Source organism: Diadema antillarum, unplaced genomic scaffold (assembly GCF_040938485.1).
Source record: "Diadema antillarum isolate AM-2024a unplaced genomic scaffold, OU_Dant_1.0 seq00000207_RagTag, whole genome shotgun sequence".
NCBI classification, from domain to species: Eukaryota; Metazoa; Echinodermata; class Echinoidea; order Diadematoida; family Diadematidae; genus Diadema; species Diadema antillarum.
In genome coordinates, this window is record NW_027271266.1 from 470,049 (window position 1) to 527,500 (window position 57,452).

Below are 57,452 nucleotides of genomic sequence, written 5' to 3' on the forward strand. Positions count from 1 at the left end.
GGCTTAGAGCAGAAAATACATATAAAAATAGTCTTGACATACACATTATCTATCTACACAAGTAGGTTTGTAGCAGCCAAGATTTGCCAGAAGCAATGACATCATACCTGGTAGTTGTCAAGTTCTAAAAGAAAGAAAAATCTGTCTGTTAAATTCAAGTTAAGTCGGGTATAGACCTTATAACTCCTTGCCTTGAGTCTCAGTGTTGACTTGGCTCATTTCTGTCTTTGGCGATTACATTTGGCAAAGCCCAATATCGCAACATGTAGGCTCATAACTAGGATTTTTTATGGGAGGGTTCAGAATTAGAAAAAGTGGTCTTATTTAAATATGTTTATGTTCAGTTCCGTTATTTTAAACATTGGGGACTCAAAGAATATTTCTGGTGCCACTTCTGGGTTTAATCAGCTGACAAGCAAAGAAAGAAAGAAAAAAACCAGGCTCCCTCCTGCAATTTTTTCATTTCTCGTGCCACTTCCGGGTTTCATCGGCTGGCAAACAAAAAAGAAAAAAGAAGCAAAAAAAGAAAAAGAAAAAGAAGAAACGGTTCAGCACAATTTTCTGGTGCCACTAAAATCAGCTAACGTGCGCCTGGTGCCCCCCCCCCCCCCCCCCCCCGATTTGCTGCTGGCATAGGGTTCCTTGGAACCCCCTGAATCCCCCTAGTTACGGGCCTGACATCACACTGGGAACACTTTGTACAGGTACCATTCGTGCCTTCATTGTTTCTTTCAGTTCGGCATCTTTTGGGGTGCTTGATCTGTGAAAATACTGTTGCAAAGGACGTGCTTGTAAACATCCTTACCAAGCAACGTCAGCACACATGAGCTATACACTTGGCAGGTTTGGGGTTGCGATTTTTGTATGGGGTGATACTACAAGGGTCAATCCAATCCGTGGCAACACTGACTGGCAAAGTGCAGTCACATGACTTCTTTTCTTACACCAGCTTCATATACGAAGACAATTCACAACCCTGCAGCAAAATACTAAAAAAGCAAAATAATTTCTGTCATATTTCCCCAAATCACTGCAACAGTAATTTTAACATCACATAAAAACTTAGAATTACATTCCTCCCACTATCATACATAGAAAAGTTACTTTACATAGAATTTTTATAGAATTTTCAGTGTTTGTATTTCAGGCAGATAGGTACACACAAATCTCAATTAATGGAAGAATTATCTTGTTAGCATCCTAACTACTGCAAAAAATGAAATGGTATTGAAAAAAAAAAGCATATTTATTTGATACATAATGACATCTGCAACAATACACATATTACAATATACTTTCCTAAAGTAATATAGTTTCAATGATTGATAAATCTGGGCAACTGTTTCTCTATGGTACAATACATGGTCACAACACTCTGCATCAAACAGACTTTGCAGCACCTATAAGCTTTAAAATCAATTTATATTTCGTTACACTTTATGTACATATTTCTTTATCACGATCAAGAGAGTATTTCTCCTTCTTTTAATCTGTCAGAAACAGCATTTTTTTAAATACATGCAATGTCCATGCTTTGCATAAAATTGATTTTGAACATCGGTCTACTACACTGTAGAGATACTATAAGAGGTCCATACTACATCCTTAGGATTCCTGGACTATAACAGGCTAAACGTTTCTATTTCAAGTTGTCATGACTCAATTTCATTTATGCACAAGCTACGACAACAGAAAAAAAAAATCATTATTTATTGTTCTGTGATATCATAATACCACCTATCCCTCATAAATCAAACTTCATCATCATTTTGTAATTAGAGAGAGAAAAGGCTCCTGATTTCCATGTACACTTTTTTGTAGTGCTGGCAGCAAGAATTTAGTTTTGTAAAAATTCTGAAAAAAAAATCAAATATTGTTAAACTTGCTTTCTTCATTCACAATAAACTCAAATAATATCATGGCATTGAACTACAATTGAGAGGGACAAAAAAAAATCATTCTAAAACAAATATGACAATAAAAAAATGACCTAACAGCAAATCACAGCTGTAAATTGACCCTTTGTGGATAGTACAATAATGTAATTGGCAAGAAAGGAAGGGATGTTAAGATCTGCCTTTTAAAGACCAAAAACTCTGGAAGACAGCAATGCTCTAATATCTAAAATCAGCAATGACAAAGCTACAAGCAAATACATATGTGAATAAAAAAGTTTGGCAAGAATTATACAGTACCAAGGTATGTCTTGAGAGGAAGTTAAACTAACGCGAGAGACTCAAAAATTGTCTTCAATGCACTTCTGGTTGAGCTTACAAGCCATTTCTTGTACTAGCCACTTGTTGGTAAACCAGTAAAGAAAACACCATACATAGTTTGGGAATGACATTGATAGAAATGTATGTTAGGGCAAACTAAAACTGTCTTTAATCAACACACGTTAAACATAGCTGTCTGAATGCGCACACTGATGATCTCTAGTTCCTGGTTAATGGTGGCTAGTAAAACAGGAAAAGAAGTCCTGCTGAGTTTCTTATGCCAAAACAAGGAGAACAATGTACAAAATATCAATGGAGTTTGTAACACATTCTTCACTTTGAAGACATTGTGCGGTGAGTAAAATTAAGACAGCATTCTAGATATCCCTCAACAAGCTGACTTTTGCATTTGCACTATCTTCCTCTGGGTGTAAGAGTCTACACAACTATATGAAGAAACAGACATGCAAAATAAGTCTTGGCATGTGTGACAAATCTTGATAGCTCCCAAACATCCAAGATCATTAGCAAAAATTCATTTCCCAATGCTGAATGGGGACTGGATTGACTCATGATGGAATATGGCACACGGCGTGGCAACAAGCACGAAAATTACAGAAATTGTTACGGCTTTCTACCCATAAAGTACTGATAGAAATCACATCTGCAGGTGGAGAGATAATTATTGTCATCGTTCACAGCTTTCCATAGTCGGGAAGGCTTCAGCAAGCTCCTTGTCTGTAATCCGGTTCTTGAGTCGAATCTCGTTCAGCTGCTGGAGGTAGGACTCGAGGTCGACCATGAAGGAGGGAATGGCGACCACGCCATCGGCCATCACCGCCTCACGCCGCAGCCGCTCCACGTCCTGGAAGGCCACTCGGCCCATCTTGACCAGGGCGTGGAAGTCGATCTCGTGGCGAAATCGCAAAACCTGCAAGGCCCCACTGAGGTAGACCTGGTCCTTGTTGAAGCAACCTACATACATAGTCGAGGAGTCAAAGAGAGGGCAGAAAATTTAACTCAAAGTGATCATTGAGACGTACAAAAAATAAGATTGTGATTCTTTTAAATACAATACATTTCATACTGCAAACAAAACACAATAAAACAAAACCATATCGTTTACTTTTTTAAGTCGGAAATTGCTCATAAAGTTTGTCCCAACATGCTAAAATCGAAACTTATTTTACTGTGTCACATATTTTTAAATTGTTTTCTGAAAAATCATTGACTACTTGTAGAGACAAACTTTTCCTCATAGGATACATGACTTAATCTTCGAAGAAGTTTGTTTCAATATCATCTCTATAAAAACATGTGGGCAGATTCTGACTGACCTGGCTTGGAGGTGTCCCCCTGACCCCGCTTGGCACGCATGCAGTAGTCCCAGCGAACCTCCGGGTTTTTGATGAAGCGGCCGAGGTGCTCGAAGAGGTCTGCGAAGGACAGGAGTGAGGCCTGGTAGACAGTGTAGTACAGCATGGCGGAGCGCCACAGGCATGGGTCATCCCGGCCCAGGACACTGTGGAGGCTAGCCAGCCCTTCCTCTGTGGGGTTCATGGGCAGCAGGGCGTGCCGCTTGCGACCGCGATTGTTGTGCCACGGCTGGTAGCGGTTGTTGGCGCTGCGTATGTAGTGAGTACCTGTGATGATACCCATTGCAAAGAAGTGGTTGAACAGCATTAGCGATTTTCAAAGGATGAAGAGGAGTTTGCACTTTCTGGATATTTGATAAATGGTAATATACTTAGGCCTGAACACACAGGTGTCTTTGTCTACAACTACTACAAAAACAACAACACCAACAACAATAATAACAACAATAACAACAAAACTGAGGGTAGTTTGATGAATTTAGTTACAGATATTGTTATCTGCTTGCTGATCACCAATTTAATGCTTCAACTAATTTACAATTTATGAATTTACAAATGATCAACTATTAATGGTCAGTCATATTCTTCCTCCAGAATAAAAAAAGAAAAGAAAAGACAATCACTCCAGATTATGTTAGTATAATGCTTGAAATACAGCACCAGTGGGTTGAGAGTTTTGAAACATAAAGTGAGAAGATAATGTTTAGCAAACAGTCAAGAAACTTGGCTGTGGTAACCCCAGTTGTCATTCTCACCTATCTCATGCTGCAGCAGGCCCCTGGCCCAGCCCTCTCGTAGCACTTTACTGTTGACATTCATGGTGGGGCGTGACCGCAGCCGAGTCATTACTGCTCTGGATAGAAGGTCCGGTGTCAGGTTCAAGTGGACCTGGTTCTCCAGCCCCTCGGCTGACACAAAGTCCTTGAAGAGCCAGCAGAACTCAGTGTGTGTGAGGCGCTTGCCTGCAATGGCTTCCTCAAAGGCCTCATAGCTGCCATATTTATCGAGTGCAACCTCCATGATCTTTAAAGCCTGTTTGTTCAGTTAAATGGGACAAAAAGAGAAGATGTCATTAACATCACACAAAACTCGCAGGATGGTAGCCATGTGTATGGCAGTTTTGTGACTGTGTATATCAATAATAAGTAGCTCTCTGGCAAATTAAGGATGTTGAAAGGAATTGGCATGTTTGCAGCTCTGCCTATTAACAAAAAAAAATAAAAATAGAAATTACTTAAGTAAAAAAAATTATCACAGCAAGGCTGCACACTGGCACTGGTCCGATGATCCCTGACCAGTAAAAATCACTGTTGGACCAGTAACTTTTAAAGGAATTTACCACTGAAAAACTGAAAAACTGGATAACTACTGGACCAACGGACAGGTCAGATCAGTACAACAAATGGGTAGTATGTAGCCCTGCATAAAAGATATAGTATCAAATTTGCCAGTACAGGCTGCACCTCAATGCTACATAAATTTCATCCAAATGAGTAGTGCCATTGTGAGGCATTGACTGTTAGTGTATTGGTACCTGAATCGATTCAGTTCTTGACCAGAGAAGTAACTTCTTGGAGTTGGAAGGTTGCAAACATTCTGACATTTTGAGTACATCCTGTCACTGAATACTTGTAGTTGTACATCTAAAGTAAATCTATAACTGAATCTAAACTATTTTCAATTTCATTAACACTAGTATGAACCTGTTCAAGAAAAGTCCAAAGTATTGCTGGTGTCGACAGGAAATGCCTGTTGTGGCAGAATCAGCCTGTCCTCAACGGGTTAATGAGGGCAAAATACAAGCCGTAAAAATATCAATGAACACAAAATATCCTTTACGGCAATATTACTTTTTCTTTCTTATTTGTTGTGTGTGTGTGTTGGGGGGGGGGGGAACACAATGTACATCCATACTGATTGATACATACCTGAGGGGCAAGTTTATGGGACGCCAAGCTGTAACTCTTCATCACCTTTTCGGATGCTGGATGATCATACTCAAACTGCGGGTTATAGCGCCCACGTAATCGCATGAATTTTTCTTTCTCCGACAGTACATTATTTGGCTTAATTGCTTCTAATATGTACACAGATTTCGACTTCTTTGGCTTTGGTTTGTCGACATCTTCAGCTGAATCTACACGCTCACTTTGTCGTCCTTTCTCAGTCCTTCGTCTAGTTGTTTCAGTTGAGGCTTCGTGCAAATATTTACTGATTTTGACTTGGGCTTGGCTGTCAACAGTTGATCCATTGGATTTCAAACGAGGTAGCTTAATATTTTATTCGATTGTCCAGTCTTCGACTTTCCTTGGGTGAGAGGCAATGATTTTGACGGCCCTTGCATGGGAGTCGCAGCGGCATGATGCTGACTTGTACCCGTAACGTCAGTTCCGCTGGTTCGTCGTCCGGCTTTGGCAGTCCCAGCACGAGAAGTGGTGGGTGGGACTGGTCTAAGTTGCTGAAGGCTCGAGTTGGAATTTTTGCGAGTAATACTCCTCGGTCTTGTTCGATGTAGTTTATTTCTCGATAGTTTCCCTCTCCGACTGAGTTGGTGAGTTTTTACAGAACCAATCTCACTCCTTATGGGTTCGACAGCAATCATGACCTTGGAGTTAGATTTTCACCATGGGCGAGACTCTTCTATCGCACCATTGTTCCTCACTTGTAATCGCGAATCATAGCAACGTCAATAAACAAATACGTGGGATCGTGATCCCGTGTTATGTTTTGGCGGAGGTGCAGCTGACGATGTGAGGGCGACATACATTTAACTGTGTAGCGAGGTGCCGTGAATGAGCAGGGTTAAGGGGAAAAAAAAATTATAGCTCTTTATTACCCACTAGATCTCTTTATAATAATTATAATATTAAGGACCAGAGACCCATATCGGTAACCATGGCCTTACCCTGGAATACATGTTCCTGCATGTACCAGTATTATTTTGGAGCATTTTAAACACGCTAGCTAGCGAGTGGGTGCATTGACTGGGGGGGGGGGGGGGGGGTGGGGGTGGACAGGTGTGGTGGGCGTATCCCCCCTCCCGCACGGGGGAGCTTTGGCACTTTTATAATTTAGGAATCTTGTGCCTTTTTTGTAATATTTGGAAATTTGTCAATCCCAAAGTAAGAAATATCAATATTCAAGGACAATGTGATTGACAATGTAGTATCTGTCACCTCATTTGTGCATAGATCTGCGTTTTCACCATGTGATAAATCTGGAGATGGGACGGAAAGGGGTCAGCAGCATCCAATGGCAGATAAACACTTTCAAAACTAAGCTTTGGGAAACAATTCAGAAGAGAAACACACAATCTAATATAGTCCCTCTGGACCTGTACAAGCAAAAGAATGGGACTCAACTCTAAAATGTAGGCCCTACTATTAAAGTACAATGAACACACTCTCTCGAGCGGTAATGTTCTTCTTGGTCATTTATATCCCTTCCCGAGGATCAGGACCACGAATGGATTGGATTGGATTGGATTTAGTGGTTCACAATATACAATCATTGCTTTTTAGTGAACCTCTCAGTTCTCTGTTTCCCCTCTAAACATATCTTAGTTTTGCCGGCATGTATGTATGTATGTATATCTCTCGTTTCGCATATTGTAATGTATGTATGCTTATGATGATAATAAATTTCTGATTTTTTTCTGTGTTATGTTTTGTTGGAAGAAAAATGAGAATAAAAATAAAATGAAAATAAATGAATTGAATTGAATTGTATCAAATTGAATTGAATTAAATTAAATTAGATTGAATTGAATTGAATTGAATTGAATTGAATTGAATTGAATTGAATTGAATTGAATAGAGACAGAGCCAGATGGTGTTGGGTAGGGTCTGGGGATACCACCTCCCACACCAGGAAACTGAATTTGCATTCTTATGACTCGAACTTCAACGATCTGGTTCACACTTTAGGGGAACTATTAAGCAAATTCTCATTCAAAAAGTGAGAAAAACATAAACATTCAGGACAATGTAAATGGCTAAGCGATCATGGTACTTCAGCACGCGTGTCTTTTACTGTGAACCAAGTTTTTGGAAGTGAAACAAGGGGGGAGGATGAATTCCCCCCTTCCCCCACCAACACCACATGAGAGAGCATTTGTATTTTCACATTTGAAATCTAACAATCTGATACACACTTTGGGTTGAATTTTAAGAAAATTTTCAATCGGAAAAGTTAGAAAAATAAACATTGAGGGACAATTTGAATAGCTAATCATAGTGGTGTATCATGCATTGTGTGTCTTCACTGTGTACTACTTGTAAGTCCATATACAGTGTACAGAGGTGTATGATAGCGTTCACCTGCAAATGACAAAGTAAATGGCAGTGAATGGAAAGGTAATAGATAATCACGATAATGCCATGTGTCACACAGGGTAACAAGATGTGCGAAGTTTGATTATTTTTTTTTTGTATAATACTGTAAAGAAATCCGATTTCTATATGAAATCATATTGAAGAAAATGAATCAAACAATCAATAAAATAATCAATCAAACAAACAAACAAACAGATTACAAGAAATAAACACACACACACACACACACACACACACACACACACACACACACACACACCTGCTTGCTTGTTTTTAGGAGAAGCTCAGTCCAAGTCAGAGACTGATGTGAGATGATCCATATCTTACGATTGGATTTTTTTCAACTAAGTGAGAACTAACCACTGAACTTGGTCACGATCACTCCAGTCAGGTGTATTACAGTTGTTTATTGAGCAAAGGCAAACTTGTCAATATTTCCCCTAGACGGCTTGTTTGGAGAGTCATGTGAAGAGTGTGGTCGCAAAACGAGTTTTAAAACATTTTAAAGGGATGGTACAGTTTTGGTGGAGATGAGAATTGTGCTTTTAACTTTTTGCGAGATACAAAGAAAACACTTATGATATAGAACTGAGCATACCATTTTAGGAGAAATTCAAAGTTTATTTGATGAAAATCGGGTTTGGAATGACTGAAACATCCAAAAACAAAGTACAACAAAGTGATCATAATAAAGTGTGGGTCCCACACTTTATTAGAAGCGCTCTTTTTTTTTGATATTCAAAACCAATTCAAAACCATTTCAAAACCAATTTTCGTCAAATAAACGCTGAATTCCTCTTAAAATTACATGCTATTTCACATTTCATAAAAAGTTTCTCATTATCTCATCAAAAATGTTAGAAATCTGAAATTACATCTCAACCGAAACTGTACAATCCCTTTAAAGTCAGTCCATCATCAGATAGAGCTCAATAAAACCTTTCCAATGATACCTCACTTATTGCAATCACCAAGTAATATTCTTGAAAATATGATTCAAAATTTCATATTTCATTTTCTTATCATTTTCTTTGTTTATTCACAACTTTAATAGTAAACATCGTAAATTAACAAGAATGGAAGTAACTCGCTTTACAATCAGACTCTGCATGTTGTGAAGCGAAGTTCATGGATTCCTTTCATTATGTCTACAACCACCTGCAGTTTTGGTTGCGAATTATTTTGTTCGGAAAAAATAGCTTTTCATGACTTATTATTGACAAAGTAAAATTCTTGGCACTCTTTTTTTTTTTTTTTTTTTTGGTTTTGACTCAGCTATCGTGGCACATTGTCTTCAGAAGACCAAGACTTATGGATACCGATATCTTAGACAGAAACGATCATTTCTCTCCACGGAACTCTGATATACTCTTATAGGCATTGTTTACCATTTGCAGATTAAACAAAAATCCAGCTTTAGTCAGTGTTAGTGCTTCAAAATAGCTATAACGTGTGAATTAGGGATAGAAACAACCAATGTAAAAAAAAAAGTTAATCAGTATAGTCAATATCATGTATTGTTATTGTAAAAAATATGACCAATACTTAAAATAAAATTGTTTCTAGACTAAACCGTCTACAGATACGGTCTGTGAGAAAAATAATCATATCTTCTTATATTATTCTAGGCTTTATTGTAAAATTTGTATATGAGAGGATGTTTTGTGATACGACCGACTTACACATATGCAACAAAATTTAATGTGATAACTCGAACATTTTTTTAAATCACTGCTCCCAATGGTAAACAGTACATTTAATCTCTGAAGTACAGTAATTGTTTTGTCTCAACCCGATCTTCAGGCACTGCTTCTCCTTTCCTATATAAAAATTTTAAATTTTGTTTTGGAAGTGGAATGAAGCTTAACTCTTTTTTTCGTATTATCTGTTCCGTCCGCTTCATTCTTCATGCTCCTTTCTGTTTACGCATGAAGTTGTCACTATTGGTTCGAAGAACGAACTTTTTTTAGAAGTTACAAACAGACAAGCACACACACATACACACACAAACACACGCGCACGCCCACACACACACACACACACACACACACACACAGGTCACACACACACATACATAAATCATGGAACTCATTTTCATTTGTCTTTGAATGCTTTGGGAGTATTCTGGGCGCCTTTTACAAAATAATAATAGTAATGATAATAATAATGATAATCCCCAGGGTTCTCATAACATTGATCCATAATCATGATGATTATACATGGGTGTTTTCCACGTGTTACTTCTATAATGCTATATCTATATGAGCCGATATTTCGTAATAATAGTAATACATCAGTGTATGCATATGCATGTGTACTCTGTATATTTGTAATCAAGATATTTTTTTCTGTCTGTGTATCAGATTGAACATACATATACATCACAGTGTATATGGGCCCTATTATACATACATATAATACATACATATATGCGTACACATGGTTAGTGCAGTGTGATGACAGCACGGGAAAGGTAGTGACGAATACTAACTACTGTCATGATTATAGAAAATTAGTACTGCAGGTTGCACATTTTTGAGCTGCAAAGTCAACGTAAGAATCTGGCAACAAATACATAACTTATTCTGTTCGACCAGAACATTTTCAGTCGGCAACGCATTTGTGCACCGAATCATGAATAACCATAGACTTTCGAAGCAGTGTGCCTTTACATATCATCGTAATAAGACATTACCAATACTCAGTGCAGTCAAGAATAACAACTCAAAACCTCAAATCAGTCAACAAATTCTAATCTCAGTGGATTTCATTCCTCTGTCGGCCATAGTGACTGTCCGCCATGGGCTTTTCTTTCGGCAGTTGCCTTTACTTGGAAAATTAAAGTTCACATAAGAAGCCGATCGCCAAAAACTGGACTGTTTGTGTTTTTGAAAGGCTTATTAACCATACTTTCCTATCTCACATCTTTCAAACCCCTAAAAAGGTTGGTTTTTGAGGAATATGCGTTCAAATTTCGTCAAAATATCGAAGCCTTATTCCCCGTTGAGTCAAGACCCCTAGATTATGATGTCACGTAAGGGTATTCCCTCTTATGTCCACGCAAATGCAGTGCTGTCAAAGCTTTAAAATTGCGTCATATCGCTCTCTTATGATGGATTTTATGTTCTAATTTGTTTAAGAATTATTAGAAAAAAATGTTCTAGTGAACGATTTTTTGATACATCACATAATATTCAGAAAATTTAGAATTTTGAGAGGACTTTTTTAGTTTTATTTTGGTTGGAAAAATAACGTCCCGCGTAAAAGATTAATCCGCGAGTGATGCGACTCTGTACGTGCCAGCGCGCGGTACGGTGCGGACGCCAGATGCTGCCAGCAAAGAGCTACCTCTGTGTGTGTGTGTCACTACGTGTGTGTGTGTATGTGTTGTGTATGATGTGCATATCGAGGCAGGAAACTGGGCTGGTGTCGCTTGCGATAGCTCCTATAGGCCTACAACACGCATCACAGCATAGCACGCACCCTGTACTGTACATATCGGATACAGTCACGCTCACAAATCACGTACGTCTTGCAAAACAACCAGACTAAATTTCTGTCTACTATTATTAGTTTACTTGTGGATTGGTTATGATCTTATCGTTGTTCATTTATATGGCATTTATATTTCGAAAGTGCACTCGCGATGCTCGAGTCACTGGCACTATAAAGCCGAGAAGTCGGTTGTGAATACAATCATGTCCGCTTAGCCAAAGTGCGAACGTAACCATGCTCGCCATGCCGGCTGCCCTGGCTTGCAATCGCGATGCTCTCTCGTCCGCTCGGCTCCCCGAATTTTACCGGCGGGGCTGCCTAGCTGCTGCTAGCTAGCTGCGCCTGCATACATACGCGGGGTTCGTACGTGTTGTAGGGCGCTCAATACGGTACATGTGAATCGAATGTAAACTGAATACCGAGCACGTACGTACGCACGCAGCGCACACAGGGTATGACAACACATAGGGGGAGTGGCTTCTGCGCTTGTTACGCGTATTTTCTAACCGCTGTACGCTCATTATCTGATCGCTGGAGATCCACACGCGAATGCAGCTTTTCGGCGTTGTTTGCAAACATGATTTGGGTCACATTTTCATGCGTGCTCGTAAAAAAATGGGGTGATATTGCTGTGATTTCAAAGTTAAATTTCTCAAGATAGAAACATCATTTCGCCATGAAATTTGAAATATGTCTTAATGAATATGTCTAAAATCGAGACGAGGAGCATCCCCGTCGTTTGCCATTCCATCTCCATCGAAAGGCAGCGGCTCATAGGGTTGCGGCACCCGTGGCCCTGCCGCTGCTTCCCCGGCTGGATTGACGTCGACAGCACCTTGCTCTCCCACTTCTCCATCGTCCTCTCCCCAGCTTACATCTTCCCAACTTCCATCGTCCTCGTCTATATTCTCGTCCCCTTCTCTGCTTTTGTCGCTTCATTCCTCTTCACTAACGTACTCCTCAAAGTCCATAAAAAGATCACTCTGATAACTCACTGTTCTCGGCCATTTTCGGAAGGAGTGAAAGCTCAAAATTGATCGACGCGAAATTTCGAAACGAACCGCTATGAAAAAGTTACGATGATACAAATGTGAACCGCACGTACGTACGTACAATGCATACGATACGAGCTGCGAGGTGATACGTCATACCGACCGACGGCCGACCGGATCTACTTTCGCACCAAAACTATGAGGAGAAAATTGTGATAATTGTGTGAAATTTGGGCTTGTTGCAGATCATAGTAATACAAAATAATTGTTTGAGAAGAAGCAGTTCATGATAATACTATTAAGTGTAGACAAACAGTAAAGAGTTGGTGTCAAAAGTATAAATAGCAGAGATTTCAGACTTTGAAAAAAAATTGACAGAAATTCTTTCCCGATGCCAAATGCTTTTCTACAGAGCATCCGGGGCCCGTGGCTCTAACTACCCTGGCGTGACGTCACAACTTTTGGAGTCCCGTACTGTGGCTGGTTTTCGAGGGGGAGGGAGGGGGATGTTTGGGACTTGCAAATAGCGGATATCTAGATGCTTGCGGGGATTTGAGCCAAACTTTTTGCATAATTGGTCAATTACCAACATATATTTCATCTACAAACGAATTTTACGAACATTTATTCCCTTCATATAGGATCTTTAACGAGCATGAGGAGTCTATCAGTGAAATAAGCCAAATAGTGCTTGAAAAGACAACTTATGTGGTTATAACATAGAAAGCAGAGACACATTGTATTTTGCACACATTATGCAGTGAAAGACGCCAAACGTGTCATAGCAAAATTATATTTACTAAGATTTCGTTTCACCACTTCTGTTCAGTTTCTCATCGCTATTATAGGTGGATTTTCAGTTACAAAGCATATCACCATCGTATACGGACAAAATCATTATCTCAATCATAAAAAGAAGGATGTAGGTATGTGTAACAAAACATGGGTTCTATATGTTGAAACATTCAAAGAAGTAAAATAAATTTTGAAATGGTTATCATCTCTTACACTGAGTCGATATTGGGAGTGGAAAAAGGCACGCGATTTAAGGGATGATATAGTTTTGGTTGAGATGGGAATTTGGATTTCAACTTTTTTGCGAGGCAATTAGAAATCACTTCTTTGAAATATAAAAGGTCATACGATCTAAGTGGAATCAAAAATTCATTTCATGAAAGATGGTTTTGAAATTGTTGAGCTATCAAACGATTAAAACAAACTTATCTTTATAAAAGGTGAGACCCACCTTATATTAATTGGACCGCTTTGTGTTTGGAAATCTCAGCCATTTCAAAACCGTCTTTCATCAATGAAACTTTTGATTCTTCCAAGAATATTGTATGCCCTTTCATAATATAAATGGTTTCTAATTATCTCACAACCGGTCAAAATCCGAATCCCCATCCCAACCAAAACTATACCTCCCCTTAAATGTACATTTAGTTTTACGTGGACAACAAGGAAGCAAAGAATGCTTGTACTCAAGCAGCCGTGGAGAAGATGACTTAAAATTCATTTTCAAGGAAGAGGCGACGATGATAAAGTGCCTTGCCTACGGGCAATTTAGTAAAACGGCTGCCGACAGGGAACTCTAGTCCGAGACCTTATGATTGATAATCCATTGTCTTATATCAGCAGGTTTCATCTTCTTCAGCTGATCGTCAACTACCGTACAACAAGATAATCATATTCGCGGCATGAAATTTTCACGAATTGTGTAATGGAGCCAACGCCCCTTGGGAGCCAAAGCCTCTTTTTCACGGCATGAAAGTTTCGCGAATTGCCATTGGCATTTAGTGCAAATACTGTAGACAAGAACTTATGCGTTCATTTTTAACATTTCGCGAACCTTGACTCTCTCGAAATTAGAATGCACGCGAACATTATTCCTCGTTTTACAGTAACCGAGTTTAGAGGAAGTTGGACGCGCTCTTAACCAGAGGGTAAACTCTAGAAAGTGATGGGTAATAGAGTAAGCTCTAAGGCATGCCAAGACAGGTGGAACTTTCAGAGCTGCTCTGGAAGAAGTTACACATGATGTCATGAAGGTTGAGTACAGCAAACGCATACTCGCAATCCCGCTTCATCCGATAGCACACCTCTCGGCAAGGGAGTGGGCTCGGCTCCCGAGACCACGACTCCGTCGAACCACTTTCCACGCAACCACTCGGGTAGGCTGTCGCGCAAATCAGCACCTTGGCTGCGTAGGGACTGCAGGCGACGTAAGCTTCAAGGAGAGACCAAGAGGTGAAAAATGGCGTCGCCGAAGCTTCCACCAGCCCTTCCGATCTGTTATGTGGGAGAACCGCTCGACACTCGGATGGGATCAGTCGACAATCTCCAATAGTCCCACCTAAAAGTCCAAAAATAAAGTTCAGAGTTGATTTGCAGTGGTATAGCTATCAGTAGACAATGAGATTTCTAAACGAAATCATAGGTTTGTGTGATTATAATTATGCTGGATACGGATGAAGTTGTCTTCATTATCATACGAATAATATTCGGGTAAAATATTCATTATCGGAAGGATTATATTTACGGGATATCAATACATTACAAGCGAAATTCGGCAGACCGTTCAGCATGAATAATTGCAAAGGCATCAAAATGTCTTGAAACCTTTATTTTGATTAATACTTTATGGACTTAATTATATTTTAGCTTGTGTACATCACTGGCATAGTGAATGGCTATAAACAACGATTCGTTTTTTATGACCGATTTTGATACAATCATGTATAATCATGTGAACGTACGCATACAAAGTATTCATGTATATAGATTTTGATTCATCGAGATAGTATGATAAAAGCGTGTAAATTGAATCTGTTTGACTGGACTTATTCGTGAAAACGAGAACAGTTTCGTGACTCGTCCGAGTCACTTCTTCAGCTCTGGCTGGCTGGCGAGCATTCACACGTGTCGGGCGAATAGTCGATGTTACTGCCTTTATTGTTTTTACGTCGAGGAATTTTCTCTCACCACCCACTTATCCACAAACTTGGAATTGTAAGGACTCTGTTTCACAGAGCATCCTACCTCCGTTCTTCTACAGAGACGAAGAAAAGGGAATACCAACACCTGCCATGCCTGTGCACCGTCTTGAAAACATGCAGATTCAGAAACTGGAGCATTGAGAAAGCCCTTCACTCTCGAAAACGTGACGTCAAAGACAGGGCATCCAATACTAGCATATCCCAGAAACGAAGTAATGGCGTTTCGGATCGGTACTGCCAATGACTATCAGAGGAAATTTAAAGGGGATGGCTAGTAACTGATCAGTGGGAATCGGTGGGAATGCTGGGGGATGATTGTTCCAATTCTTGTGGGATTCATAATTGTTGTGTGAATTATTATTTGCTTCAGAACTGTCTCATATTCAAGTAATGTGCAGTTTAATGCCCCGTCACTGTACAGGCATGCTAGCCTGGAACCATTAAACTGCACATTACTTTAATATGAGACCATTCTGAAGCAAATATTTTTTTTACACAATCATTGGATATAATATTATAATGTACTCTTAAATGAATCCCACAAGAATTGGAACAATCATCCCCCAGCATTCCCACTGATTCCCACTGATCAGTTACTAGCCATCCCCTTTAACTATTTTTAGCTCATATACCGGATTCCTCTCTATACCTCAAGCCCGCCAACACTCTTCGACAGAAACTGGTACATGTACATCCAAAAGACAAAATTCCAAAACACAAACGGAACAATAAAATACCAGTATACAGGAATCAGTGCAAAGGAAAGGACTATAAAGACTAGTATCAATGGCGAGACCAAACAGCTTCTCCACAAACGTCTTTGCCAGCATTGCAGATCCGGATCAGCGGGGAACGAATCTGCCGTGTTCACCCACCTGAACAACTCGGGGCACCATTTTGAGGACAAAGAAGTCAACATCATTGACAAGGAAACCAGATGGTTCGAAAGAGTAGTCCGCGAAAATCCTCGGGAAGGGCGACTCCGACACAACCTTCCACCAACATACAAGTCGGTGATCCGGAAAATTCCTCAACATACAGACAGTAAAGGCAGTAACATCGCCCATTCACCCATACGGGTAAATTGAATGCTCGCCAGACAGACAGAGCTGAAGAATATTTAGTGACAAGTCATGAAACTGTTCCGTGATTTTCACAAGTAAGTACAGTCGAATTGATTCAGTTTTACACGCTTGTACGTATACAAAGTTACTGTAATCATTATCATGCATCTTCAATCTGAACGTGGCAGCAAGTTCCCAAAAGTTATACATTCTTAAAGTAGAAGCATTAGAATGATTTCTTCAAACGTAATTATCTTAAAACAATTTCAAGTCATACTTGTTTTAGAGCGTGTGTATATTTAAGATTTCACTTCCATTTACGTCCATCCCTCTAACATACATGTACAATCACACATTCACACACACACACAAACACACACACACACACATACTCTCTCTCCTTCCCCCCCCCCCTCTCTCTCTCTCTCTCTCTCTCTCACTCCTCGTTCTCCGTATCTCTTTTTCTTCTCGATGTTCTTTAAAAACTATAGCTGGAAGAACTATGACACAAATTCCACAAGATGGACGTTTCATTAGAGAGATATTGGGACCAAATTACATTATGATACCTTATTTTGATAATTGTATAAAGATCACAGATATAGAAAAACAACCCAACTGACTTCAAAGATTTAAGATTCAAAGAGATTCAAAGATTCAAATCATTTGACGTGATACTCACCGTTTGAAGGTAAAGATGGTTGTGACGAAGTGCTGTCGATGTTTGATAATCCTGTAGGTTAAAAGACGTACAATATACAGATAGGCTGTCAACGCAGGAAAAAGTTAGATATAATCGATTAGTATTCTTATCATTCATTCCCATGTCTTTAGGCTCGGACATTGTTCAAATAGCATTCTCATGAATGCAACACTAGTACAGAAATGTTATATGAGATTTAAAGATAGTAGCTGTATCTTATTGATGTACAACTCAATTAGAAGTGAATATATTTCACTATTCGACTTCTGCATACTGCATGTACTGGATGATCCTTTGCGGGTGATGTGTCATTTGCATATCAGAGCGCAAAGTACGTGTGTAATAGTCAGCAGTGGCGGATCCAGAGGGGGGCGCAACCGGCGCACGCCCCCCCCCCTTTTATTTTTTGTTAAAAACAAAAGAAATAAAAAGAAAAAAATGGAAATGAAACTCGGAAGTGGCACCAGAAATATTAGTCACGCCCCCCCCCCCCCCCCGCCCCTTTACAGAATTCCTGGATCCGCCCCTGGTCAGTTGTTGTTGTTGTTGTTGTTGTTGTTGTTGTTGTTGTTGTTGTTGTTTTCAGTTCGAACTCTCATCGTCCCATGTCATTTTTTTCGAGAACGATTCTTGCCATAAGCAGTCCAACATAACCAGCAGCGATAGGAGGACGGAAGGAGAACAACACAAACTAATAAACTACAACAGCAACCACACGACAAAAAGGCGAACAAGAAGCTATCTCCATCAGAATTTATCGTAACTTAAAGATTTTGCACATCTCATTTCAATTCTGTTTTCCCTTTTCTTTTTCTTTTTCTTTTTTACCGTTGTGAAAGTGATGTTTAACTGACTTGGCAACAACGAATGCTTGTCAAACGGAATTGCAAGATTTATACAAACAGAACTGGTATGTCTGCGAAGCTCTCTGCTGGTTAGCTCATACTTAGATGGAAGAAAGATATGAATGCATTTTATTGGATTATCTGTGTGAATAGTGAGTGTTCCCTGAAACACCCTATGAGCTCACGTGTCACTTACCGCGTTCGCAATGGATCCCCTCATAGCCTGGTTGGCACAGGCACAGCACGGTTGCCGAGCCGAAGACAAGCCGATGGCTCACACAGGTCCCTCCATTAAGACAGGGGTGGCTATCACAGGGTTCGTCATATTCTACGAACGAGAACAACAAGACAAACCATGGGAAGGGGCAGCGCTAATGCATGAAATGGGGACAAAGATGGGACAAATCGTAGGAAAATGCCCCTAAGTCAAGCAGACGAAAGAGTCAATGAAACACAATATCTAGAAAGAAAAATGAATTCAAGGAAAAGCAGAATATTGAATACGAGCTTGCATACACGTTTTCCCCAGGTTGTTAGACAAATGCATTGGAAAGACCCAATAATTTGGTCTAAAAAATCAAGGAAATACAATCAACGACCATAAAGAAAAAACACTCGAGTAGTGTCATATTTTGAATGTCATGTCAGCGGGTTGTACACAGTCCTTGTATATAATTATATTTTCTATATGATTTTGACTTTTACCAAATCGTAGCTACTGACATTTTATGAAAATTACATTTTTTTTAAATAAACCGTTTATCTTATACATGGTTTTCCAGATTGACAGTGATCGAGTCGTTTAATGTCTATTATATCTGATGTCAAAAAGTAAATGATAATACATACTTTCCTGACAATGGATGCCATAAAATTGTCTCGGACATCGACAAATGGCTCTGTCGTTGACATGGAAACAAATCCCGCCATTTTCACACGTAACGGACGAACACGGAGAGTGCTGATCTGCTGCTGAAGTGAGACAAGATAACTATAGTAAGAAAATTAATCATACACACAAGAAGGTCAGAATAGAATAATTGTCCACATACTTCACGATTAAGTTTAAGATAAAAGCTATGCTCTGGAAAATTTCTTAAGTTGTAGGAGTGATGCCATAACGTCTTCAATTTACAACAAAATTGATTTTTTTGCCTTCAGGCAACTTTTTCAATAGTCTCTGCTTTCACACATTGCAAAAGTGCATTATTTTCTAGTTAAAGCACGATTGATGGTACATTTCTTCAAACAACGTCACACATAAACTGACATTGATTATAATTCATAATCATAGACGAAGTGTAACCTCCATATTCTTACAAACGTCGCACGACGTAAGTTTCAAGTCCAGTTTCTGATTTATAAGAATTTGAACGTCACTCATTTTGTACTTTTGTTGGATATTCCTAATGTGTAACAAATGTCTTTCACATTTCAAACAATTGATCAGTTATTATGCTTCTTATGCTATGTTACTGTCACATCATGGTCAATGAGGCATACTGGCAAGCCAGATATATACTACATAGGTAACTATACTGTAGATGTGAAGGAGTATGATCACGTGAAGACTCTCGTTACTGATCTGCAAACACGATGATAATGACGCTTGGCAAGAAATTACCAAGTGGTGAGGTGGACGTGTTACGAAAGCAGATGCTCTCATTTTCGGACTCTGGCATGGGTGTACAGAGATTCCCCCAAATCCTGATCGAGGAGGAGGAGGAGGAGGACGAGGTATTGACGACACATCGTGACAGGACGTCCTCGCAGAGCGAGCGACACGGGAGCGGGTGAAAGTTGTCGAAGTTCCGAAGAGCAAAGCACGGGGGGAAGATGATGCGGCACAGCAGGCGCTCCACAACCTCGGTGCGACAATCGCGGAGCACGTCGCCGGCGAGCTGGTGGTACAGCTGTGTGCCCTGTGTGATCGTTTCGCTCAGATTGAATCGGTTCGGGAAGAAAGATGAGTCGTACGGTAGCAAGTCCCGGCACACTGCAACGGGGATCTCAGTGCAGTCTAATCATTGAGAAACCAATTAACGAGCTTAATAACTAAAACACAAAGAAATCAACCATTAGGCCTACACGGTTTAGAGCGACTGTGAAATAGATTTTGGAATATTTTCTCCTTGAACGGTGATTTGACTTTGAGATCTGTGTCGAAGCAGATTGAATTAATTTTTGTGAAAAAAAAATACTTGTGGTAACAGCAAATTCTGCCCCTATTACATCACATTTAGGCGAAATACCAGATAAGTTGCTGAACACACTGATTATCATGTATGTTTATTATGTTTATTCCGTTGATTTATCCGTTTACTTGTTAATTGATTGACCCATCTCGGTGTTACGTGATTTCTCCGCCGTGGATGTTAATTTCTGAAGGAAAATTTTATCAAAATAAACACACTAAACATGCTAAACAAATAATCACGACTATTATGACTGTGACTTATGACATATGTTTCCGAAAAAAACCCACACGTTATTTAAGATATGATAGAAAGCATTGTCTTGATAAACTTCAGCACTTAGGAGTAACTTTGTATTAACCATATTATATAATATTAAGTGGAGCATTAGAGAAGGGAAATCATGTAAAAACAAGGACTGCGCTGGAATGAGTGATGTCATGTAGCCAAAGACTTATTATTCTTTTTAGACCGTATAGTAATTCACCATTTCAACCAGTGGACATCGCAATTCCTAATCGGAGATATAAAGTATGTAGGCCTTTTTTTTTGGTAGGTGTTGCAGAAGAGCTCAGGTAAATTGGGAATTCTACATCACAGTTAAAGCAATTGAAACTAGGGCAAATGAAGAATCAAGAAGTACATGCACTTCACATAACTGATGAAAATACACTTTAACCCGATAACGCTTTTGGATAATACTGAACATAGTTTTTCTCATTGCTTCTAATGGAATGAATTTTCCATGTACTAAATACACCCGGCAGGGCTCTCCTGAAAAAAAAAATTCTCCATTTCACACCAACTTATTTTTATGCAAAACATTTGAACATGAACAAAATAATTATGATTAATTCGGTCACTTTCATGATCCTGCGTAAACGATGAATCGGTTGTCGACCAAGAGTCCGAACTGCTATCAAGCGGTGTCGGGGTGGTCGCCGATGAGTCCATCACAGTCGAAGGTGTCGGCACTGTCAGCCAGTTGTGGTGTATACGAAGAGGCCACATGTTTCGGGTCAAAATGGGGGAGAGATTGACTGCATCTCAGCTGGAAAATATTGGTATGCCAACTTGAAACTATTCTGCACACTTTCATATTCATTCACATGTTTTTCTATGATGTACTATAGACATATTTATAGCCAATATATGATTATGGTCATTCACAATATTATGTTCCTCTCGTCATTGTAATACTCATATTTTGCATGTTTCTATCAATATATTTTTGTTTTGTCAAACACTGAGTTGTATTTTGTTTTACATTATCAGCGTAATTTCTGAATCGATACTGATTTTATATTTTCTTACACTTTAAATATCATGGATCCTTCTGGGCAGTCCTTGAAAAAAATGGTATGATGCTTCTTTAGTTGGTTGATTGATAATGTCCCTCACTTAACATGACATTCTCTTCATATTTTCTATTGTCGAGTTTCGTGTATTACCGGGAAGGGTCGGTTGAGTACTTGGATACTGTATGAACGTAGGTGTCTCTGTTGACCATGTCTCAGTAGTTAGCGGCGGTGTTGCGCTGGCCATCGTTGCATCGGAACTAATCAATAGTATCTCCGCATCGGTAGAGGAGGCCTCTGTCATGCCCGGTGGCTGCAGATTGCCTGTAAAATCTGGCATTCGGGTATGTTTAGCAGTTTAGGCATCCTCGACACAGAGTAATTAACTGACCGTGGAAATGCGACGAAGTACAGTATGATTATATTCTACTTATTATTCTTTTTATTCATGTTACATATTCCACATTTCATACAAGTTTCATATTTCATTTGATTTTGAAAAAGAAATGTTTTTAACGCAATGGTCAATTTGAACCCAAATTGCACAAATGTATAAGGACGTATAATTGACGTGTAATATGAGGAACCCACTAAAAAGCAAAGCTTGTAGGATGTGGGTTCCAAAAAATTGATATGATATAGACTTTTAGTACAGCATATCAATGTCAAAAGTGACGTAACATGCAAAAATACAAGATATCGAGAATAGATAAAGTTTACGGAATGCACAAAGTATTTTATGATGTTTATGATTAAACTTATGGTATCAATGCATAGAAAAGTAGCAAGTTGATCAAACTAATGAAGTCATCCGAGCGAGGCATCATTTGAGTATGCAGAAATTTTTCAAATGATTACGGCAAAATAATCAAACATAGGATTTTAGAAAATTGGCTTTGAGATTTTGCTTAAAGGAACTTTAAGAACTTGATTGCAACCGAACCGAATCTAACTCATTCCAGAAAGAATGGTGGAGAATAAAAAAAAAGATAAGATTCCATCGGGATTTTCTTTGCTCATTTTTCCACAAGCAAAATTCATTTCTGGTCGGTTACTTATTTACACTCACCTGGAAAACTATTGGTTCTAGACCTCATGTCACTGTACACATAGCCATATCATTCTTTTTAGTTTCCATATAAAATAATCATGCATTCGTATATAGACCTGTTCGATTTGGGTGACTTGTTTCAATGTTTTTATCTATCTCAGCCATAACTCTGTGTGTGTGTGTGTGTGTGTGTGTGTGTGTGTGTGTGTGTGTGTTGGGGGGGGGGGGGTAAGGGGCTTCAGTGTGCCTACCAACAATTGATTTATGCCCAGACATAGCAATCTGACTCATTGCATAACATATTGGATCATTCTTTTCTTCTCAATTACTTTGGAAGCCCCCTATATATAGTACAAGTAGTAATGGCCAACACACGTTACAGTTTTAAAAACCAAATGGTCTGTATATTAAAGAAATCATTTCGTACAATTTATAAATAGTTTTGCTTCCTGTGAACGTAACTCACCATGCAAGTGTACAAAGAGAACAACAGCGACGACAGCAAGACTTGCTATCATACCAGCTATGGTGATGGATACCAACGCACGCACCACTCTCCTTCCGAGTTGCGAGCCCGACTTCACGGCAGCAGGGAGGTCGGGGACCACATCGCTGATGGAAGCATTGCGCACCTGCAGTTTGATATCTTGCTGGAATGCCATCTTGCGTCGATACTCGTAATGGCTCCGCTCGTGATCGTAGAATGGGTCAACTCGACGAGATTGTTTGACGTCACCTTCCGAGTTTAAAACCCATGCCTATATGTTTTGAATTGATATTTTGAAAGAGAAAAGTTGAGTAAAATCAGTTATGAGAGTAAAAACATTTGCAGCGGAAATTGTAGCAAAGGAGTGGGTAAACATAATAATAATTATGAATACCGTGAAGGGAGAATAGATCTATCCCAATTTATCCCACAGGCCAGAATTACAACAATTTGAGTAAAAATGCCGAAACTATAGCAACTATGGCGTTAAGTTGGATGCCCGTCAAAATAGATCTTGAACATTTCTCGTTTAAACATCCAGTTCTACTTATACTAGTCTAATATGTTTTAGACAAAATATAACTTCACACCACCAATCTTGATAGCCAACTACCACCGCGTCAGTAATGTAATACGTGATGGATGCATGTGTCAAGCCATGGACGAAAGTAGGCCTATATAAAAAATTCACAGAACACTGTCAAAAAAAAAAAAAAAGCTATAGAAAGCGCTCATGCGCCTGTCCTATCAGTCAGTGGTCTCATCAATACTATATCCATTTCGATTATCACCACTCCTGATATAAGCAGTTATGATACGACTATCATCTCCATTTCTGGATTCAAATGCAAAGAGGAACCTAATACAATATACGACTCCATTTCTGCTGTCAGGTTCAATATGGGTTTGTTGTCAGAGCCCATTATACAGTCCTATTTTTGGCGCACTGTGAAAACATCCCGGTTGAAATTTAAACAGTCTCGTGACCTCACCGTATCAAAGGATCAGAAGCTTTCGCCAGTTATTTCGCGAAGGAACTCTCTCTCTCTCTCTCTCTCACATATACACATAAAAAATGTGAATTAAAGGCTGAACAGAATGCTGTCACATAACAAAAATTATGTTGTCACATACAGTATGCCATCTGCTCATGATGCGTCATAATTTACACCGGTTTGAATCCTCTGATGAATGATATTCTTGCCATTACTAGTTCAGAAGTCAAAACCGAGAATCATGCTAAATACAGATTGCCGGACAAAATATTGTATCTTACCTTTCTTTAGGCTCACGTAATTTTTTCTTTTCACAAGCATGACAAGGAAAATCTGAATTTTAGATTATAGAACAGTTTGCTTGAAACTCTAAAGATATGGAGCCCGGAAGAAAATGTTGTTCATCTTGATTTTAGCAGGATCCAATACGCAGCACAAGTGCTAATCGCGTCTCGTTCATTCTATCTTTGGCAATGTGATTATTGCAATAAGATTATATTCTTTGAACTATAATGCACAAACGGTAAATATAGAAAAAAAAGAAATAAATGTAACTCTTAAGAATAGAAAACACAAAATTGTATGAGCTTAATGTTTGCCTTAATCATTTGCTTTAATTCATACAAATCTTTCCATCAGATTCGACTTATCTTTCCATGATAATGAATAATCATACACAAATGAAATAACGTCAATAGGGAGTAACAAAAATATACACTAGTGTAAACAATACAAACTATAGGACAGACTTTCTTAAATAAAATTATGAAATCATAAGCAAAAAGCATTCTACATGGAATCATCATGGAGAGAAACCTGAAAAAAAAAACTCCATAGATTGTAAAGTAAAGATTAATCTGAGTTGACGTAATGGCCAGAAGGAAATGAACATACTATAAAGTAATGACTTTTTCCAAGAATACTTTTCCTTCTTTGAAGTAACCACATGATCCTGCATACGCTGAATCAAAGTGTATTTTGATTTGAGAGTACGAGTGATATTCTCTATTCCGAAGATTCGTTAAAAACTATCGATTTCTACTTATCGAATAGTCCTGCAGTTTGCTTTCAAATTACAAATAATACTTGATTGGGGACTGTTTTACATTATAGATAGTATAAGGAATTCCAGAATAAGCACTGATAAGGGACAAGAATAAATCATTTTTTTTTTTTTTTTGCTTAATTGGGTTCTCCACAAAAGGAAATGAAGAGATGATGATGATAATAATTGGTCCGATAAGAAGTTGAAAGAATGTGATTCCAAACCATTACACGAAACAAATATTTTTTCTTTTCTTATATCAGATTAGAGAGCTGGTCGGTGAACCAATCGAATTACAAGGCCTAATTCCCCCCCCCCCCCATGCCACGATGAGATTTTCTTTTCCAAAAAAAATATGATTATTAATGCGATTAAAAGCTTTGGACAGGTCAGGGTATTATACCAATGGTGTTTAACTGAATACCAATTGCCGAAGCAATATTATTTTATCCATTTACCACTGTTTAGGACGATTTTTGCGAAGTCTATATTCTCCATCGCTGGACCTAAATTCTGGAATTCCCTTGACAGCAGCGTAAAAGAATCTCTAAGTTTCAACACTTTTACTTTGAAATTAAAGAAAATGTTTATTAATTCTTATATCACTGGGGATTTGCATTTTGATAGCTGCTAACTGATTTCTTTGCTGCTAATGTCTTTACATTGATTAATTTATTTCATAACCGTTATGATATATCATTCATAAATAGTCCACTTCTCGGTAAGACCAAAGTCTCATGTGCCCTGGCATCGACCCTTGAACTCTTCCTCCTTTGCCCTTTCCTCTGTCTTCCTGTCCCCTTCTGGCCTTTGACCTCCTGTTTATTCTTTCCACGCGTATGTAAGAGAGCAGCTTTGTTTCTGTCTGTGTGTGCGTTTGTGTGCGTACTCGTTTTATGTTCTGTTTCCCGAGGATTATGTCAAATTGTATCTGCATTATTACTATAATTTTCATGACTCACGAGGGGACTGCATTCTACAAGCTTGGCTTTTTAGCAGTCCCCTCCATTTCCGACCTTTTCTTTGTTATGACTCAGTCACATTTTGTTCATGTATTTCTTCAACTAAAGTACGTTTATTGATTCATGTAAACAAATGATGTGTATCTAAATTTCATTTGGATATGTAAAAGTTACATTGTACCTAATTTGGTTATATACAATAGTCATATTATAAGGATTGGCCGGAAATGAAATAAAAATGAAATGAAATGAAATTATGAGCAAATTGATGTTCCATTCTTCAAGCCGCTCTTCCAACTCTTCCAAAGAGTTTGGATATATATACCGACCAAAGAGGTGGTTCTATAATTGTAGCTGCATTTAAGAGGAAATGCCGAAATGGAGCTTGGTGGTGACAACAAATTTTAGAGTTTCTTAAAATCTCCAGGACTAAAAAAAAAAGTTATTATCAATTCACAAAATGTTTACAGTCAACCATTTTTCGCATATTTTGTGCATAGTATTGTGTGCACAGGCTCAGCAATTGCATTGTTAAACGTTCGGATTAAGTATAGCCAGCTATAACCGGCTAATGAATAGGCCTATGTCTGCGTCTTTAGTAACGTTTCCAGTTCGAAAAGTGCAATTTCTTTCCTGATTTCTACTAATGGGTCCTGTTCTTTTCCCACTAAATGATTGCTGCTAAAATATTGAAAGGGACAGCGAATTGTTGCCATTTGCTCTCTCTCTCTCTAAGTTTGTTGCGATTTACGAATGTTGCCTTTTGAAACAGAAGTGTTCTTTTTTGCTCTAGCAATTGATTAACATCTGCTCTGCAGTATGCCCCCCCCCCCAAAAAAAAAAAATACAGTCGGAATTTCAATGTAAATAACTTTCAAAATAACTTTTAAAAATATCAATGTTCTTTTAGGGTATGAGACAATAACTTCTTATCTACATCTTGCAGAAACCCCGTTCAATTTGGTTCAGTGGTCAATGAGAAATGTGGATCTTTGTAAAGCATGATGGTTGGTTTCTTCCAAGTTTAGCGTTTGGATGCTTGGCATCAATATATCTATTAAAGGAAATCTTTTGCTCCCAACTGACAGTGACTGACAGAGCAACTAACAAATTAATTCAAAATCTGTACATAGCATTACATCAAATATAAATATATAATATCCTAATATGTAAATATCATTGTTCATGATCATCTTGATGAAAGACATTAAAAAAGAAAAGAAAAGTGAAACAGAAAACGGACAATCCGTTTAAAAGTTATGAATTTTGGAGTTTAGTTTGGTGATGAGACGGCTAGATCAGAAGATTATTACAGATTATGACATCACATGATATGCACTACGACATAAAGAGAATGTGAGATTTTGGCTGGGCTTCTTCTCCTGTGTGAAGACACCTTATTTGTATCAATGGATATGCAACAATGCTGAGGACGTAACCACAACATGATGGCACAGCCCTCTGGAAGAGCAGTGTTAAATTTGAAGAGATAATACTTTCATAATGCATGGAAATAAAGACAATAAGATGCTCCCTGTCATCGCCTCATATTTTCTTCCTCTTCTCTTGACAAGTCAATGTCTTTTAACAACTAATTATCTTTTATAATAGGCAGTGATAAGGCCGCAGGTGCATCAATCAATCTTTGTTCAGGCTATCTAGCCCCTCTGCATCTTGAATGTATTGTTTCTGTTGTTGCACAATGTTTTTGTATTTGAAAAAAAAAATGTGTTCTTTGCGATCTCATGGAAATTCAATTCCAGATATAAATGCATAATGACAGAGAAACCAAATAATCGAATTGATCGATAGATCAAATTCAATTGACAAAAACTGCTTCTTCAATGTTCCAGCATGATATGAGGAGCTATATATGGTTTGGGGGTAAAACCAATATGGAAGCACCCACACGCTCCGTCGTCCTGGAGACGTTTTATTTGGCCCACTTACTTGTTTCATCTGCACCTCCATGTAGCTCCTCTAGAGTCCCCGGGACTTCTCCTCCAAGCTTTCCCTGTAGCGATTTCGGTCGACCATGCACCAACGGTCTAGAAGAACTCGACTTGAAATTCTCTTGCTTCGCAAAATCATAAAATCATGAAAATCCAGATGACATCTGAAACTCCAAACTACAAGTGTTCATTCGAACTCTCTTTTGTTTGTTTGTTTGTGTATTTGTTTTTTAATCTAATTGGAAATTCCCTGTCGCCTCTCAGTTATGTGCCTAGTCACAATGCGCAGAACATTCTATTAGCCTGGAGCACGGATCATCCGGGAGAGGGGAATGACTCCGTAACCCGTCAAGTTCCGTTAAGGGCAAGAGTCACGGCATGAGATACATTGTATTGCCGTGTACCAGCTAAGCGTGATACCACGAAGTAAATTGTGTTAGTTCGGCGCGTGATACGCAAGTACACTCCCCGGGAGACCCATACCTAGGATTGGTCGAGGTACGTATGTTTGTTTGGTTGGATGTTTTTTTTTTTCCGTCGTCTCCTGCCACGGGTATTTTTGTAAACGTGTCCATCAACCCGATCACGATTCCGAAATCGGAAGACTGCTTATATATTATGGCTATGAACTTGAAGCATCCGTGTCTGTATTGTTTATCAAGCTGGTAATGTTACCAATCTGTCCCTGATATTATGACAGTACACTTATTGTACTCTGTCGCTCATGGCGATTCTCTCCGTCATGACTGTGTGATGTTATCTGTATGACACATATCTGTTGGGATCTGCATAATAATTTTCATGCTCTTTTCCTTTTTTTTGGGGGGGGGGGGTGGGAGGGTCGAGATCACGCCATATCACTTGCAAAACTTTTTCCCCCATCGGAGTTAGAAAACAGTTCATCTTGCTCTTCGCTCTCACTATAACCTCGTAAGACAAATACACACAAACACAAACAAACAAACAAACAATGTCGTTATTAAGTGAATGAAAATAAAATTCCCAAACGTGTAAGTTCAGCTTTGTGACAGCCTGGAGTATCAGTTCACTCGTGATCCCATGCACCAAAGTGCGATGGCTCCAAGACATAAAATGAATTTAAATAAAAAATGACATGGTAACAAAACACATCTGATAATGTTCCGAAGATATGATGTTACGATCAAAGAATGAAAATTCCCCGATGGCACCTCTTGCCTTTCCACAGATTCCCACGGTGGCCGAGATACATATGTACATATAGAACTTTCAAATGCTTATCATTGTCTTGACTGATAGTTGTCACTTTTCATCCAATCTAATTGTATTCTGCTCTTTTAGTCTCAAGCGTCTGTTTTGATCTAAAATAACCTTCACTTCGGATGAAATGCCATTTGACAGACGGAAACTGAATCAATAAAGGACGTTTCTATGCCTGACTACATCCCGTCTGCGAGATGTAATGATTTCGCTGTATTGATTTACACTTTTTAATGTTTTCTGATGACCCATATAGGTAAAAGTACCCAAAGTAGATAGTCTCATCTTACTGTTAAGTATCTTGTCATCGCGTTATTTGATGACAGCGTGCTTTTGGTATTGTTTTTACTGATGATTAAAGGGATGGTACAGTATTGGTGGAGATGAGAATTGGGTTTTTAACTTTTTGCAAGATACCAAGAAAACACTCATGAAATAGAACAGAGCATACCATTAAAAGTTTATTTGATGAAAATCGGGTTGGAATGACTGAAACATCCAAAAACAAAGTAAAACAAAGCGATCGCAAGAAAGTGTGGGTCCCACACTTTTTAGAATCACTCTGTTTTGGGTATCTCAACCATTTCAAAACCAATTTTCATCAAATAAAAGTTGAATTCCTCAGGGAATTACATGTTCTTTCATATTCCATAAGAGGTTTCTCATTATCTTACCAAAAAATGTTAGAAACCCGAAATTAGGTCTCAACCAGAACTATACGACCCCTTTAAATCTGAATCAAAGGGAAACTTTATTCCTTGTCCTAACTTTGACGAAAAGAGCTGTCAAAATGAGTAGAAGGACGAGACAAGACGAAAAGGTCGCAAGTCATGTACGAACAACTCAATAAAGAACGAGAGATATGATATTGTCATGGCCAGAAAAACTCCAACAAATCAAAATATGGCAGTACATGTATTTAAACGCTCTGTTTGAAATGTATGATTTGTATGACCGCCTTAAGGACCATGAGAAGAACGCCTGTATCACTTTGAAGAATCACCCCTAGTTCCCCCTCCCCATCGCCTCCGTAAAAGATAGGTGTTTTCCCCCGCGTAATCTAATATAAGATCTCCAGAGTATGAAATCATTTGGTCTCAGCGTGAACCTGACAGGCACTCACCACTTGACAGGGGCAATCGTCTCCGTGGACCTGATTATGATGATCGAATTTACTTCCAGCTTCATGTACGAAATGTAATATGACTTGTCGGACATATTGTTGCACGAGTTGCTTGACACGGACAATCCAAGCGGTGTTTGAGCGAAGCCACTCCCCCCCCCCCCCGTACCCCCGTCCTCTCGTCAAATTACAACACTGAAGTGAATCAAAGAATAGAAAAAGAAATACCATGAATAGTTTCGTTTCATTTCGTTCATTTCATTTCCAACAGAAATATACTTGCAAGAGAACATTATGAATACACTTATTGACACAAAACCAGTACAAGAACATTAGTATGTAAATCTAGGAAAATAATGTGAACTGAAATGCAATCAATGTTATTATGAGTTGTATGTCAAATATTGAATCAAAGTAGTTGGATATTGAACCATGTGGAGTGATTAAAAGTAGGGCTTGAAATGATCGCAGTCTCATCGTTAAAGAAAATAACTAATTATCAAAGCTAGTAAGATTTGGAAATATTTTATGAACTATTCCATATAATAAGTGGGGTTTGATTTTACTTTCAAAGAGAAACTTAATTGGAAGTCGTTCACAGGAGAAAGAGTACAGCCAACAAACATGCGTGTCCGTTTAGATGCTAGAGTGAGTGATTGAATACTTTGGAGAGTGGAGACACGCGCTCCCGTAAAAACCAAACAAACAACCAAGTACAAAAAACAATAACAAAAATAAAAAACAAATATCAGTAGTGGAGACCCGTTTATCCTAGTGTGCAAACCATCCAAGCAATTAAAACAACAAATACACGTTCATTTTTGATACATAATAGGTATAAAGTTACAGTATGTATGATAAAATCATCGCTGAAATTATTATTCTGCAACTAAAGAGATCATTGTCAAACACATTTTGAGATATCTCTGCCATTTTAACACCGATTTTCATTGAATAAACTTTCAATTCTTCTTAGAATTGTATGCTCTATAATATTCCATATTAGGGGTTTCTAATTATCTCGCAAAAAGTTTAGACCTGAAGCTATTTTTTTATAAACTTTTTAGCCCTCCTTGGACTATTTTATTATCTCCTATGTCAACATAATACAAACTCAAAACATTCAACCATAATCTCCTTTTCTTCTTAACATTTCTCTCGTAAACGTTTACACAGGCAAATGTTGGAGTGACTGCCACTTTAAACTCAACTTGTTGAGAGTACCAGATACAGAATAAATATATCTCTCATCTGCATAGTATTCAATATTTTTTTTCTTCATAGAGCTAAACCTAGAGACTTTCTTTTTTTAACATTTGTACAAACGGTTGTTGCTGAATCAAAATCACAACACAATTTAGAGCATCGTTTCTCTTTTCTTTAAAACCAAAAATAGTATTTTCCAAACTAAATCTTATCTGTGCTCTAGAACCTTCATTTAGCCATTTTTCAGTTTCATTCCAGATTGACTTACTAGTTTCACATTCATAAAAGAGAATGTACAATATCTTCCAACTCTTCTTTACAAAACGAACATTTACTTATCTTATACAGTTGCTTATTTAAAAACAAAATTCTATTTACTATTTTTTACTGAAAATATCTTAACCCACGAAATATCATAATGTGGATACTTTTCCATTTTGACAGTTTCAGAGGTACTGTCCAAATGTCGTTCCCGTTTAGTACATCAAAGGTAAACATTTTGTTTTTCCAAGAAGAGCTTTATAAATACACCTACATCCTTTTAATTCTTGCAGTAGTATTTTAATATGTGATGACAATAATGGATCTACAATATCTTGTTCACATCTTTGAAAATAACCACCAAACCGACACTTAATTACTTGACTTACCAGATAATATGACAGGTAATTAAGTTTCAAACACAATTTCCTTTCACAACCTTCACGGGTCAACAAAGTTCCCAACTTTTCAACCAAATCGTTGATATACCTGATACCTTTTTCATGCCAAGATTTGAAAAATACAGTTTTATCCCCGATTTGAATAGAACTGTCTCACCACAATGGATAAGTTAAAAAATCAAATCCCTCTGAACGACATAATAGGGACATGGTATAAAGTACATCTTTCCAAATGGATTTACAACTTGGTGGGATAAAGTTAAAAAATATTCATCGCCAAACCCTGCTTGAAGTGGCTTTGTTATAAATGACTGCATTAAATGACTGACATCATTACAATGTTCTTAAAACCATTCTTCGAATCCATGTCAGTTTAATGACATACCAAAATACTTGACATCTGGCATTCTAAGACCTCCCTGAAGCTATTGATTGATCTTTATCTCATATAGATGTCACATAATTATTTTCGGTCCATATAGAATAGCTATGGTGATTATCTCTGAAGGTAAGTTTGTAACGAAAGTGTGTAAGTCAGCTGTCATAAATCTGTGACAGAACTTTTGTCCTTATAATGTTTAGGAATCTTGACATAAATCTTGTATCAGTTACACCAGTTACACGAAAATTGAGCTTTTGGGGGACTTTCCCTTCCGTCTACCGCTGAAGGAGAAAGGGGGGGGGGGGTGGGGGTGAGAGACGAAGGTTTAAGGTTTCATTTCCATCTTGTTGAAAAGATGGCTTCATGGATGGTTCATATTCTGCTGTGCTAGCTGATCTTCCCCGGGGTCCACCAGGGAGGTGAGACTTTCACCTCCCTGGGTCCATGGAGAGAGGGAGAGGGAGAGAGAGAGAGAGAGAGAGAGAGAGAGAGAGAGGAGGGGGGTAGGGGGAGGAGAGACAGGAGAGAAAGAGCCACACACAACAATAGTGAGGATGAAATAATTGACAACACGTTTTAGGAAGTCCATTTCCATTTCCTGTTTCTTTTTCAAGTAAGCATTTCATTTTACCTAATTTCTATGTCTATAGTCAATGATAGTTTCACCAAAAAGGTAGACTTTCTCCCCCCCCCCTCCTCCCCTATATATACACACACACATACCTAGTTTCACCTTAAGTTGAAAGTTGTTCATGCACCAAACACATGTACACTTTTTCATCGTGCATAGTACATGCACACAACGCACAGGGCGTTTGTGTGTCTATTATTATGACTGTGTTTCCATGTGTTTCCATGTCATCACAAGTAGTCAACAGGCGACAAAATATGAAGTGAACATGCATCAATCCTAATCTACAATAGGAATGCAAATAGCGCCCTCCACGTTCTTCTCTAAACCGCTTCAGGATATTAAGTGAACACAAGGGTTTCCTGTGGGTTGACTGCATTTGTGTAATTTCGTTTGTTTGATTGAATGTTTGTTTGTTAGTGTTTCAACCTCATTAGAATAACTCAAAGACATTTTTGTTGTTGTTTAAGAATCGGTCATTACTGCTTTCCTTGTCAAATCGACAGAAAATATTTGTGGGATGAAATAAAACAAACGTTTAAAAACCTACTTGCAAGCTTGTACACTGAGTGAACGGTAACTGGTCGCTATTAGTCGAAAAACTTTCCCAGCAAGGATTATCTTTAATATTTGAGAAAAAAACACTTTATTGTATCGACTTAAATTCATTAATCTGAATTGCATCACTTTTCCAATGCTTTTCACAGAGCTATAGTGTTTCAACATTCTATCACTTCACGATTACTCCCATGCGGGGTCTCAAGTAGACTTATTTCATTACTTATTGATTAAAAAAAATAATTGAAATGTCACTTTGCCATAAGGGTATGTAGTTATCACCTTTAATAGCAATGTAAACCCCTACATAGTCTTTGACCAGCCCTCATGAGACATGACTGTTGCGATGATCACTCAAGTAAGACCTGAATTCACTCATGACTGACTCCTTGAGAGCACTGACGACATGTGGTTGCTGAAGCGTTTATACATAGTAGGCCATCCATTGAGACCTAACTAAATGCGTGGCGTCATGTCCATTTCAAGACACAAGTTATTCCTTGAACATCCCTCCCCCCCCCCCCCCCCCCTTCCGCACCCGCTAAGCGACACGCACGCACAACTATAGTGACTGTCATTGTTTTTCTGTTGTGACGTCACATGATCGTCACTCCGAACGTTCGTTATTTTTCAGGACATTGACTTCACTCAGTGTTCGCGTCACAATTCCGAGAACGTTTCGCAAACCGTTGCACATGTTTCGCGTAATTGGTCTGCTGATGCACGATACGCCCGTGAAAAGATGTTACTTTCTCTTTTTGCAAGAATTCTGACTGAGTCTGCAAATAGTGTCTCTCGTCAGTTATGCACTTTAATGAAATGATAAGCAGCATAAAGAAAGGCTAGTCAATAATCCTAGAGCACTTCTACGAATTGGTCACTACCGACGAAAGACCTAAACCTGCTTACCAAACGATATGGTCGCATGAATTTGATACATGTCATTAGCAATGCCCATTAGTGTCAACTTTTTGTCCCCAGCATTCCAAATTGGTTAGGATTTGTGAAGACAATTTAAACGTGAGTTCAATTCTTGTCCAGATTTAGAATAATGAAAATGAAAATGTAGAGAAAATGTATGTAATGCTTGGCTTCCCTGAACTTCCCATTTTTCCAGACGCCTCGGGAAGCAACAAGTGTACTTGGTTTATTGCACCTGCTTACGGATGAAAAAAAAAAATCCATGACTTGCCTCGTATCAATCGCTGGATTATTTCATCGGTTGCATATCTATTACTATCTATGACTATTAACGCCGGTTCTCTAGCAATCAAGTGAGAGGGTAACGAAGTTTCATCACGCCCTCTCTGTTCAGTTGCTGCTAAGCTTTAATCCCTTGATGGGCTTCTCGTGCGTCATTCTCGACTTTGCATATGCCTCTTCTCGTTCTTTTCTTCTTCTTCTTCTTCTTCTTCTTCTCCTCCTCCTCCTCCTCCTCCTCCTCCTCCTCCTCCTTCTTCCTCTTCTTCTTCTTCTTCCTCCTCCTCCTCCTCTCTTCTTCTTCTCCTCCTCCTCCTCCTCCTCCTCCTTCTCCTCCTCCTCCTCTTCTTCTTCTTTGATAAATGGCAGATATTGACTTCCCTCAATCTTGAAGGCCTCTGCTTAACAGTAATAAACGTCTTCCTTTCTTATTGTCACTGTAACTCTAGTAGATACAAGGTAGTATTAGTTGTACTCCTTTTCATAATTGTTTGTACATAGCATGATCTTCTCCGAAAAAAACCCATACAGCCTAAACTCAATTAGCAATTTCATTCCATGTGCGGAGGAAAGAAAATAAGTCAGCTGAAAATCAAATCATAATCGATCGGGACTGATCACCGAATGGTGGTTATGCAAAGAGCAACTGTATCGTCGTGATCTCGAATACATCAATACATGTATATAGTTTAATCGATAACGATGATCTTTTTTTTTGTTTTGTTTTAAAGAAAATTTCATTCTTCATCAATGGGAAACATAATATACAAACAGATTGATACAAAATTCTCTGGACCAATTTCATAATCCTTTTCGTCGATGGATACAAAATTTATGCCAAAACTTTACCTCAGTTTAATACATTTTGATACACTCTGATACATTTTTTTTTCACAATCCATATACACAATCCATATATAAACGTCTCTTCTTTTCTAGTTTTACACTACTAGTCCCTCATTCTCTTATCAATTTTATTCTTTCATTACGTTATAAATTTTATTAACTAAATCACTTTCCCAAAAAATAATTTCTTTTCAGCATTCATTCAATCCAACCTAAAATATCAATATCCATTGATTAAAGTTTATTGTTAAAAAACAAAACAAAAACCCCCCTCGCAACCCCCCCCCCACCACTATATACCCCCGTCCATTCTCCCTCTTACTACCCTACCCCCATCCCCCTCCCCCTTCCAAAACCCCCATCACAACAAAACCTCAAAGACAACTGAAACCTGTGTGTCCTGATTTACATTATAACACATAATTATTTCAATACGAGTGCGTACAAAAGGCATTTCCTAGTGGATGTGCAGCAGACCCTACTCTATTAAATAAACGCAAAACAAATTCTCAATTCTTTTTCCAGTTTTCCGACTTTTGTAAATGTATTGACAACGTATTACGTATAACTGCTAATTTTTCTTCTTCTAACATATCCTGCTCTACAGACCTTTTAATGAAATATTCCGTTGGGGTGTCTTATTTTTCCTTCCTATAAAAAAGCAATTTCTTCACCAAAATTATAACATGGTTAACTAACTGAGCTTTTCCTTATCGTCCATAGCGATCGATTTTTTGTACTATCGACTTATCGCCTTCATGCAGTTCGATGCGTAGTCGATTTCTGCTCAATTCACCGTCAACGGATTTGTGCTCCACAAATAATAGTGTAGAGTCTTGACCGCAGGCATCCCTATAACATGCGCTGCTTATTCATCAATGTCATCATATGTCATGCCTGCCAACATTAATTAGGGCCTATGTACTAAAAATGTTCAATGGCAGCAACGATAATGGACGAATATACAGCATAAATCTTTTCTACGGCAACAATCCAAACGAAATCGTTCTGTTATCCTTATAACAAAAGTTTCCAATGTTACCGAGCAAAGCTTAAATTGCTTCCCTCTCCCAAGTTCGTCAAGTAGATAACGCGAATACGCAGTTCATTTCGCCTGCTTAATATTCATAAGGGATTGCCCTCTACTTCTCATTGAGTATGATACGTCTTTTCATGCGTTATTTGTTCGTCAGACACACTCATATCACGATGACTAATCCATGATTTTACTGCCTTTGCGTTTGACTTGATGATACACTTCATGCATCGTCAACTTTGTCATCCAGCTTTCAGGACATGTAGAAACGGTCTGTAGGCGCTGAGATCCAGAGCGAGTTGATTTAAAACCAAAATGACAAAAAAGGGTGGCCAAAACTCGTTTGGAAGACGGGGTTTCCTTTGGGATAGAAAAAAAATTAACATTGGGAATTACCAACAAACCACAGACGTAACCCAAAATGGTCATTTCGATTATTTTCTCTATGAAATTGGAATATTAACTACGAAAAATGTTCACTGCTCAAACAAATTAAGTATACGAGAAGAGTTTTGTGATAGGCCTATATTGTAGCTTAAGTATGTAAAAGTTAAAGCTAAAATGTCTTTTTTTTGGGGGGGGGGAGGGTAACCAGTATCCATACAAGCACCAAAAATTGAAGTGAGGGACATAATTGGATGAGCATAAGCCTTTATATTAGTCATTGTCTGAAACCGGAAAATGTTCAACTTTCTATGTGTTTCTTTTTTTTTGTTCATTAATTGTTGTTGATCGTTTGTTTTTGATTGATGCCCTCAAAACCACTACTTTTCCAGTACCGCATTTAGATAGTTGCTGCGTATCGCAATGTTTTAAATTCCAGAGCCCAAAGCCTCAGAGGTAAAATGTGAGAAGTGAACATATCAGAAGTAACAAAAAGTCACATTTGTAATATGTCATCACTAAAGTACAATATTTTAACAAATACTTACGTTCGATTTTCTGTCACTTTTTACCTCCAACACACTTTGACATCTGATATTTTGCATCTCTGATTTGTTTTGCCTCTGATATTTTCACCCCTGATGTGTTCCACTAAAATTTTTGGTGAGTGTCTTTTTTTATTCATGCACGTGGTTATGAATGCATATGCATTTCACCCCTTAGCAATACTTTATTTCGTTTACCCATTCCTGTGCTGTTTGAATGTTTGAGAGAAAGGTAAAGAGGAATGTAAATTCAATCTTACCAATAGCCATCTAAGTCCTAGGAGCACTTGTTTGTGCTTTAGTTCTATACATTTTTTTCCCATTGTTAGTGTTTCCTTAGGTTAAAAAAATGGTTCTTTTTCATGCCGAACCGATTGTAGTTTTTTTTTAATAGTCTAGTTTAATTTTGTATTGTCCACTTGACAGAGAATGCAATATATCGACACAAAATTGATAATGAAAATGAGGAAATCAGAGGGGGATCTGCAGATCATATTCAATTGAATGTTTTACTTGCAGAATTTAAAAGTATTTATACTTGATTATCTTTATAAGATTTTTGAATTGCATTGAAGAAGAAGAATGACATTTTAGACGGTGAAAGTGCCTGTTTCTGTCTCAAATTGTAAAATTTTTGCAAAAAAAAACTTTCCAATTTTGTGTAAATTTAGTGGCTGGTTCAATTTAATCTTTCTCTTGATATAAGACACGTAATGAAATTCAGTGTTGCCAATTAAATGATGGCAAAAATATAATGATTTCTGCAAGAAGATTTCTCCCCGATTTGATGAATGAACCAGTGTGAGAACGCTGGAATCTGACAGTACAACATGTATCATCTCCTTCACCTCAAACGCATTCACGATAGCGCGTGTGAGTCATGAAAGAAATGTTTGAATTACAAGTCACAAGAGTTGAAATTTCATGCTGGCGTTACGAAAGAGCTCGCCCGAATCCTTTCACTTAAAATAGACAGAGTTTACGCATGCCATATTTATTACGATATTCTGAAGACACCGTATCAGATTATACAGAGCATTTTTGTCTAAACTTCCGAATATGGTATGCCAAATATGAACACACATGCCATTACGATGAGTAAAACTTTTGAGGGATTCTCTATTTTCTCCTCTACTGCATCTCGTAACTCTGTTTTGCAAATATACTCTCTACTTTTTCAAGAGAGTTAGGCGTCACTGACATTCACGAGGGATGATTTTGCTCCGTTTCAAGGTAAATTCTCACTGAGCAAAACCATGAAAATCACTCAAGCCGATATGACGACAATTTTAGGATCGGAGGAGGAGGTGTTCGAGCTCGTGTGTGGGTGGGCGCGCATGGGTGCGAGGTAGGTGTAACTTTGGTGTATTACCTTGTCAAACACTGTGGGTGGTCGGTGTGCGGAGGTGTTGCTGTAGGTGTTTGGCAACCACACAGTGTTTCACGGAGTTCTGAAAGTGTAGATGACCCAAGACAGAGTTACAGTCTTATTTCATGGAAGCTTAATTGAATTCGTATTAAGGTGTTTGCAATTGCAATCAACTGCTAAAGAAAGTCTGTTGAAGAATAAAGAAGTGTATAAACACCGAAAATTCCCAATATGAGACATTTTTTTTTTTGAGGATGTGATTTTTATAAGCGGACTTGTAGTGAGTCATCATCAAAAATCCACTTTGTGACTCATGTCGACCAAAGTGTTTTTTTTTCTCCACAATCCTCCCTCTCTCCCCCCCCCCCCCCCCCCCCCCCCCCCCCCCCACCACCCTTTGCATTCTGGTCCACTTTCACACGGAAACTAGTCCAGCGAAAAGGTGCCAACAAAAGAATGGAAAAGGAGGGGAAAATGATATTTTAGATGTAAAAATCAACACAAATCTCACGCTCGACTTGGCACGTTCAATGGTCTTATCCGTCGAAGTGTCGCCCTGGCAACTCGCCTTCCGATTGGCTGAGGCTACCTGTCACTCACACAAGGGGGCGCATGAAAAGAATGATGCGGTCAAAGTAGAGAGAACTGAGTAGCCGTTGTGAATTCGGTGGGTACGTTTTTGGACTGGAGCCAAGTTCATGCTCTTAGGAGGGGTGGATATACTTTAGTATCTATACGATCTCGAGAAATATTACACACACAAACAAGAATATGAAATTTAAAGCAACAACATCTGTTAATTTATGATATACTTGATATCATTTGAGTTTTATGTCTATTTTATCTTCCTCTATACAGGTGTCATCTGTCTAATGTGTCAGTATCTTCTTGTTTTTGGTTTAACTATTATGTATTCCTATGTATAAAAAGAGTGCGTGTTTAAAGGAAACTAAAATCCAAATTAGATTTAATGAAAGCAGCAATGTTAGTAGAACGCATCGGCAAAAGAGTGAGGAAAATCGGACAATCGATTCAAAAGTTATGACATTTTACAGTGTTCGGTGCCGTCATGTATCGCTACATTTAAGAAGACAACTTCAGTATGACGTCATGTATGGACAATATAAAAAAAGATGTAAAGAAAGTTCAACATTTTCACATTCATTCTAGCGTAATGAATATCTCTTTCAAAAAGCAATATTAATCTTTTAACATAATTATCATGAACAAGTCGATTGAATGTATATATTTTTCGGGAAAAATGAAAATTTGTGGAATTGATTGTCCGATTTTCCTCAATTCACTTCTATATTTGGGTTTTGGTTTCCCTTAACTTTGTTGTCGGCCTATCAAGACGCGTGTGAGTGAGTGTGTATGTGTCAGTGAGTGTGCTGAAATCAGAGAGGTGTAAGAGAGACTACATCTTCATATTGAGGTGGTCTGTGCCCCAGAAGAATGAGGATGCTTCATTCATCAATCATTTTTATCTTCAGTCATCCGGGGTTTTGTATTGTCTCACCGTATACACGTCTCTCTCTCTCTCTCTCTCTCTCTCTCTCTCTCTCTCTCTCTCTTCATGCCCCTTTCAAAACAGTTGCATCTGTCCTCCTTTTCAATTCAAATCAATTTTCATTTCAATTCACTTATAATCCATTCAACGAAAAGTAATACATTATGCGAAGTATATACACTTGACAGATTCTATAGTTTAACCATTTGTAAGAAGTACATTAAGTCATAAAGCATAATTCAAATGATTTATATACAAGTGGATGCATAATGAGAGAAACGAAGCATGCTTTGCAATGGGATAAAGATTGGATAAAAACAGCGATGGAAACACGTCCTGAAAAGCTGAGCTTAGGAGGAGGATCGCTCGATAAACAACATGCATGTATCCAGCTCGTATGTTCATCCAGGCTATCTAAGGAAATAATTATGTAAGGTTGAATATTGCTTGCGTCGACTGATTTTAAAGATGCTAGAATACCTCTAACCTGTGCTTTGAGTAGCAAAAATGAAGCATTTAAACTATTGAGGAGGTTCTAAGAGGGCGTGACAAAACGCCCTGAAGGCAGATGAAGAGACGGAAAGCTTCCGGAAATAATTTCACAATGGACAAACAGGCAGGAAAAAATGATGAAATAACAACCCATGTAACGCGATGCCTTTTTGAAAATATAGATTTTTTTTTTTCTTCTTGATATGCCAATCGGAATTACTGTAGCAACTCACCTGGATCAGCTTCAAGACCTTCATAAACACGTCAAGTCCAGGTGTCAATCAAAAGTCGCACTTTGTATCTTTTCGATGCAGCAGTCAATATCACATTTTGCCTGAAGCATTTAATGCAAGAGACCTCGCTTATGGGGTGGAGTGGGTAAATTTGTTATAAGGTGTAAAAAACTAAAAACTTTTGTGCAATTTTCGCCGATGTCGATTCAGGGGGATGCGTAGCACTGATAACAAGTTATCATTATGTCAGCACGGGAATTCCCTTAGATTTGATAACGTTTTGAATGCATACGTTATCGCAAAATTTGAACTCTCTCAACATTATATATATATATATATATATATATATATATATATATATATATATACATATACATGTCTATATATATATATATATATATATATGTATGTATATATATATATAATATTATACCGTATATCTGTGTGTGTGTCTGTGAGTGCTTGTTGTGTCTTTTTATATACATGTTAAAATTCAGTTGTGCTTTATTTCCATCCAACAAAAGGTAATACAAATTCAAAAGTATAAATCATATGGTTAACAATTTGTTAATAAAATACAAATCACAAATTTCAAATACAAAATGCTTGAACGTTTGAATAAAAAATGAGAGAAACAACGCATACTTTGCAATGACGAGACGTAAATGTAGCGAGAGATGGGGAAAAGTGATCTACTAAAAAGCGAAGCTCGTGAAACTTGAATCACTCCAAAAACAATATGCCAGTATCATTTATCCAAAATTTATCTCTCTACAGTTTGAGCATTAATGACTGATGGATTCAGGTGATAAAGAAACAAATAGATAGAGGACATACAAACTTAAAATTCGATAAATATGTTACAGCACAGACACAATTCATTGACACTATTCATTATTGTTTAAGGAAATGTTAAATGTCATGTTTTTGTAATGCATGTTTATGAATGTACATGTCGAAAGACTGATCTAATATGTGAGATATGATATGAGAATATAGTTATAAGACATGCTTCCTAAGCAAAATATAATGATCGAACAGCAGCGTCAATTAAGACATTTTTTCATAACGTCGCGATCGAACAAGAGTCATCAGAAATAAATACAAGCTAGCCTTTAGTTTTACCTCTCTTTTTGCCTTTAATTTTGCAGGGGGGGAATGGGGAGGTTTTAGGATTCGTGAACATTGGTAACCTTTCGGCAAAAGTGCTCTTTTATTCAAATGTAAAAGAAACACACATAGAATCAATGTGCATAAAAAGAAATCATTATGACTTGCCATCAAGAAACATGATACAGCTGTGCGGGCCGGAGATGAGATTTATACAACCATCTCCTCCGTAGACGTTCATTTTGTCTCCTTTTCTTGTTGCTGTTGTTTTCGCTATCAGTGTTATCATCGCCTCAGAGATGCTCTGCAAACAGACGTCATTGCACTCTATAATTTGTCCCTGTGTTCTGCGTCACCCGAAATGTGGCGTTATACCGCCAAAAGGAAGAAGAAATGATAGCCCGAATTGTAGATGGTAATCAACATCAGACGCATGCGTGATCACCGGTGAAAGCAATAACGTTTTCACTTTGACCATATTTAGCGCAGAAAGAGGGCGAAAGCCTCCTTTGTAGGGAAAGAAGACCCCCACTCCCACCCCCATTCCCACCCCCCTTGGGTGACGAGTCTTGAGAAAATGAACCTTGGGTTTGCTAGTTGATGAAAGGAAGGAATATAGAAGAAGCTGTTATGCCTAAAACATGATTTCCGATTGCACTGATCGAGGAGGTCTGGTGACATTTTTTACCTTTTTATTTCAACTTACAGTCAGTTAGAGAGCGCCAATTTAACCGTGTGGACATAGCTCTGTCTCCCTCGCCCTCTCTAATACTGCATTAAATCTATATATTATAAACAAATCTCATACATATATATATATATATATATATATATATATATATATATATATATATATATAAACATCTAATATATATAGACTGAGCTACCTATCTATCGATCTTAATGCTGTTATTATAGGTTTTCTTTGTTCTTTTATTGACATACTATTATTCTTTGTGCTCACTGATGAAGATCATGCCATCGAGATGACGCTTACAGCTCTTATCAAAATGTTAGACTCTCATCAATATCTCAGTGATTTCATGGAGAATTTAATTCAAGTGTACTGGGGCATTTTTGCACCATATCATCAAAAAATTAGGCAATCTCGCAAAAACACTACTAAAGAACTGATCAATCACTACTGTATAGGATACGACTATACTACCATCAACGTAAACAACACTGCATACCACAACATATAGCTGACGCAACTCTACCAATGACGTGAAGACAATTTATGGCAAAGTGAATGGATGAAGGAGAGAGAGAGAAAACAGCAAGAAAGAGCAAGAGAGAGAGGAAGAAAGGGAGAGGGAGAGTTTTTAAGTGACGCCACTTCCATATTATATCCGCAAAAGCAGATCGGAGGAAAGAGCAGATTCAGATACTTCGTCAGATGATGCGCTCTTACTCCTCTTTCACATTCCACCAAAATGTCATGAATCTCGATCCCGTTGCCCTATACACGTAGATCTACTGGTTCATGCTCTGGTGAAAAGTTCAATGACCGCCCTTAACCGAGGCCCCTATACACTGCAAAGGAACTATTAGGGGAAGGAGATCAAGGCGGGGAGAGGTGCGGGAGAATTAGAACAAGAGGCACCAACAGAAACAAAATCGATCTTGTAAAGCTCCTCCACAATGCGGCCACTTTTCCGGCAAATTAATTACACACACCAACAAAGGCACGAATTACTACGGCGAGTGGGATGTGATCCCCTCCATCTATCGCCATTGTTCGTCTTTCCCGACTTCCGCGTCGATGAGCTGGTTTGCCAGTGCATCAACTAATATTGTCTCTCTGTCATTCCAATCTCACCCTTCCCCCATCCTCCTCCGTCCTTTTCCCACCAGTCCTCCACCCATACAATCTTCCTTCTAAAGTTTTATCTCCTTCCCAGTTCCCAACACCCGCCAGTCCTGAAAGGAGAAAGTAGTAAAAAGATTGAGGTTAGTCTGAAAAGAAAGAGTACCATTTTGTAAGCGAAAGACTAGAAATTTGATCAAAATTGGATGCAAATAAAAGAAGTCATGAAAATGTGAAGTTTCACTAATTTTCACGAAACAGTTCTTGAACAGTCTACATGAATATGGAAATAGTGAATTAGTGATGTCATCCCCTCACAAGTTGCCATACAATTTGTGTAGTACATGAAGTTTTGACATTTCTAGTTCTTTTTTTTTTCTTTGTTCCATCGCAATTATATGCCCCAGTCTCAAATCCTGATATATCTGGCTGATCACTATTTTAAAGTTATTCAACTAGAAATATCTTTATATTTTACACTTTCATAGCAGAAAAAGTTGAATTTTTGTCATTTTTTTTTTTGTAGATGATCAATGAAAAACTGTGAGATGATGAGATCATTTACATATTCATGCCAATTATTGTTCGAGAACTGTTTCCCAAAAATTAGCGAGTCTTAGAAATTTCGTAACTTATCCTTATTCATAATCCGATTTTGTCGAAAATTACACTGCTGTGCTTGTCATGTTATATTCATGTTTCTTTTTCAGACTAACTGTTTTTTTCTGGACCGGAATGCTCTGTACATCCATTAGCCTGTATGTCCTCAAGTCATCTTTCGTTCTTAGTTGAATTTCCTCTACCAATACGTTGTCTTCTTATATACCTGTTTACAATTTACCGAAACTTAGTTTGAGAAAAGGAGGGGGAGGGGGAGAGGCAAAGGTAAATTTTCATGATTTTGTCGTAGCCATTTTTTTCTTCATGCAAGGAGGTTATATCACACACTACCTCCTTGCTTCATGGAACTAGAATTTCTCGAAAATGGGAACTCGATGTGCTCATCTTGACTTTGTCTGAATTTCTTTTAAAAACAAAACAAAACAAACAAAAACCAAGATCTATTTAAACAGCTCGAGGGATTACGCGTCGCAAACAAGAGTTGAAGGAAAGAGTTCATTGACCGTAAAAAAAAAAGTGTTCAGTGTTTTTCAGAGTCCGTTGAGAGTGTACATGAGAGTGTGGATGGCAAGTAATCTTTCTTTCCTCATTAGAAAGTGGAAAACTTTCAGGAGAGAGGGAAACGAATAAGAAAACATTTTACCGTTATCATGTAATGTCTGACTTTTATGTCTAGTTAGTGACAGCCGCCGCGCCGACACGGCGTTTTCTCGTTCATCTTACCCGACAGAAGGCCCATAACAAACTGCGCATTTTATGTGTGACATGGTTGAAATTATACTGGAACAAGACCAAAAATGTGTGGAACGTATTCAACAGACATGACTACACAGGCAAATCCACATCAACACTCGACACTACTGGATACGATAGGCGCGATAACTGAGATGTCAGAATAGACAAAACCGTTTGGCTAGAGTCTCTGCTCTACAATTGGATACTATAATGAGGAACACACAAACGGACATTACCCTTAGAAGGAAGGCAATACACTGTTTGAGCTTGCCTTGAAATAGTATTTTTTTTTTAAGACATCACAATTCAGATTCCCTTTTATTCACAATACTTGCTACTGTGTAACCAATGCGCTCAAGAAAAGGAAATGAATAGTGGGCGGGTACACAGATTTACATCGAGTTCTCATCGTAGATAGCAAAAAGTTTTCCTAAAGAGGAAAGTTTTGAAACCTTTCTTGAAGGCTCCAATCATCGCAGGACCAGGAGCAATATTTGGGATTCCTTCTCTTCTAAATATAAACTTTACAAGTTTCATAACCTCATTTTTTTTTTCATGTTCAGTTGCAAGGACTTTGTTCCATATAACGTCACAGGCACCTAGAGCCTGAACTGTGGAATCGAATCTGAAATAAGAACAAATTTATACGATAGAAAATCATAGACTTTTGGTCCCACGTTAAACGTCCGTCCAATCTTTCAATGATCATAAGAATAGAGATCTGAAATGTTTCAATGCCCAACCCAAACGGCCACTGCTGTTATAAATAACACCGAGAACAGTATAAAATTTGGTTTGATTTGATTTTGTTTCTGCATTTTTACAAAATAGACATAACATTACAAAACGTTTTTCAGAAATAATCATATATTGGACCCCCAAAAAAAAAAATACATATACCAATCATGCAGTATGCCCGAATTGTAGTAACAGTGAATAATTGGAAAATTGTTGATTGTTCAATAAACATGATAAAATTGTTATGAACAAATGCAGGAGACCGCCATCTTAAAGGAAACCAAAACCCAAAAACAATGAAAGAGAACTGTGGATTGAGTAAAAGCAGTAACATTAGTAGAACACATCAGTGAAAGATCGAGGAAAATCGGACAGTCTATGAAAAAGTTATGAATTTTTAACGTTTTGGTGTTGGAACCACTGGATAAGGAGACTACTTGAGTTTATGACATCGTGTGTGGATAACAATATCATACTTATCTCACCGAATGTGTTCTACTATATAATGTTGCTGTTTTCACTCAGTCTATATTGCTCTTTGGGTTCTGATTTCCTTTAAAGCGGAAGCCTGATTTTGATGACAGCGGTATTGATACCATATATAGAATGATGTATACGAAATATGAATATTCAAAACATTTCGAACAGGAGATGGTATACTCGAAAATATCATACATGTATGTAATTATCACAGATTGTCCTAATTAAAGTTGAAAGAAGGACAATTGCCAGGGGACTACTTTCTGATGGCCCAATAAAAATTATATCATCCTGGTCGCATTTGACCGAGTATAGAACCAACACATTTCTTGCTTTCTGGACTGGTTCTTTCTTGCCAGTTTTTTCTTCTCTCCCTCTCTCCCCGCTCCTCCCCCCCCCTCTCTCTCTCTCTCTGCATCTATCTATCTATCTTTCTATCTATCTATCTGTCGCTTTTCTCTTTATCTCCTTTTCTTTTCTCCTCCTCTTTACGACTGATCGATAAGTTTACTGCCATTAAACAACCAGTACCAGGAATTGAGCAGTGAGATTAAGGATGCAAAAAGCAGTAAACAAGACCAGGCGTAAAACAAAAGCAGACAAAGGCCACGCAGGAGAGCAGGCTTTCACCTGCCCCGCCCTCCTCCTCTACTTTTGAATGGAAAAGGCGCCGGTTGCCAAGCGACGTTTCCTTTCTGCGCACTTGTGATACATTTATCGAAGCGGTGCTAATGTCACCTTTCAACCGTACAGAGCTATTAGACTGGCGTTCTTGGTCGGAGTCGAGAGTTACAAAAGAAAGAAACAAAATGGAAAACACAATCTGTCAATTTCGGTTCCGTCCGAACAGGATGTTTTCTTTTGCCTCCATTTTTTTTTCTTCCCATTTCAAGTAACTCTCTACACGTTTAGAGTGTCGGTGAGTTTGTGCGGTTCTGGCGGAGATGGGGAAAAAAAAGAAGGGATAAACACGGTCTATTCTTCGGGCTGAAAGGGTTCGCCGTATTAACCACCCCCTGGTCCAGCAGGTTTGACTCGGCAACAATGGGCGGGAACAATGGCTGAATGGGTCGTCAAATGGAGTGACAGGTGTCGGAAGCTGACAAGACAGGCATCAATCTATTCTTAAAGGGACCGGTTTTTTAGGATACCCTGTCTTGAGGGTTACTTTTTGGGCGAGAACTTTGCAAAGTACTTCTACAATATACAACACTGCCCTTGCGGTGGTGGCGTTTAGGGTTTGAAGTAACATTTTCCATAAGATTTTAGCTTATTTTGTATTTCGACACGGTCACTCACTTTATAGATAAATGCCGTTCTTCAGTGAGCCCGCGTGAACGGGTAGAGATATTAAAAAAAAGAAGAAAAGATACATGGCATACACAAAATTTTGGAATGGTTTACACGAGTTCTTTTTCATTCAATGACAAAATATCAGTATAACTATAGTGGTGATACAATGACAATGATGAAAATAATGTGTTTTGACATCACAATGGTTATATTGATGATTACAATAAAATCCAATGATATTGTTCAACATGCTTTTACCTTTATGGGACCCGTCGGAGATCGGTTGAGTCATGTAGGCATGGTTGAGCAGAGCCATACAGTTATTTCTATCATTACGTCATACGTGTCATGTGCTTTTTTTTTGATATTCTTGTTGGGTTGTTTTTCACCCCCCCCCCCAAAAAAAAAATGAAAGCAAATAAAAATGATTGCTATTGTAATCATTGAGAGTAGTAACAATGATGATCGTAGTATCATTATCATAATACATCAAACATTTAGAAACTTTGAGGAAAACTTGAAATAACTTTAAACTTACAAGAACTTCAAACTGATACTATTCAAGATCGAGCAAATTCTCAAAAATGACTCTATCGGAGCAAATTTAAAAAGAATAACTCTATTTGAAAATCAAAATTATTTATAATCTTTGCAACTGACTTGTCCACATTTTTGATGATTTTCTTATCATTTGTTGTCCATATGTGCAGGCAAGTTTCTTTCACCCACTTCAAGATGAATGTCTTTCTTACAATCAAGAATTTTTTTTTTTCAAAATCCACAAAACTGAAAAGTGCACATTCCGTCGACTTGTTTCTGACATTCATAATGGGTAATTTAAGGGTAATTTTCTCAATCTTGCCTCGTGACATCACGAGTTGTCTTTATTCTTATACATCTATGACGTCACATGGATTTAACCAAAAATTTAACAATGCATAAAAAACCTTTTCATAAGTAACGAAATAGACCGGTTCTGTAATGTGTTCAAATTTTATTCATGCTTTGCTCACAAAAGTTGCCCTTAACAACCACAAAGCTTGCCCGATCTGGCTTCAACTACAAAAGAGGTGAATTCCTACCTATGGAACTTAATGAAAGGAAGCATGTGAATAAAATGCTTCGTTACTAGGCTGTTAGAAAAGAAACATCCAGAAATTATAATAACTTACAGAAACGGTCTATTGTCGATTTTATTCAATCTTCACTGACGTGTAATGCTAGTATTTCTGCATTCATTGCAACACCATATCATTTGGGATAATTTCCCATTAACATCTTTAATTTTTGATTGACTAATCCATCAGATTCTTTAGATTATTTTCCTCGACATAGTATTATTGGGTTTGTTTGTTTTTAAACAAAAAGGAAAGTGTGTCAATGTGTGAGATGAACGTTGGCTTTTGAATGACAAAGGAGGTATTTTCATGAAAACATTGATAAACCAAATTTTTTGTGCTCTGGATACTTTATTCATTGAATCCTTGAATCTTATGATTAATTACGTTTTATCGAGATATTGGAGCAATAAACATTCATGACGTTTTGTTTTGTGTTGTATTTATGTATATTCTGTTTGTTTTATGTGTATATTTGGTCTTTCATTAAGTATCCTGCGTTGAATTATGTAACTTTTTTTATTTTCATGCTAATCTTCTATATAAGGAATCACAATCTTTAAACCACTGGCTTTTTCCGTGGTATCCTCGACATTTGACTACTGTACAAAATATTGGCTGTATTGCTTTTATGAAATCAATAAATTGAATTGATTTGAGTTGAATTGGATTGAATTGACTTTCCATACGCTCCTATATAATAAGAAAATCGAAATAACACGCAGACCAAACAGGATATTTCCTTGCAAGTCGTCAACAAAGACTGCTGATGCCTTACAACCATGGTATTCCAGAGAAATGAAAATTCAGGGCGCTCACGTTATATTCAATCATCAATGGACTATATTCCCACCCATGCGAACAATAATCAAAAAGGAAATTCCATCCAACTTTTCCGTTGTCAAGTTGAAGCAAAGCCTCGTTGAATCTCCCATCAGTTTTTTCTAAATATTTTGTCTCCAAACATAAGCCTACCACGATGTCCACAACACCAGAATTGACAGGCTTTTACCTCGTAACACATTGCACTTTCAGAAGAAAAGTGAATAGAGGAAGAAGAATAAATAACTGTAAATGAAAATGTCACCCGATATTTCCTGTATTATTTTTGAGAGTGCGTACGTACGAGTTTCCTAATTTTGTTTAATCTTTTATTTCCACTCTTCCCAAACCACAGAGATACTGTTTCAGTCGCGTTGGGTTTCATTCAAAATGATAATGTGTTGTATTTGTGCCAAATAAACAGAGGTATTCAGATTGATTGACCGAAAAGAAAGGAGAGTGTAACTTTTGAGAGAAAAACTATATTATGGTAGACAATGAAATGGCTGGTTCATTGCGATTTTCTTGTGTCCGGGCGAAGCCACGTTCGAGTTGCTTTCGGGAGGGTTTAAACTTTTCGGCGTTTAACCTTGCCGCTGGATAGTTTGTCGAGAGTGACAGCTACTTATATTCCTGAAGAATTCCTAACGTTGCGCCATAGTTCATCCTTGCTGAACTGTAACTTCATCAAAATGGAGACTTGAGTTTCTCGTTTGCTCCTTTAAGTGCATATTCAGTCACAAGTTTTTGAATTCATACAGCTGCATCAAAAAAAAAAAAAAAAAATCACCGGTGCTACAAGCCGCCGTAATGCTTTGATTGACAGTGCGAGAAACGCTCTTTTATGCAATCAAACAATACTTTACCCCCACTCTTTCCGCTTAAATAACAGTCCGAGTGAAAACATTTATCATGTGACGCCACCCAAGATTCCCTTGGCATATTTGCCGAATTGGATTAAAAAGCTTATTCATAGAAAGCGGAAAAAACTCTAAAGTGATCGGAAACCACAGATATGTGCGGTCATAATAGGCGAAAGTAAAGAGAAGTGAAGTTAAACAAAAACACAACAAAAAGCATCTGTCAAAGGAAGACACGTGAAGGGTATCTTGAGACAAATTGTGCAAAATTTGTATGTCGCGAAAGGACGTTATAACATTTTGATCATCCTCTTAAAATGCAATTTTATCTATCTCGGAAATCAAAGGTAGGTTCAATGGTTGAAAATTGGCTTAATTGGGCTCAATTTTACCTTCTAGAAATTATTAAAGGTTTCGCTTCTCCTATTTTTCGTATACAAAATTGAGTACAGTCAGACTTCATATCAGTCATTGCAGATGCTATTAGTCATTCAATACAGTGAAAGGTTTCCTGTAGGTTACTCTTTCTAAAGTCCGTCAAAAAAGGTGCTAAATTTTTACTGTCAACATTCACGTTGAAGACTTCTAAAGGGTAAGTTTTTTCTTAAACAGTGACAATACATAAGCACTACGATGATTGCACCTGCAATATGTTAGCAAAGAATGCATACTGAGCTGAACTGGCGATTATAAAAGGCTAAAAGGCGCGTCACACAAATAATGGATAACACTACTCGCCTCTGGCTTGACAGTGACCGCGTTGTAAGATATCTAGAAAATAATATAACATTAATTTTGTTATTATCATTGTCATCACCAGTATCACAATCACTGCATGGTATACAAAAATATCAAATCGTCTGCCTATTTGTGACAGGCTTATGTTATATTGTTGGTATTTGAAGTTTGTTTCGATTGAAGAAAGTCAAACGATAGAAAACATATACAAAACGACGTAAACATAATTACATACGATCGACTTAGTTCAGTCTTATTTCTGCAGTCCATGTATTGTCAATATAATATAACAAAATTGAGCAAAGTGTCGGCATAATGATATGAATATAGTATGCTTCCATAATACAATAGGTGTAATACAAGCGTAGAAAAAGTAAAGTAGAAAATTAAGCAATATCATATTGAAGGTACTCCCGCAGAGCAAGTACGGTGCATAATAGCCCTACTCGGCAATGTCAACGTAGCGTCGCTGTCTTACAGAGGGCCCGGTCAGGGTATAGAGCAAGAATGTCTTGGTATTTCATTTCATTTCATTTTCATTTCATTTCATTTCATTTCATTTCATTTCATTTCATTACATGACATGACATGACATGACATGACATGACATGACATGACATGACATGACATGACATGACATTACATTTCATGACATGACATGACATGACATGACATGACATGACATGACATGACATGACATGACATGACATGACATGACATGACATGACATGACATGACATGACATGACATGACATGACATGACATTACATTTCATTACATGACATTACATTACATTACATTACATTACATTACATCTCATCTCATTTCATTTCATTTTCATATTTCTCACAAAAATAGCTCAGAAGAAAATACAATGTACAATACCAAAATTAGTACAGCACAAATTCGGTGAAACTTCAGCTAAATGTACAACCGTCTGTCTAAATGCAAACACCAAGCTCCAGCTGTTCACAGTAATATAATGTAAATATGATTTGGCCTTCGTAAAAGCAAGCTTGCTCATTTGTCATGTAGGTCACAGGATAAATCAGATAAGGGGGGAAATATGGAACATAGATATCTATTTAGATCCATAATAGAGGCGAAACGATAAAACAAACAAACGAACAAAGACATTCAAATAAATGCTACTAAATAAAACGCAGAAAAAATAAGGAAATTATGAAACCAATAGGAACAACAAAGAAAATATTTCGATAAAACTTGTGTGTTTGTAATATCGCCGTGGAAATGCAACAAAAAAAGTGGTCTTCTTGACAGGAGAACTTGTACATCTTGGACTATATGCATTTCATTGACTATATTAAAGGGTGTGTACAGTTCTGGTTGAGGTGAGGATTTAGCTTTTAATGTTTTGTGAGATATTCAGAAACCACTCTATGAGATGTCAAAGAGCATGCAATTCTAAGGGGTATCAAAAGTTTATTTGATGAAAATCGGTTTTGAAATGGCTGAGATATCCAAAAAACAAGGTGAAACAAAGAAATCCTAATAAAAGCCTGTGTGGCCTGTCGCCTTTTATCATTATCACTTTATTGGATATCTCAGCCATTTGAAAACCAATTTTCATCAAATAAACGTTGAATCCTTCTTAAAATTACATGCTCTTTCATATTTCATAAGATGTTTCTCATTATCTCACTTAGGAATGTTCAAAACATGAATCCCCACCTCAACCAGTACTGAACAGTCCCTTTAAGTCATGTAGTTGTAAATCCATTTCTTCTGATAATTTAATCTCTTTATTTAATTATTTCTTGTCTCTGCAAGTAAAGCACAGCATCGAAGAGTTGAATACCGTACATACGACGATACAACCATCCTGAAAACAACAAATCACTTGCGAGCAATATTTGAGTTGTCGCCATGGTATAACTCGAATAAAGAAAGTCCAAACTTATCAATGAATTAATATCAATAATGAAGGTGGTCTTTTGCTGTTACGATGGGGAAAGCAGCAACAACTCAAAACAGCAACATACAAACAAATAAACATAGCTTATCAAGCAGTCGGACGAATAGACTATCATTTTAAACTTCCTTTTTTTTAACGACAAACTTCATTGAAAGAAAATATCGCGGTCGTTTGCTCTCTCAAGTATGTTTTGGCGGATTAAACGCCTCCTTTACCAAAAGCTCCACCACTCTTTCTCTTGAGTGGTATCTGTGGGTTCTTGAGAGTGGAGTGGACTCCTCTTCTTCAGTCCATTACCTTTAGAGGGACTGGTTTCTAATGAGATAAACCAAGAGGATTAGGAGAGGGCTTATACCGCTCGTGGTTTGGACAAGCCGCCTCCTACATTCCGATCAGCATGATCAGTGGGAAAAAAAAGTACAAGAAAGAAAAGAGAGAAAAAAGAAATACTCACCTAATGGAGATGGACATTATCATCAGACTTTTCTGGTTTTGAAGTCCATGTTTGGTATCACGTTGCCACAAAATATTTGAAGCTTAAATGGCTTTGTTTTGTTTTGTGATTGTATTTTTTCCTGAATTTTCTTCTTTTTCTTCGTGTGGACTCAGGTGGCACAGATTTTGCAGTAAACTTTGGTTTACCATAGGGAAGCAAATGCTTAAAATGCTTTGAAATCTAGCCACTTTAATCTAAAGGGAAACTCCACCCCTTATTTATGTTGACTTAATTGTGTGGATGGTTCGATCTTGCATCTTGGTAGGTGTTCTGATGTGCGAATATAGTAGCTCTTCCTTGTGGTATAATTTGCCTGATCTCATTTTTTTTTTTTGCGTAATATTTCTACAAATGTCGTCTTTGCTTCATTTTCCCCTAGTACCTACTTTGAGCTTTCCGTTTCGTTCTAATTACTGGGAAAATGAAATGACATTGGAGATCATCGTTCTGTTGTGTCAATTGCGCAATGAACGTCTGTTTTCATACATTCAGCAAACAAAGAAAGTAAACACTTTTTCAAGTTTATATTTCTCATAGAATGTTTGGCTAAAAGCTAATGTATTATATACCATATTAAAGATAATTTAATTGCCTGTTAACCTAGTAAGAAAATAAAACAGGAAACTTTACGCATAAGTAAACATCAATTGTTTTTCTCTTCCAAGGCACAAAAGTAAAAATTGCAAAAATGAACAAGTTGACATTCATGCGTAAGTGCATGCTCTTCCATATATCAATACGAACAAAAGGCACATTTAACACAATGAGAAACATTATTATTAAGCTTCAAAATTAAACCTATAATCGATATACATTGTAATATCTTTGACGCCAAAACTCAAAAAGGCTAAAAATAATGGAGGAAAATGAAGAATCCCCTGTCAAATCGAACATCAAATGAAATGAGAGAAGAAGCAATATTAACCAAAAAATAGTCAAATTGATTTAACTTTTCAAATTAGGAAAATTGAGAATAATATTTGGTTCTTGAATCAGTTTCATGGATTCTTGAATTACTAAATTAAAAGAATTAAATGGAAAAATTGTGTTGATTTAATCATCTTGGTGCCTTTACTCCCTATGTCATTTGAAGTTTGAGTTTACAGAAAATTCTTATTTCCCTCTTTGGTTTCCCACTTTGCCTTGTTTGAGGTTATAAAGAGATAAAAATAACGAAAACTCATTTTTGCTATTTCATTCATGTCTCTTATTGTGTTAACTTTGTCTTTTGTTATTATTGTTATCTTGAAGGACAATTGCAAATGTAAGACAACATGTCAATTTTGGCAATTTTTACTTTTATGCCTTGGAAGACAAAACGGATGTGTTCACTCATACGTAAAGTTTCCCTTTTCATTGATACATTGATTTTCATCAAAATCTACTATGAAAAATATAACCTCGAAAAAGTATTTACTTTCTTTTTTTCTGAGTGTATTTCGGTGTTTCTTATTTTAACAGCAAAATCATGAAAAGTTTACAGGTTCCTATTATATACACACGCCTACGACATGTATTTTCACTGCCCTAAATATAATGATAAAGATAATAGAAATGATGATAATAATAACTATTATTATTACTATCATTTTGCTTATGCCATAACAATTACGTCACAATTCTGAAAGCCTTATGGTGGAGCAATGTATTGACTTAAAAAGTTCACTTATTGCATGTGTGGTGATGCACGGAACCCAATATTCCTGTCACTAGGGACATCTTGTTAGCATGTTTAAAAACGTACGGATATCTTTAATTGCTGCAATCAGAATTTCTAACTGTATCTTTTTCGTTAATATCTCGTGTGATGCAACTAACTATGGTAACAAACAAAATAACATCTTTAGAAGTAAAACATTATTGAGACACGAAACGGAAGATCGTTGTATTCACTTTTTGTAAGATGTTTTACTGCTATGTCCGCTGTGATTCAGCACAAATATTTGATTGGGGCTATGGTAACAAACAAACAAATTAACTCAAGAGCAGATAAACATGTTATACATGAAATCGAATTGAGTGTGCCGATTAGAGCAACAAGGATCATGCATGCACTTACGAGAGTGCTAAGAACTGCTAAGGACCATTGACTATACTTTCCCTTTATTGTTCGCTTTAGACGGTTAGCCAAAATTCGTTCTAGTGAATTGGCTGTGACTGTGAGGAAAAAAAAAATGTGGCTAGAGCTGGAGAAGGCGATCCACAGGTGCATTAACTCATCACTGATATACCGATGGCTGGAATATCAGTTGCTATAGACAAACCCATACAACACACGTACACACATTGCTATCGGGGCAACACTTCGTTTATAAGTGATGGTCTTAAAGAAATAAAAAAAAATAACAGCACAATTGTAATTTCAAACGTTTCAAACGTCTTTTTTTTCAGATGTTTGCTATCGATACGAATTTCTAAAGGTCGACGTCAACAAATATGACAGCGCTACCGTAGAAACCAAGGAACTGTCTCGTATTCAAAAAATGTGAAAATTTGTTTATTACATGTTGTTGTCAACAGTTGGTAATAAACAGAGAAACTGTATTGGCAACAGAGTGTCGTAATATGATTCATTGTGTATTCATTACCTATATATAGCCATTTGTCAGTTCGAATAAGCAATGATGAACAGAAAAAAAAAACAAATAAATAAACAACCACCCCCCCCCCCCCACAAAAAAGAGGAAAGAAATATATGCTGGGTGCTATGGCAACAAAACAATCCATAGAGCATTGGTGTCGCACAGTTTCGTTTCGTTTCGCTTATTTCATTTTCAACAAAGAGTGAGAATAATTATGTACAAACATAGAACCTCAAAAAGAACAAATGATTTAAAAATAGAAATAAATATTCTCAATACGTCGAAATATCATTAAACACTACGAATTGAGGAAAAAATAAATAATGAAATTAGATGTTTTCATATGTATTTCATTATCATGTTTTCTGCAAAATGTTCTATACGTCTTTAATAATTATTTTTGTCTGCAAAACAAAACTTTAAAGAGAGAGAGAGAGAGAGAGAGAGAGAGAGAGAGAGAAATGGTGCAAGACAAACCTGATCCACGGGCGGTTGAATAGTTTGTCATAGTACGAATGTGGTCTATCATAGCACATTTACGTGTATTTCAATGACCTCACTTTCCAGATAAGGACTTATCTAGTGAAAAGCTTTGATGAATTCAGCTTTTCTAGGAAGAAGTATCCAAGTAACATACGCGAAGTTGTATTTTCAAAGTTACGTAAAATGGTCTTTGCTTCCACGTAAATAA

At 37.6% G+C, this 57,452-nt stretch overlaps 2 protein-coding genes and 1 long non-coding RNA gene across 3 annotated transcripts; all 3 read right to left on the reverse strand.

The window, feature by feature from the left end:
* Positions 1 to 2,894: 2,894 nt before the first annotated feature.
* LOC139728958 (putative tyrosine carboxypeptidase MATCAP2) lies at positions 2,895 to 5,836 on the reverse strand. The gene is made up of 4 exons (XM_071639885.1): positions 5,521 to 5,836; positions 4,348 to 4,624; positions 3,554 to 3,859; positions 2,895 to 3,191 (listed from the first exon to the last, which is right to left on the reverse strand). Exons 1-4 carry the CDS (start codon positions 5,623 to 5,625, stop codon positions 2,905 to 2,907), a joined length of 975 nt encoding a protein of 324 aa, XP_071495986.1. The 5' UTR covers positions 5,626 to 5,836; the 3' UTR covers positions 2,895 to 2,904.
* An 8,874-nt stretch (positions 5,837 to 14,710) lies between these two features.
* LOC139728959 (uncharacterized) lies at positions 14,711 to 18,342 on the reverse strand. Its single transcript, XR_011710845.1, has 3 exons — positions 18,218 to 18,342; positions 17,156 to 17,206; positions 14,711 to 14,766 (listed from the first exon to the last, which is right to left on the reverse strand). It is a non-coding gene; the product is annotated as an uncharacterized lncRNA (long non-coding RNA).
* Positions 18,343 to 18,464: 122 nt separating this feature from the next.
* LOC139728978 (uncharacterized) lies at positions 18,465 to 28,254 on the reverse strand. Its single transcript, XM_071639903.1, has 7 exons — positions 28,005 to 28,254; positions 23,032 to 23,323; positions 21,668 to 21,847; positions 21,080 to 21,190; positions 19,646 to 20,041; positions 18,871 to 18,993; positions 18,465 to 18,481 (listed from the first exon to the last, which is right to left on the reverse strand). Exons 1-7 carry the CDS (start codon positions 28,023 to 28,025, stop codon positions 18,465 to 18,467), a joined length of 1,140 nt encoding a protein of 379 aa, XP_071496004.1. The 5' UTR covers positions 28,026 to 28,254.
* Between the last annotated feature and the right edge of the window lie 29,198 nt (positions 28,255 to 57,452).

Bases quoted from the DNA above. Each gene is read 5' to 3' on its own strand.
- LOC139728958 (XM_071639885.1), bottom strand. From the start codon at position 5,625: ATGCGATTACGTGGGCGCTATAACCCGCAGTTTGAGTATGATCATCCA. The intron at 3,860-4,347 runs GTGAGAATGACA...GTATCATCACAG, and splicing joins CCTGCTGCAGCATGAGATAG to GTACTCACTACATACGCAGC. The intron at 3,192-3,553 runs GTCAGTCAGAAT...CTATGTATGTAG, and splicing joins GGGGGACACCTCCAAGCCAG to GTTGCTTCAACAAGGACCAG.
- LOC139728978 (XM_071639903.1), bottom strand. From the start codon at position 28,025: ATGGAGGTGCAGATGAAACAA. The intron at 21,848-23,031 runs GTGAGTTACGTT...CCCGAATGCCAG, and splicing joins TCTCTTTGTACACTTGCATG to ATTTTACAGGCAATCTGCAG. The intron at 18,994-19,645 runs GTAATTTCTTGC...GTCTCACTTCAG, and splicing joins CACGTCCACCTCACCACTTG to CAGCAGATCAGCACTCTCCG.